Genomic DNA, 58,216 nt, shown 5'->3' on the forward strand with positions numbered 1-58,216 from the left:
TACCACCAGCATCACGGATGTTGGAAGGCAGGCTCACTTCCTGGAATACAATGAGCATTTCCTGGGTTCAAGTTGTTCACAGGCCAAAAATAACTGCATTTCAAGTGAACTTCTACTCTTGCTATTGAAAACCGCCTGTTTTTCCATTCACTGCAAAGTAAGATTGGACACAAGCTTTTCACAGAAAGAGTTTATTCGTCTTTAGTTACTGAGGAGACATTTGAAGAGAAGGACACAGGGAATGGCACTGCAAATACTGTCACCAAAACCAGCGGGAAGTCAGGTGAATTTATTCTCCCAAATGTCTGACTTCACATCCTTATAGGGGAAAAAAACCCCAAAATCTACCCCATATAAAAGCCAAAGAAAAAACAATACCAATTTAAAAAAAAAAAAAAAAAAGCTTCACTGTTGCTTTGAAAACTGCAGTTTGCACTTCTACCAGAAATTTCTCATACACAGAAGAACCTGTGCATGGTAAAAGGGTGAAAGCTGGAAGTGAGAGACTGTAGAGCCTGTAGTTCTTGGTCCTATGTCAGCCTGCCATGTAAATGGGTTTTTCTACCTCTGATCAAGTTCCAAAATTCCACAAACTATTCTGAAGACTTCCAGCCACTGTGTTTAATTTACCACAACTGCTTACTATTTTTGAAGGCTGTTGCTTCTTGCTTTGGAAACAATGTCATACCATGTGCCAAAGTTATACCATGTGCCAAAGAATTTTCAAAACCACACTATATGAGTCCTTTCTGTGTTGTTTAGCATGAAATTGCTTGGCATGAACGGAGACCATGACACAAACTGGTATCGTTTCTGAGAGCAGTTTCAGCTAGTTCCACCAATCATTTTTTAACTACTATTTCTCACATTAATAACAGAAAATAAGACTTTGCCCAAGCAGGCAAACAAGCTACAGGTTTACTTTTACCATGATAATCACAACAAAGGATAACTTTGTGTGGAGACTTGTTAAAAAGTTATTAAGAAGCAGACAGCATTATCCTGATAAATTTATTGAAGGTGGAATGGAGAAGGACACTTGGGTCAGGAATACTGACCCCCCCAAAACACAGCAACCAAACAAATAAACAAAAACCCCGTATAAAATACATCACTTTGGTTAAGATTATTTTGGTGATCAGTTAGTAACTTTTAAGGTTCAATAAAAAAATGCATGTATATATTACAAAAAGACATGACAAAGTTTTTTACATCTTGAGTATTTTTTTAAATAAATTACAAATATTTACAGAGAGAATTGTGGGAGTGGAAACCTGAAGCTTCAGATCTCTGGTTACCAGTGTCAAACCTTCATGATTCTTTACACATACTATGTTCAAAATGAATTAAATTGGCTTTCAACTTTCATAAACAACCAGCATGTAAACATAATGAAAAACACTCTATAGCTTGATGTTCTGAAAATATTAATGCATGGTGTTTTTCTTTTTGATTATTTTTAAATTTCATTATATACGCAACCTCAGTTTTCAAGTTTTTGTTCTAGTCTCAAGCAACTTAAAAACATACTATTATTTCCTAGGAATGAGTAAAAGTGAGATGACATTCTTAGAAGAATATGAAGTGCAAAGGCTTTAAAAATCCTAAAAGTTAAAAAAATATGAAAAGCTTTAGGAAAAGCCCAAACCTGCTGTTAATAACACCTTTGTTTCAGTGCAACAATAAGCTAAAATGTAGTTTTATCACAGAATGAACCAGTGTCAGGACATGATCAGTTCGCCAGGCATCTAGCAACTCTAGGACATAGCTTTGTCTAGAACCAAGACTAGAAAATGCAAACTTCCACCCATCTGGGCCTGCTGAAGGATGAAAGTTTTTTCTGACTGTATAAAGGCACTGATAAAAAAGTGAAAGCTCATCAGTTTTTGATTTGTCCACATTCATGCAAATATATAAAACTTTGCAAATTTCTAAATATCAACTACAAAGAGGCTTTAGTGTGTTAGTAAAAAAAACCTATAAAACCAACCATATAACAAACCATAAGGTTTGTGAAATGCTGAACCATATGGTTTGTTAAAATCATATAAAATAATTCAAAATATTTTGTCCATGATTTGGCCTATTTGTCTTCACATAGTAGCACTAGAAAAGGAGGCTGTCTTTCCAGAAAAAATAGGCACTGGAAACAGTTCAGCCTGTCTTTAAAGTGCTTCTTGATGACACTCTGACAACTTCATTGCTTGTGGAAGCCCTTCAAGGGAAAAGGTAGCACCTCCTTCATCACTGAATTCTACTGCTTCTCTTCCATAGTTGTTTGGGTAACAAAGCAATTATTTGCTTCTGCTTTAGGATCTGAAATAAAAGAATAAGAAAAGCACACAGGTAAATTACTATATCTTTTCTTCTAGAAATTGAACTAGATACATGAGAATACTGCAGACTTTAAATACTAATGAGGTGTTGTGACCAAGACACTGTCACATGACTCGTAACAATCCAGTTAGAGCAGGTACATGACCAACGGTATATGATAGCCTCTAAACATTTTACCCAAATTATCTGTTTATGATTAGGCACATTCCTCTGCAACTGGACCACATTTTGAACATTTCTTACTTACTGCCAGCCACCTGCTAAGCAGCTGGTAACCTGTGAAGTTGTTCTGACTCCATGACTTTGGATCACATAATCAGGCAATTAAGACACCACTTCTATTCAAATATTTTATGTCATTGATCTCAATATCAGCTATGCATCACACATGCATGTGTTGCTGCTGCTATTTCTTCCACACAATAATGCCAGGTGCTTTTGGAGTTTTCTCTTTTGAGGATTGAAAATACAGCTCTTATTTGACAAGAAGACTGAAGGCAAAGGACGTTACAGTGCAGGAAGTTCAAGACTGCAGCCTAACTCATCACATGAAACATGCATCAGCCCCTAACCAGGCTGGTTTCCAACAAAGCACCCACAAGCCCACTTACATTGGTGTTTCCACCTTGTTGCACATGTAGCAATTCTATAAAGGGACCCACCTGGATGTGCCAGGACACCATGCCCTTTGGTCTTTGCTCCCATTTTGATAGCACTACCTGTCCCTTCCACTAATCTCTAGCTCAGCATCACTCCAGGATAAGATGTCAGGAGACAGTCTAGGAGAGCAGAGTATGGTGACATATGGTACACAACTCTCAAAAAGAACGCCGTCCCTAGTGTGGTTCTTGCAAGGTCCCAGGATAGGCCTGAAGTATTTTTATGATCGTGTGTTTAAAATCCAAGCAGGTTTACTGCTTTACTTGAGTGATGATACTAAAGAACATGATAAAAAAGCCAGTTGTACGTGTGTGTGTGTGTGTGTGTGTGTGTGCTTGTGTGCTATTTCCTCGTGTCTGCGCAGTGAGAGGGTCTGAATATGAAATAGGGTTCTGTCACTTTACAGCTTCAAGGATAAGCATCAGGTTTCACCCCCCCCCACCCCCAGAACACACAAAATGTTCTGTTCTCACGAAGCAAGCACAGCTGCATCTGGTGCCTCAGCATGACATACCAAGAGGCCAGTTTCACATGCTAAACCTTTAAGGGTGACACAGGAGCAGTTGTTTAGCCCAGCAAAGCAGCACATCACGTAGACCAGGAATAATACACTGAGTTACTTCATTTGCCTTTGAGTATTACTCGTGGTTAACTAACAGCATCTGACTCAGTTATTACGACACACCACACCTTCCTCTGCAGCTATGCAGATTGTTCCAAGTCCATTTCCTGGTTTCATGGCAGGTTCATCAGCAGTTTTGTCCGCATCACAGAGTCAAGTTTTTTATATTCAGTCCTAACTCCTTCCCACCCTCCCATTCATCCATGTTTTCTCACATTTGGAGATTTTTTCACCTCTCTTTTCAACATTGTTTTCAGCAAATACCAGAATTTATAGACACAATTGCTTGGCTGGTAATTCAACAGAAGTATCAAACTTGGCAGAACAAAAAACTCTGCAGCAGTAAGGTACCACTTGCTTTCACACTGCTGTGCATTTTAAGAATGTTTAAATGGATTATCTGCACTAGCAGACTCCAAAGTGAGTGTGCACAAGGTAATCCATTGTGGTGCAGGAAAAAAGTATTTTTGCACCAGTAATAAAATTTTATCGTCATTATAATTTTTAAACCTTTATTTTGTGCATGTTTTATAATGTATGTCATACTTGACTATGGTAATAATTGTATGTAACTTATAAATACACATAAATTGGGTGTGCATGTTCAAAGTATTTTACTGATGTGGTAGACAATCACAAAAGGTTTGGTGACCGCTCACCTACAATACAAAAATCAGAAATTAGTATGAGAGGCCCACAGTTATACCACTCAAGTAAGGACTGTGTAACAGACAAAATTACATTTTTCATTTTTTTTTTCCAAGAAAGGAATATTATTCACAGTCAACCTCTGTGTCAGTCAGCACACTCTCCCAAGACAGAGAGCTTCACCCTCACATACCTTCTTTAGTGCAGCTGGAAGAGTTGTCCAGGTGCCCCCCATTTCCGCCTTCTGTATCCTGGGTCACTTCTGCAAGGACAAAGCCAATACTCAGACAATCCTGGACCTCACAACACTCTGCCTCTCTGCCCCAGATAGACCAAGAACAATCTGATTGGGATTTGGACCATTTGTTTGGCAACAATAGTAAACCCTGACCAACATGCCTCACTCCCAAGGGATCACCATCCAACACCTCCCTTCTCTCCTCCATTCCTGACTCTGCACTGTCTTCACAATCCCTCACACATTCTGTAAAGGCCAAGCACAGGAAGTGCTCAGCACCCGTGGTGCCACCCACTAGGTGGCATTAGGCAAAAGTCACACTGAACAAAGACTGCTCCACAGCCCAGGCACTTACCTCCTTCATTCATATCATGGCCATCTGCATGGTTACTGCGTGCATAACAATATAAAAAAGCTCCTGGAGAGCATCCAAAGGAGGGCCATTAGGATGGTGAAGGGTCTGAAGGGGAAGCCTTATGAGGAGTGGCTGAGGTCACTTGGTCTGTTCAGCTTGGAGGAGACTGAAGAGAGACCTCACCACACTCTACAACTTCCTCATGTGGGGAAGAGGAGATACAGGTATGATCTCCTCACTCTCATGACCAGTTACAGTATAAGAGGAAATGGCATGAAGCTGAGTCAGAGCAGGTTTAGTTTGGATATCAATAAAAGGTTTTTCACCCAGAGGGTGCTTGGGCACTGGAACAGGCTCCCAGGGAAGTGGTCAAAGCACCAAGCATGACAGAGCTCAAGAAGCATTTGAACAACACTCACAGGGATATGGTGTGATTTTTGGGGTGTTATCTGCAGGGCAGGAGCTGGAGTCAATCCTGATGTGTCCCTTCCAACTCACCAGATTCCATGATTCTATGAAGGGATCATGACCAGTTTGCCTACTGGGTTACTAGCACTGACTGCTCCACAGAACAGGCACTTACCTTCCTGATTTACACCATTCTTAACTATGTGCTTGTCTTTCTCATTCACGTCCCTGTCATTCTCATTCAATGCTCTGTCTGAAAAGAGATCAGAGAACAACTGCAGTCCCTCAGGAGCACAGTCCATTGCTTCTGGCCCTCCCCAGCACAGGCCCAGGGCTGAGAGCACACCTTCCTCTCTGCACATTAAGTACTGCTATGCTATCAGCAAAAGCCCTGCTTGAAATTGCTTTGTACACACATTTCAGAGAACATCATAGCCTTGCCTGCTATTTCCCATCCCTACAGCAGTGACTGCCTGTTCCCCAGGTGCTGCTGGCTGCACTGCACAGAGGTGCATTAACTCCCCTGCCTGATGCTCCCATTCTATTCTGCAACAAAATAAAGGACTTTATTTCCTGCATCTCGTGCCCAAATGGAAAACCTTTATCTATGGACCTAATTTCTCTCTTCCTGAACTGTGCGTTTCCCTCCTTTCTACTTTAACTCAGGTGTATAATAAGCCTCCTTTTCCCATACCCATGTCTATGTATATGGAAACAGTTACACAAGTGATGACACAATCCTGCAGTACACCACACCTTCACCATCAGCTACACAATCCCTATTTCTTCAGATGAAAGAAAGCTGTTCCATACCCATTACAATACATGCAGGAAGAATAAGCAGCAAACCCCAGGGGCTTCTGGATTTTTCTGAGTTTCCTTTTCCTTACTGCCATCATTGGTGATTTTTTTTCCTTTATAGGAAAGACTTATGCCTTCTCCAGCCCCTTATCAGCCATTTGTGGAAATGGTGGAAGAGTTAGTGAGTGAATGAATCACTAGTGCAAAAGACTGGGGAAAAAATGGACATTTTTTCTTGAGCTGAACAATAATGTTCAATTTCACTAGCCCTTTGGAGTTAAAAGAACTTCTATTAAAAATACAGGTCCCAGAATTTCCTTGAAATTTACACTGACTGGACTAAGAAAACAAAACTGGAGCTTTGCTTAACTGCCTGATGAATGCAGTCAAAAGACTTTCCTAAAGCATAAAGCAAGTGGAAGATACAGCAGGCTTTGTTCCTTAGAGAAGCACATTTCTGGATGAAGTATCTCCCAAATATGAATTTTGCAAGCTGGTAAGCATCCCATCTCTAAATTGGTGTGCTGAGGCTCTTATCTTTCCTCCATGCTTAGTTCTTTTTCCCACAGATGGCAAAAGCAGCATCATTCTCATCATATCAAGAGGGAAGGTGAACCCCCAAGAAGGTGTTTGCTCTATGCTGTTTACCAAACACAGCCTCCAGGTCTTCCTGATTTCTTTTCTAGTGATCTACCCATCAACATTTACTGTTCCCAAAGCAATAGGTTCTTCTAGGTCAACAGAGGAATGGTAAACTCTATACTCAGGATGTGCTAATATGGCTTGGACTACAAAAGGCCATGTGCAAAATTACTTTCCCCCTTCATGTTCCTCTGTTTTAGGGCTCCATCTCACTTGTTACCTGCTTCAGGCTCTTCATTCTCACAATGAACAGGGTGTGAAAATGCAGCTGCAAGAAAACACAAATCCTTTTCCAGAAACGTGTATGGAGGTAACACAGTAGTCTGCAAAATATGCAACTCAGCCTTAAAGTGACAACTTCATTATAACAGTTTTTAAAGATATTCCTGAGAACCACTATGTAATGCCACTTTAAGGACTCACAATAATTTCAACTTCCTTCCAGCAACCACTTAAGGTCCCAGACCATGACCAACACTTTATATTTATACCTACAACTTTATGAAAGTCTTGCCGATGTAGATCTATTGGTAAAGCTGCACAGATCTGCCATAAAAGAGCCAGAGATAGCTGAGAAGAGAATCTGCATCTACTTTTTTTACTTCATCTGTGTTGCACTAACACTGTAACTTTAAACCCTTGCTCTTTGCAGACCTTAAAGAATCTTTAATAGAAACATTCTAAAGCAAATTTAAGTGCAGTACCAAAATGAGGTTTTTTTGGGGGCTTTACTGGGATTTTTTTCCTACCCATACTTCTCATTTTCTCACTTTCAGATTCATCAATAGTCTTGACTTCAGTGGGCTCTAAACTGTGGGCGAGAACCACAGCTTTAACAAATGTAAGGTACCAGACTGAGCACCCACATGAAGGCACTGTGAGCTCAACACCAGAACAGTCCAAGAGAGCACTGAGCCTGCCACCTGATGGCAGGAGCTCTGGCCATTCCCCACTGAAACACTGTTTGGTCTGGTAACAGAACATTTCTTAAGAATCTTACCCTGTGCTCCCCAGCCTGCTTGACTGCCTTGGGGGTTAATTTCGGTTGGTTCCTAAAAACAGACCACAGTCCTGGCAACAAAACTCCTATATGTTAAAGCTCAAATATGATAGCCAAATTCACCCCTATGAAAGGGGCACAGACTAAAGGAGTTGCCCCCTTCCTTAGCTGCTCCCTATATAGAGTGATTTCCACAACCCAATACACAAGAAACCAGAAAACAGAGCAATCTTGCTGCAAATTAAGGAAGTAAAAAAAAAACCCAAAAGCACTCCAACAAAACACTAAGAATAAAACAAAACAAAAAATCCACAACCAAACAAAGAAACCCCACCCCCCCCCCCCCAAAACTCAAAAAAACCTCAATGCAGATTAGAATGGACAGCAGAAGCCCAGGCAGAGATCTGGACAGGAAGAGGAGAGGCATGACTGATTGTCCTACAGTGTGCACTTTTCCAGCCCTCATCCTGAGGCCAGCCCCAATTCTCCATTGTTAGAAAGGTAATTCACCTCCAAAGACAGCTGCTGACCAGGAAAATCTCAGGCCCTTCACTGTCAGTAACTTTGCCAGCCCCCCATACACATTCACTAGGTGCAAGTCCCTGTAATCATCCAATATTGGACCTCAAGTAGTGAGATTTTGACTCTGCATGTACATACTTTGAAAACCAATTCAAAAGCTCAGATCCTGCAAAAAAGGAAAGAGCAAATCAGACTCCCTGCTCCAACCAAGAGCAGGTGTTTAGAAACATTAATACCCCAATACAGGTTTCTTACCTCCCTCTGAGTTAGATTGTTTTTGGCTGATCCCAGGGAAAAGTTGCTCATGTTCTCCTATAAAGAAATTTATATGTTTTAGAAAGTATGTATTAATGACCTGGAAAAAAATAACTACAGTCAAAGAAAACTTATTCCTTTACCTCTCCAATGAAAGACTACACTGACACAGAATAAAAACTGACAAGCCCACACCAAGCATCAGTCTGATTTCCACACATTTGTGACAGTATCTTACCTGAGCCATTCACTGGACTGTTATTCTGAGCAGTTCTTCTTCCTGTTCCAAGTTTAATTATACCTGCACACAAATAGAATATTTGGAGAAATTACTCAGAAACAAAGTTTTGTGCCTTTGGAAACTTGTTGACGGCCTCCGTTCATTCCACTGCCCTCTCCAACCCCCAGCCAAAGAATGATACACTTCACTGCGAAAATGCAACTGAATACTTGACTTGGAGGAAAAAAAAATGAAATACTGTTTTGAGGGAAAGACAGTCAGTGAGAGATTAACAGAATGAGTCTTCTGTGACAGCAAGTCAGAACACATCTAGTCAAATCTAAGGTGGAGCTTAGCAATTTCTGATTATATGTCTTGCACTTAAAATAGTAAACTTCTGCTGTTTGATTATACCTGTGCAATGCTTATCCTACCAAGGTATAACAGGTTTATTTTCTTTCCCTCATTGTTTCAAGGCAAGTAACTGAACTGTTTTGATTCTAACTGATGGTCAGTTTTGAGTGACATTCTTTGTGTGTTAACACCAAGAGCAGTGTTGTTTAACACCACCAACATGAACAAGGACACAGAAGGCACTTTCAGAAAGCTAGTAGGGGACATGCTGGAAAGCAGTCTTGCCACTCAAATTGACTTCAACAACCTGGAGAAACCTGCTGGCAAAAAAAGTTGAGCTATTCAGAGGCAAACAAAGTCCCGAGTCTCTTAAGTCAGCCCATGGACCACTAGGGGCTGGGCTCTACCTGGCTAGGAAACAGCTCTGCAGGAAAGGACCTGAAAGCATGAACAAACTCAACATTACTCAGAAAAATGTGCTCTTGCAGTAGATGGCTCCAAATACCGGGCTGCGTTAGCAGAAGTGCAGTCACCCCATCAACACAAATAATTCTTCCTCTCAATGTTTGGGACACCCCATGTGGAGCACTCTCTCTAGTTTTAGTCTCCCAGTTAATGTAAAAACACCATCTTTCTGAAGCTAGTCCAAAAAATGTCCACCAAGATGTCTAGGGGCAGGAGCTGTGCAAGGAGGTGCTGAGAGTTGGGTTTGTTCAGCCTCAAGAAGAAGAATAAGAGGATGAAGGATAAGAGGATGATGGATAAGAGGATGATCACTGCAGTCTACAACTAACTACAGAAAACTCTCAGAAAAAAACAGGAGACAATGGCTAACAGTTGCCAAAGGGCAATTCCTAACAGAAATAAGGACAATATCCATCCCTACAAGAGTGATTCAGCATTAAAACACATGCTGAAAGAGGCTGGGAAATTCCCACCCTTGGAAAGTTTGACTGGACAAGGCCTTAAGCAACCTGGTCTAGCTTTGAAGTTGGTCATGCTTTGAGCAGCAAGTTGAAGGAAACTTCCAGAGATGTCTTCCCACCTAGTTTACTTTATGATTCCATGCCAACGGAAACTAAATGGACAATGAACAGGAAGGCAAAAGGTCCACATGCAATATATATCTATTTATGTCCTGATCAGAATATCATCAATTAGTCCTTCCCAGATGGGAGATGCATCCAATACTCTTCACCCTGCAGCCACCTCCAAGTGGTGGCCCCATCTGGAAGTCAACATGAATCTTCCATGCAGAGCATGCATAGGATGAAGAAATGTATTCCTGTTTGGGACTCTCCAACACACAGAGAAAAGATGGCGTGCCCCTCTTTTTCAAATCAGAAGACAATTTAATACAGAAATTCAAAAACATGGCAGAAAAAGATACACAGTAATAGCCTATAATTACTATTTCTGACTAAACTGTCAGACTTACAAAAAAGTAGAATTCAGTGTAGGGATGGATCGAAAAACAAATACAGAACTCCAAGATGATGGCAATACAGGCTGCCAGGAGGCACAGAAGGTCCCATTTATCAGTTGACCACACTGAGTTGTCAGATTGGACTCGGCATATGATATTCAGATCTGGTAGAAGCCTGTCCAAATAATAAATGGGATCTTGAGGGCAGCTTTATAATGCTCTCAAAAAAAGCTGTGAAAACACACTCAGGTAAGAACGGGAGAGGCTACAAATACTTGGTTAGTAGAAACACACTGTAAATCAAACACCCAGTCTGAAGGAGAACTATGCAAATGCAAACTGCAGTTTTTCCTAGGACTCAGAGCCCAGTGTCAGAATGCAAGTAAGTCCAGTACATTATTTCCTTCAAATTGATTCATTTTTGCCTAAATTTGACTTGTTTCTTCTATTGTTTTTACAAAACACTTGATGGTCAGAAATTTTCACACATTCTACAGAACCTTAGATGAGTATAATCTGGAAGCACATAAAGCTTCTAGTTAGGAAGTTTATGCATACCTTTCCTGTGCAGGAGTACTGGGATTCCTACTAGGACTCCTATTAGGATAATAGCTGCAATAAGGTAGTATCTATGTCGTTTGTGAAAACTGTCTCCTTTAAAAAAAAAAAAAATGAGAAAGGGAAAGGTTAGTTAAAAAGCAACTGTGTGATATACTAGTTCAGCAGAGATACAGCCCCAAATATTTTTATAGCTATTTTTTTCAAAGTAACCTCAATAAATCAATACACCAGAGTCAGTTATTAGCAAAACCCTGAGCCATCTCCAGGACAGTTACATGTTAAGTACCTCATTTCAGTGAAGGCACATCACCACTTGAAAGGCAATGGCTATTCCAGTTCTTGGCCTATGAAAGACTGAGCCAGATTTCAAACAAATGAAATTTCAGCAAATATCTTGTATCGGGTTTGCACTGCAAGGTTTTGATGATTTCTGTGAGAAGATGCCAGAAGCTGTCCCCATCTCAGATAGAGCTAATGCTAAGCTGGATCTGCTGCTGGCCAAGGCAGAGCCCATCAGCGACTGTGGTAGTGTCTCTAGGATAATACTTCTAAGAAAAGGGAAAAACTGCTGGACAACAACAGCAAGGGGGAGAGGGGAGTGACAATATGTGAGAGAATCTGCCCAACAGACACCAAGGTCAGTGCAGAAGGAGATGCAGGGGCTGGAGAAGGGATTTCCCTGCAGCCCATGGAGGAGCCCACATCAGAACAGGGGGTGCCCAAAGGAGGCTGTGACTCCACGGGAAACCCACACTGGAGCAGCCTCCTGGCAGGACCTGTGGCCCCATGGAGAGAGAAGCCCACACTAGAGCAGCTTTGCTGGCAGGACTTGTGACCCTGTGGGGAAGCCACACTGGAGCAGTTCATGAAGAACTGTGGCCTGTGGGAAGGACTCATGTTGGAGAAGTTCATGGGGGCTGTCTCCTGTGGGAGGGAGCCCACACTGGTTCAGGGGAGAATGTGAGGAGTCCTGCCCCTAAGGAGGAAGGACAATGTGTAATGAGCTGACTGCAAGCCCCATTCCCCATACCCCTGTGCTGCTCAGGGAGACCTGCTCAGGTAATGATATTGGGAGTGAAGTTGAGTCTGGGAAGAAAGGAGGGGTTTCAGAGAGGTGTTTTAGATTTGCTCTTGTTTTTCATTATCCTGCTCTTGATTTTGACTGGCAATAAATTAAACTCATTTTCCCAACGTCAAGTCTGTTTTGCCTGTGATAGTAATGGCCAAATGACCTCTCTCTGTCCTTGCCTCAACCCATGAGGCATTTATCATATTTTCTCCTTCCTGCCCCACAGAGGAGAGGGAGTGACAGATCAGCCTGATGGGCACCTTGCAGCCAGCCAAGGTCAACCCACCACATGCCTCACATCTAACAAGTTTGTCCAGTAAAGGAAGAATTCTATACTAGTAAACCATGACAATTACTTTTGCACAGTGATGAGAACTTTTGTCAGTTAGGGACTGCCGTATGCACCCTTCAAAGCAGACGGTTCCAAACCTGTTCTCACTCTGTGTTTAAAGAAACCCTAAAAATTCAAGCCTCAAGCTGAAGGCTATCCCAAAGCAATAAGTTACAGGAAGAAAACTCTCTTTTCTATCTTATACCTCCATGAAGTAGGAAGGAACTATGCTCATTGACTCATGCACTTGCTAGATGAGAAATTATTTTATCTTATGGCTGCTAGATGACTCGCTTGAAATGGCTGAATAGTTTCACTCCAACTCATGGAGAGCAGTACAAAGAGGACAAGTTCCTAGCATTAATTACGTAAGGGCAGAAGGTTCAGAAGAGATCTTCTAAGACCTTCTAATCCTTATTATTACTCAATCAAGTCACAGCTAAAGGTTTTATTCTGTGGAGATTCCTGCAAAAATTATCTTTCTAGGGGGATCAAACTGTCATCCTCATACTTTTCACAAACTTCATACACACTTTTAGCTGACAAATCACTTCTGATGCTTTTTACTCTTTAAATTCAATTTCCTGGGGAAACAGGAGAAACCTTACAAAGGCCACGCTGCTTCCCAAACAAGCCTCTTAGACCTGTGTTTGCAACATGACACATTTATTACCTTTTTCTTCCGGAAGGCATTGAATCAAAGAGATTTCGGACCTCCTTTCCGTTTGTGAAAATTTAATGATACATGTAGCATTGGTGGTAATATCAACATTCTCCAAAGGGATGGAAAGCTCCTGGTTCTGATAACTGCGTGGATCGTTACTGAGCTTCCAAGCATAATTCAGAGACCCCTGGAAATTTGCTGTACAGCTTAGTACAAGTTCATCACCACTGGTGTTGCAACTTATTTTAGGTTCTGGAAGGGAATCTAGAAGGAGAGAAAACATTCTGTATTACTTTAGTTATAAACTATATAGAATTCCAGCACAGGACAAGGGCTGGAGCAATGAAAGCAGCAGGAGAGTTCATAGACAAAAGTGTGGGGGTATGTGCACACATGCTTGAGAGAGAAATGTGTTTCTGAAAGTGACCTGTAAACCCACTGTTTGTGGTTCTCCAATTCCTAGTCCAAGAGTCCTCGTGGTTCACTGTCCACAGGGCTAACAGACACACTGGTCACATATATTTCCCAAAGACTACTAGTGAGGCTGCACAGGATGATGCCACAGATATTCAAGCATGTGTAATATGCCTGCAGGAATATCTTTAAGAGACATATAATGCCTGGGATTACCTGGTCAGCTTGCTCAAAAAGCTTAATTGTCTGAAAGTGCAGTGTGCCATCTACACGTTCTAGAAGTCACCCCAAGGTGAGTAATGATGGGCACACAAATGAGATGCCACCTTTGAAAATTTGTTCAAAGTGGCTAAGCAACTTAAAAATAGACAATGAACAGCCCCCTCTGTTTCTGTTTGCTTCCTTGACAAATATACAATATACCCTTTCTAGACATTTTAAAGTGAATAGTGGTTCACATTCTTTATGCAGTTCTTCCAGTACTTACCTAACACAAAAAGTACAAAGTTTAAGTGGTGATCTGTCACAGAATCCCAGTACTGTAACTCATATGTGCCAGCATCATCCTTCTCCAAGTTAACTATAGTCAAGGATCCATTCTCCATAAGTACACTCCTGTCGCGGAGAGGACCAAAATATGTCGGTTTATTTTGCTCTTCCCATTCAGCCACTTTATCTTTGTTTTTCTTCCAGACAGTTTCCACTATTTTTCGGTCTATTTGTACTGGAAAAGTAAAATTTTCTCCCATGATGCCAACTAGGTCTTCAGAGTAGATGTGTGCTAGAGAGGGGGGAAAAAGAAAAAGTTACTTCAACAATTGTTTTATAAAACACTGCTTGACTAACGCCCTATGCAATATCAGATACATTCAAATTTAGGTTACAAGCACATCACAAAGTTGCAAACCAAGGTACACATCAGTTAAGAATTACCCAGACCCAGGTTGTCAGCACAACTGTACGACAGGCACAGCAAAGGAATCCAGTTTCCACATTCTGGTCCCAGGCAGAATAATTGCCCCAATGATCTTCCCTATCCTAAGCCCCTCTATCCTCACTACTTTCCCTCTGTTCACTTGAATTAGGCCTCCTGCCCATGATCTGGTGAAAAATATAAAATGAAGAATTGTCACCACCAAAATCTGTTTTAGCATCTTGTTGCAGAACACCCAGACTGAAGTTCCTGCTGATCAAATAAACTGCAATTTTTTCCAGTATGAATATTCACAGTTAGTAAAAAGTACACTTTTGATGCAAAACTGCTATTGAGTTCAAAGCACCTGCTCTGAAGCCATGGGAGTATTAGGGATTTCCCTTGAAATGTCACTTAAGCAAGTTTATTTCACAGCCAATATATGTGAAACAGCACCCCATCCTCTGAGATCTAGCAGAACTGTCAGCAAGAATGAAGCTGTTCAGAAACCTCCACTGCTTTCAGTTTCAAGTCAATTACATTCTGCTAAAAATGCCCAGGCAATCAATGTAAATAAATAAACCACAACAGAAGAGAGATAAGAGATTTTCCTTAATTTTCATTGAAAACAGCTAAATTTGTGAGAAAAAAAAACCCTCTTGATCTAACAGACAAAATCCTGCCGTAGGGAAGGGACCACAACATTTAAATCAACAGTATCTCTGTGTCTCTGCTTCAGTCTTCAGAAATCACCTCCCACTTCTAAATAGCTCCAAATGGCTCTAGAAAACTTGCAAGATCACTGCCATGGCAGACAGGAACATAGACAAAAACCACTTAGGAATCGAGTTCAAGTTACACTTGCATTTAGGAATCGATTTTGGTCCACAGAAGCTGGTAACCTTTTACTCCTATGTTGAAGGAAGGGCATGGTTAAGATACAAATGAGGTCTCACATTAAGGCAGGATTCCAAATCTGCACCATGTAAAACTTCCCTTTAAACAGTAGCTATGCATGGTGAAACAAATATTTCAGATGTAAACTTCTCAAGCCAACTGGTTCCAAGTGACAGCTAGTATTCTGGGTTTTATCTTTTTTTGTTTATTCCTAAATGGCATCAGTTTAAGGACCCATCAATTCCTATATCCTGACAGAGAGAACGTCAGCTAGGCCTTCCTTTCCCACTGCTAAAGGATAGTGCTTGTCAGCTCTTCTGCCACACCATAGAAACACAGACTTTCTCTGACAGCACAATGAACACAAGCAATAGAAACTCACTTCCGTGTGCTTGGCTAGAGAACTGCACACACGTGTCTCCTCCATGCCTTAGTCTATAGACTATCCAGTTTGTTTGCAATCTACCCATGGAAGCACTCTTCTCACGCCACTGGAGTTGCAACTTCTTGTTTTCTGCACCTACATGGTCTCCTTTTCCAGGCACAGGGATTGTAGAAGCAATCAGGGTAAGCTATCAACTCCCACATCTTGTCAACACTACCTACCTGCTTTCTTTGTATTCTACCCTGTTCAGGTAGATTTTAAACATTTTACTTGAGCATCTCTTTCCACCTATCTCAATTAATGATTTCCAGAAGAAAAAAGAACTCAGAAACTCCAGACTTTTTGTCTGGAGACCACAAGATTGCAAGACCCTGGGTAGGGTGGAACCCTATTTCGATCTGATGAAGCCTGGAGTCTTGTTAGAGACCTTTGTCAAGACAATTTCCAGGAGCACATATTCCTCAAGAAGTCATCCCTCACTGCCTAAGGACCTATGGTATTCCTAGTATGGAGAAAAACTCCCTGCTCTTCCCACTGTGAAATTCTACCTCTCAGTAGCTTTAGCTCACAGACACAACCAGGCTGTGGTGCCTTGACATCAGCATAAGCCAAACCACAGTGGCTCTTGACAAGAGCCTTCAGCAAGGACAGCAGCTGCTTGCTGGGCCCTGAGAACACAAGCAAGGACAGCCACCACTGCTCAGCCAACCACTCATAAGTTCCTACGTTTGGGTGTTGATGCAGGTAAATGCTCCACGTCTTTACTTTCTTTCAGTTAGTCATAAGTGCTAGGCTGGAGTTATGAGAGCAAAGTTGTTGCTTCTTCAAGTCCAGGAGTGAGACTGAAGGAAAGCAGAGCTGAAAAAAAACCCCATTTTTTCTCCACAGGTTCTGCATGGCACAGGGGGGCAGTGCTGTCTTCAGCACACTCTCTTCATGCTGGCTGGTGGAACAAAAGCTTGGCAGCAAGGAGCTGATGAGCTCCTCCCATTCAGGGCTCCTAGCAGCAGAACAAGGAAAAGTTTATTCCTCAAGGATAACAGTCATCTCCCACCTTAAAACATCCCGTCTCTGGGTTTATGTCCATGTTTCACTGGTCTAGTGAAAATGTGAAGAAATCTCCCACCCAGTGCCATCAGCTTCCTTTTTTCAAAGAAAGCATACAGAAATATTGCATAAGCTCATAACCACGCATCTTTGAGCTTCTGGAAAAATATGTGTCATCATGTTTTCTAAATTCCCAAGAAACCCTTCCCCATCTTTTCTACTTCATTTTATATGGAAACATATTTCCTATTCCACAGTGGTGAGCAAAGGGGGAGAAGTGACAACCAAACACTCTCTCACACACTCTTTTGGAACTGCCTTTTCTTTCATTTCTCTGCCTTCTCCCTCTCTTCTTATCGTAGCCTATTATTCCAAAATAAAGGTCACACAACAAAATAGTGGTGTGCTAAGGGCTCCAGTAGCCTCTACAGAAACCATCAGACTACCGGCTCCTGTATCTCCTAAAACCCACTCCAAAATCCTTCTTATGCCAAGTCTTTGTGTTCTTTCCTTCCAGTCAAATCACATGCTCAAAGTGGCACAGATAAAGAGGAGCAAGCATTGTGTGGGCAAAGCCTCTTCTGCAAACCACCAGCTCACCCTGTCTACATCATCTTCTGCTCTCACTTCTCCAGCAGCCAGACCCACACAACTCAGTGCTGTACTCCAGTTTTAATATTCCCCAGACTAATTCGGACTCTTTCAGCATTTTAGCAGGCTAAAGGCATCCATATTCAGTTCAGACTAAGTAGAACTTAATACTCCATTTACCAGCAATAAACACTTTATTACTGTATTTGTCTACCTGGTTTGACTTGCTTCACTATTTTTCTTGGAGCTGACCTAAAGCTTAGTTATTTTGGAGAACATCTGTAAGCTAAGCTCTTTTTATTTTTAAGGCTATCATTATTTTTGGTCTCAAATACCTATTTGAAATGCACATAGGTATATATTAGGTCTATACAGGCAGCAGCTAGGTTCTCCCATTACCATTAAGACACTAACATCCCACCTGCTTGAAACTGGGTGGAAAAGTCCTTACTAATTAATTTATGGCAATGAACTATTTGCTTCAGGAGTAGGACTTTCTAAAGAGTAGACTTTTAATTGTTGGAACTTCCCAACTACCCCTCTCTTCAGTTTTTTTAGAATTTTGAATTCCCCCAGCAACTGCCACCAGCAGACAATTATGTTCCCTCCTAACCCTCAAAACCACCAGGTGCAGAAAACCCTGAAATAAATATTCAGTCCAGAAGGACTATGAGAATATTCACCAACCATAGTCCTCTGAATTCCCCCACAGGCCACAAACACAACTCACTTCCCAAACTCCAGTGAGAAAGCACTTAGAGCCATGGTGTAAAAGCACAAGCAAAAGCCACAGCCAGGAGAGAGAGAACACAGATGACCATAAGCTGTAGCAGCAGCCCAGGCTGTTGCAAAATAAAATCAGATTTGTGCAGGAATGAATGCAAATCCTACATATAATATCCAAATCAGAGGTGTTCTCCTGCATACTGCAGCACATTCAGAGATGTGCATGTCATTCTCCTGGACAATATGGGACTGCAGCTACAGAGCTCTACACATCAGCAAAGGCAGGACCCAAGGGTGGCACCTACCAACAGGCCTGGGTCCCTCCCTACCACAAAATCCCTCATATCCCTCAGACATATCCCTCAGCAAGGGCCCAACAACAGGCAGCATTCCCATGTAGAGGCTACCCAGTCATTTTTAAACTATGCTGGTGACCAAAAGCATGTGGATGACTTACCTATTCTTCCTTCTCCCTTTTTTTTTTTGTCTGCTGACAGATTGTACTTCACACACATCCCCACTCCAATTAAGGAAACAACAAAAAACCCACAGAAGGACTGTAATTTCTGGATGTGACTCACTGTGGGAACACCAATGCTCGTGCATGGAATGGAGCAGATGTGAGCAAAATGTGGAAGAATGAGCTTGAGAGCATAGAGAAGGGGCAGGCACTGATGTCTTCTCTGTGCTGACCCGTGACAGGGTGCAAGAGAATGGCCTGGAGTTGTGTCAGGGGAGGTTTAGGTTGGATATTAGAGAAAGGTTCTTCACCCAGAGGGCTGTTGGGCACTGGAACAGGCCAGGGAGGGAGAGGACTAGGAATCACCACTTTTAGCACTGGTAAACTATTATGAAGGATCATTGAGTCTGGCAGATTATTGATTACAGTCTCTAGGCTTTTCTTAGAGACAGAACTGACTTGCATTTAAACCTGCCTTGAACTATAAAAAAAAAGCAGTTGTTTGAAAGCAATCCAGAGACACTGGACCAGGTTGCCCAGAGAATGGATGCCCCATCCCTGGCTCAGATGGCACTCTGAGCAATCTGGCCTAGTGGAAGATGTCCCTACCCATGGCAGAGGGTTGGAACTGGATGATCATTAAGGTCTCCTCCAACCCAAACCATTTGTGATTCCAAATCCTCTGGTTACTTATTCCCAGCATCTAGACAGCAGCACTTCCTATGCTGCACAAGTACATCTTCATGTAGGCTCTGTGATCAACAGCACTGAGAAAATATTTTGTCTTAGTAACTCTTTCCTTCAGTCGGGTTCATTTTCAGCCAGATCATCTTTGCAGTTCTACTGATAAAGGATGTCACAAACTGATGCCATAGACAGGAACTGTTCTCAACCTGTGGCAACACCAGCTTAAACAGACTCCAAATTACAACCTCTGTCTCTTACAAACCCTGTATCACCCAGCCAGCCCACTGTCCCACTACCCTGAACACGGCCAAAAGGCTCTCTTGAGGCTGAGAACAGACAGGAGGACAAGTAAGGAAAAAAAAAAAATAAACAAATCTACACCCATTTTTTATGAACACCTTTAACACACCCAGGATCAAAGGAGTTTGTGTATGCAATCCAGAGATGATAATGGCTTTCTAAAGTCCAAGACCATTAATTACATTAAGGCAAGAAACTATCGAAAAAAATTTCACTCTGTTCATTCTGTAGTGTTAAATAGCAATGGCAAAAATATTGTTTCATTTTTATTTTAATATGACATAACAACCTCAGCTCTTGTCAAGAGTTTTTAAGCAGAGGGCAAAGGTTTAGTTTGACTTTTTTCCCTCTGTTTGAGGAATTTATAACTGATTATAATTCCTTTGTTTATTCAGGAAGATTCAAGAGTAAGGGGACAGGACAACATAAGCAGGTGTCAGCTTCACAGTGCTGATAACTCATTTTTCCATTTATACTATTTAATATTGTGTTTGACATTTCCAGTAACAACACACAAAATAACCACATTCCACAAACAACCTGAATTTGTTAGGAGTCCAGATTTTCCTACATTCATCGCAAGGCCTTGTAGTGTAGTTCCTATGACACCTCTCATGGAGTGGAGAGACACAGAAGAAACATTGAGCAACCCCAATGCTTTTCTGATCTATAAAAATGTAGAAAGGAGCATATATTTGAGGAAAAAAAAAAAGACAGGAAATTTAAAAATAGTAAGAAAAAAAAGCAAGCCCAGACTTGTTGAACTGCCTAATGACACAGACACAAAAATCCACACTGAGGGAAATTTGGTTTCTATGCTAGTCACTTTCAGAAGAAGTCTGAAAGAAAAATCATTTTTATCAGCTCTCAGGTTGTCAGTCTATGCTCAGTACCGGAGATGGCAACTTCTGCTTTTAGTGAACCAGGTTTTCTCAGTTTAAATCAATTTTTTAAAGAAGTTAAATTGAGAAACAAAGCAACCATTAATGCAAACATAAAATAAAAAATGGCATTAGGGAATATATCTAAATATGCAAGAACTAGAAGGCAAGAACTAATACTGCATAAAAAAAAGTTGATGCTCAAAACACTGAAAGATGTGTGGCTTTCAGATGAGCCTTACTACAGATGCAGAATGCTTCTAGATGCTCTAGTTCACATATCCAGCTTACTTCCCATATCCCCTCTGCTTTTGGGGTAGGATCTTGATGCAGCTAAAGCAAGTTTGGTCGCCATCTGCATCGCAACAGAACATCCTCACAAGTGTGGCTTGCACTTGTGATCCCCCTGTTGGTGTGGTATTATTTATTCACCTCCTCAGGTGGTGACAAAAAGATCTCTCTGTGGGTTCCTTCACCAAACTAGGCCACAGATATCACATTGACTTTCTTTCCAGCCACATACAATATCCAGGATCCCAAATCTGAACAGAGTTTTGTCTTGAACTTCCAACAACTGAACAAGGATACTCTTGGTAGGTCTAAAATCAAAGTCCTTCCATAGCCTTGAGGTGAGGTTTTGTGCTGCAACTGACAAGTCTGAGGTTTCATTAGATAAAAAACTGACTTGGCCTGGCGTCGTGAAAAGCAGGAATCCCTATGTGGCGAGTAGGAATTCTGGACACTGCAACTTCTGGCTTCCACAGGGGAATGAAGAAGGACATCTTCTCCCCTACCCCAGACATCCAGCAACGTGACTGGGATAAGTGCAGTGCTTTGAATTTGGATGGAGAAAGGATTCTGGAGGGGAAGGCTGACAAAGGACGAGGATCTACCAACAGCATCCTGGTGTACAGAACAGGTGTTTGCATGGCTAGAAATTGGCATGCCAAATTGAACTGCTACTGATTTACTTCATGCACTTGGGCAGATCAGTCTGACTTTCAGGGTCTTGATTTTCACATAGAGAGATGATGGATTATTTTACCTTGTTAAAATTAACATGAAACATTCACACATAGTCAACATACACATAACAGCAATAATGCAAGCATACAAACAAGAACATGGTGTGAAACCACAGCTATACAGTTTAGTGAACAATAGTAAAGTGTTTGCATTCCTGATCTCCCGCCCTAATCAACCACTTTAGAATCAAAGTTTTACAGAGTAGACAACAGAACTAGCTACGTTTTTCACTAAAGGAGGATGTTATGATACCTGCAGCCACAATTACCCTCTCCAGCTGTCCAAGCACCATCACCTCTTCCTTTCAATTGTAAGTTCTTTGGAACCTGGAGTCTTTTTTCTCTAGGCAAATCTATAGCACGTGGACTGAGATGTGCAGAGTAGAAGCAGCACTCCAGCTTACATAATGCAAGCTAACAAAGTGCCTTGACTCACAAAAAAAAGTTACAAGAAGATACTCAGTTAATCATGCCTTAGTGGCACTCATTTGGAACTCTTCAGCAAAAGCGCTGCAGGTGAGATAAGAAATTGCAGCTAAGGCTTAACATGGGCAGACTCATGCAGGTGCGCAGTGTCCCGGCTTCTCCACCGGTCCTCCCTGCACACCGGGACCCGCAATGCTCTCTTACAGAACAGGATCTCTCCACATCAATTAAATAAAGCAAATTGAAGACCTCAGGAATAGTATGAGGAGGAAATCGCAGGGAGTTGCTCTGAACTCTCAGCAGCAGAGAAGTTCCTTTTTAAACAGGGTGATACAATAGCTCCTATTTTAGGCACATTCAGGAAACTCCCAAATTTAAAAAAAAAAAAAAAAAATCAAAAACGAACAGATTTTGTTTATAGTTCTCATGTTCACAGCCCAGTGCAAAGCCTATGCGTGTAAGGATTATGCTCCTAAGGCACAGCAGTGGCATTTGGATTAAGAAGGCCTTTGACTAGTATTTCAACAGTAATCATTACTTGTTAATAGTTATCATTTAAGTTAACAGTAGTCATTTACTTGTACCACAAAAATCGCACACATCCCAAGCTTCCCGTTAACACAAGTTTGAAACAAACGGGGCACAGGAGCCTGCCGACAATAGGGTGGGGAGCTCCTGCCCGTGCGGATGGCCGATATATAGGCCAACACATAGTTCTGGTTTTAGGCGCGGGACGGAAGCAGCGGCCCGGTTGTGCCCCCCGCCCCCGGGCAGGGCAGCGAGCGAGCGGCCGGGGACGCCCGTCTCGCCAGGGAGCCACTGTCGCAGGGCAAGTCAGGGGCTGGCGGCTGCTGGGGCAGCTCCCCGGGCACCTCGGGACCCCTCTGCCCTCCCGAATCCCTGCCGCGCCCGCCCCCGGAACCAGCCCGTCCGAACGCCCGGGGAGCGGCGGCCGAGGATGCCCCGCTCCCGCTGTCCCGGGCAGCACGGAGGGAGGGAGAGAGAGAAGGGAGGGAGGGAGAGAGGGAAGGGAGGGAGGGAGAGAGGGAAGGGAGGGAGGGAGGGGGGGGGGAGAGAGAGAGAGAGAGAGAGAGAGAGAGAGGAAAAAAAGCGAAGGAGTCGGGAAGGGTCCCCACCGTCCTCTCACAGCTTACCCAGGAGGGGCGAAAGGCACAGGAACGAAGCCAGCAGCCACATGGGTGCCCACACCATCACTGCTCAGGCAGAAAGCAAACCCCGCCAGCGGCCGCTCCCCGTCCCGTCCCACTGCCGGCGGCAGCTTCCGCTGGGAGGGCCCCGTGGGCGCTTCTTCTGGGAACTCCGGGACGGTGAGGAAGAGGGGTTTCAGCCTCCTGTGCGGTGTCGGATGCCATACATGGCCTCGGAGTGCCAGCGAAAGGGGTTTGTGGTTTGTGGGGCGCAACTTATGGCGACGGAAATTGTCGCGTTGCTCTTACATCAGGGAGGTTCAGCTCTGATGACTGAAAAACTGAAAGTAAATCAATTTAGTGGGGAGTGGGAGCCACGCAGATTAGGTGAAGAACGAATTTCAGCAGGTGGCACGCAGCTCGCCACCTCAGAAAATGATCCCAGAATAGTTTGGGTCAGCTGCAGCCCCTATACTCTCTGGGGCTTCCTGGTGTTTGACACTTATGCTCCCAAAAATGTCCACTGTTCACTTCGAGGGACACCTGGTAATACCTCCTTTTGAGGGGTGGGCTGAAGGCTAAGCCTGGTCACGCTCTCCTGTTCCACCCAAGGTGAGGTTGATCTCTGGGGGAGGGGAGTGAAGGAAAAGAAATAGAGCAGAAACCAACTCTGACTTCGAGGGGCTTTCTTTGGCACCAGCTGCTAAGCAGCCCATTCACAAAACTCAAACCCACTTAGATTCTCTTTCATGAATGACTGGTCTCTTGATACTATTGAGTGTTTTTGAGGAAGAAAGTGTTTCTACCGCAGTTTGGAAATCATAAGTACTTGGCAGGTATTGAAAAATTGCTGCTCTGACAAATAGTCCAGTAGCAGCTATGAGCCAGCTTTCCTCTCACGGCAGTGAGTTGCTGTGAGTGGATGTTTCAAACCTTCTTTGCCTGCATTGCACTCCCCAGTGCATTACTCCAGCTCAGAAGAGTCCAGGTGCAGACCTTACAGCCCCAAAGCATGCTCAGCTTCCAGCAGCTTGTCTGTCTGTCCTGGGGAACACCAGCACAGCACAGTGCTGTGAGGGAGGCTCTCACCACAGGTTTATCTCTCAGTCAGATTTCTCCCAGTACACTTGGCCCCCACATTCACTAATGAGCAGCCGTGTCGGGCTATTCACCACCCCTTTGAGAGACCTCAGCTTTGCACTTCACACAATCAGAAAAATAATTGGCAGCCATGGATATCTCCAAGCAGAGGGCCTACCAGAGTAAACACTGCAGTTTTTCCAACTCTGAGGGATTTTTTTTTCCCCTCCTTCTAGGAGCTACTCTAAGCTCCTTTGACTCATCACTGAAGGCTGCAGCCTTCATGAGCTGGAATGACACTGCATCTTGAGCTGAGCAATGCTGTCTCATTCAGTTCTTACAAAAACAGAATAATACTGATCCTTTCTCCATAGCTCTGTTGGAATGCCATGACATGTAACTCACAAATGGAGATGGGCCCATCCCATAAATTCCCTCTGCTCAGTGACAGAAACCCACATGGAGCCTTTCTGTCCCTCGGTAACCTTGTCCCCTCTGTTCTTAATCTCTGACAAGTGTCAAAGGGAGCTCCCTACCCTGTAAAGGCTCCAAGTCACAGTGTTTACGTCAGAAATGTAACATGGCCGTCTTCCTGCAGCACTCTCGTGGCAGGAGCACATGTTCTCTGCTGCTGACTCATCCTCTTGTCAGGTAAAGTGTCCTCCCAAGATGTCAGAGGCTTTGGATAGAATCTTGTTGCTGGGAGGATGCTTGCACACTACAGCTTCCCTGTAGGTCATGAAATCTTTGAGGTTAGGAGAGAGAAACCTGAAGCAGACAGTTTCACTTTGAAACAGGTTATTTTAGGATGGAAGGAACCACAGGAGGTCACCCACATGCACTTAAGGCAGGCCTGTGTTCTTCCTACTGAGCTGTTCCACGTTGTACAAGATGATTATGGCTTCACAGGGCAGAGAAACTGAGAGAGAAACTTGAACTGGAGGCTGGTGCCCTCACCTAGGCTCTTCTACTTGGTAGTACATGGTAAGGATGCATTCTTCCTTATGCATACTTATACAGGCATACCAGGTGGAAGATCCAGAAAGAACTCAAAAAAGGCTCAGATGGCTGGATTTCCTCCTTTCCTGAGAGAGTACCCAAGCAGACTTGCCCCTGTTTTCCCTTCCTCAGTTACCAAAACAATCTTTGATGTTTACTTCCTGCTCTGTCATTGCTAGGACATACTTCTGAAAGCAGGGAGGTTGTCGTGGTTTGACAAGGAAGTGAGTTTTCTCAGGAAGTTGGGGTCAAACCAAATTGCTTTTTGTTGAGATGAGAACTAATACTGGTTCCTCTGTCAATCCTGGAAACAATACACAGGAGTCTGCATGCTTAACACAGAGCCATGGTTTCTACTTCACAGGCAAATGACAGAAAATACAGGAGTTCTGAGACCAAGTATTCCAGCAGTAAGGGGGATCCAGAACTTAATGAACAGTGAGCTAAGCACTGGGTGTATTTCATGCTCTTCTTTGAATGCAAACCTCTCCACAGGGAGAGGTTTTAAATAGTCATCATTCGCTTAGCTCACACTTGGTTTCCCCCAAGGTCTGGTGCTGCTACCCCAACTGCATTTCCAGTATCAAAAATTAGTTTTCCAGGCTACATGAATTTTCCTATGATCCGATTTCCACTTGACCATTGGCTATTTGCAGTGCTTATATGCCTCTGCCGGCTGTTGCTTTGTGAGAGGAGACTCACCACTTTCATCTATGTTGGACACTTTCAGCATTGGCTTGAATGTGCAGACAGCACATTTTTAAAATTTTCTTTTTAATTAAGAGAATTTGTGCACTAAATCAAGCTTGTTTGCTTTCACTATCCCTGACATTCTCAAGCAAATCTCACTGTGCTTCATGACTGCTCTCTGTAAGGGACTGTTAAAAAAAATCTGAAGTGGTTTGGAAGTCTTTGCAACAGTGCTCCCATTGTCATTATAATCACCCCCACTGGGAAGCAAAATAAGTGGCATTAAGTTTCTGAATTAATATAATTGTAATTACTCTGTAATTAAGTTCACAAGCAATAAAAAGAAAACCCTTTATATCAAAATAACTGTACTTAGTCAGAGCATTTTAAGCACAGAGTAACTTGAGTGGCTTTTGCTGTTTGCATAAGGAATTGCCACTGTGTGCTGCTATAATGAAAAAAAAATCCAGGAATAAATAAATCTGAGAATTCAGATTTAGTAGACAATTTAAAAGACATTTCTTTTTTAAAAAACACCAGTTTTGTGCATTTACAAAATTGTTAAACACCAGGATGTTGTTTAACAGCTCTGCAAATACACAAAATAAAACCAAATCTGCAAATCTTGGCCAAAGTTTTGATTAACTCTAAGGCTGTAATACTGGTGCCTGCTTTATATTACATGGCATTTCAAAATTTCCATAGGACTTGGCAAAGAGGGAATAGGCCTGTTGGAGTACCCAGGCTTTATCTTACAATCTGAGAATTGTAAGATAAAATAAGATGAATCTGATGCTGGGGATGGAAAGATGAAGCATGGGCTGGAAGCCAGGAGATGGCTATTGGCATTGCAGTTTTCAATCTTGGAAAACTGATTGGATTGACAAACTCAGGCATATATTTGTGAGACACTGAGGACCTGCTTCTCTGACAATAAGCCAGCTCCCTCCTGGAGGCAAGTACTTCAGGGTCATAAGGTATGTCAGTATGTATATGTGAGAGAATGCAGTTGGGGTGAGGTTCAATAGTCCTCCTTCAATAGGCCAGGCAGCTAAGGCTGTCTGACTTTCAGTGAAAACTGGAGAAATTTATCTCAGAAGATTTGGAAATAAAATGAACTTCTGCCTAAAACAGCGCCAAAGCCTTCAGCTGGAACAAACTGGGGTAAGGAAATCACTGCTATCACCAATAGCTCTAAAGAAAAGTAGTGTCTGATGCTTTTTGAAATATCTTTGGTCATCTTCCTGATCAGACTGAAGAAATTTCTTAATTTGGTTGTTCAGCTAAGCCACTGTAGATTAGTACTTTGCTCATTACCCTTCCTGCCATTTAGCACAGCCAAAGGCAAAGCTGCCTTGTCCAACACGGAGGATACAGGTGTGTCCTTACCTGAAGGTCCAGGAATATGGTACCTCCACATCATCAGTGTCATGTTACACATCTGGGTGTGCACATATGCTTCTCCATCTGTATACATCAAAATGGTAAAGTTTTTTATTCAAAGGTATTTGTTAAGTATTTGCATGCTTATGATGCTGGTGCATTACTGAAGGGTGCCCCCACCCTGAGAAATGTAGTCTGGGCATGTTATGGTGATATGATCACCAGTTACATTTTAGCCTGCCTTTACCCTGACTTTTCAGATGTAATCCACTGTTTTGCCTTATTTAGACTGTTACAGGTATCTGACAAAAAGCAGAAATACAGGAAAGACAGCAATGCAGTAGGAAAATATGATGCAAGGCTGATATGAATCTTCCTGGTATGGACTTATTGTGAAGCCTTGTGATAAACCAGCATCCCTAGTCAGAATTTGGCAAAAAGGTCTAGGTAGCAAGGATAAAGCACTGTAACTCTGTTGTTTGCTGGGACTGGTTTCACTGGCTGAAGTGAGAAGTTTCCCTTGAGGAAAGGGAGGTAGAGAGGAAAGGAAGGTCAACATCTCCTTTAACCAAAAAGTCATTGAAGCCTCTGCTTCAAATTTTGACTAATGGTTAAATAAGAGTAGAGGTAATTGCTCAAAATCCAAATCAGGTCATTTTCCCAAAACTGCACAGACTGATTGATCATTACAGAGTCAAGCTGATCATTAACCACAGCTGGTTTTCCTCTGTACAATCCTTATACTTGTATTGGACAAACAGGAAGATGGTTGAAGATCAGAAGAGAAAACTGCTCATGGTTCTTGCTCTCCTCTTGCTGCCCAGCTCAGCACAATCAGGTAAGAAAAAGAGGACTGCCTGGCAAGGGATTGAAGGTTTTACAGAGAAGGATCTGAATTCAATTCTCCCTAAACAAGCTGTGTGTCAAGAGGTCCTGGCAATAACCTTGTTAGGTTCTGGGGAGAAAAAGTGGTGCAAGAATGGTCCTTTCTTCTCTTATGCTTTGATTCAATCACCCTCAGTGATTTAATTCCATTAACGTGATTTACAAGAATGATCCAGGTTTACCTGAAGTGTAAGGATGCAGAAAAGGGACCACTTGGCCTCTGGCAGTGGCATCTTTGCTAGATTGCTTCAAAAGGTCAGCAAGTGTGATCTGCAGTAGCTGAGAGAAAAATAAACAAATGCCACACTTCCATTTCTTTCTTGGATTGTACTGTCAATGAGACTGCCTTAGTGATCACATCTATAGTCCCACATCACCTGCAGCTTCACTGCGGTGCACCTCCTACCTTTCCTTTCCTGATGATCCCCCTCATCTTATGCCATTTCTGACACTCACTGTGCTGGCACTGGACCCACTTTTGCTACTTAGACTGGCTCATGACCTACATTTTTTCCAAGCTGATCTATAAAAATATCACTTTCTTCCTTGTCAGTGCACAGGAAGACTGAATAAACAACAGTGAGGGATAGTCACATCCTTCTAGGTGAATCTGAATATTGAATCTCACCCCTTTGGGCTGACCCATAGGCCATGTTTTGTCTAGCTGGTGTAAAGTATCTTCTGAGGGAAATTGGGAAACTGGTTGTTCGATTTAAAAATACATAAATGAATAATTATTTTATCAAGGCTGCTTTCACTTCATCCAGTCCAGAAAGGAGGGTGCATGTATTGTTATTGCAGCAGGATTCCAGCTCTTAAAGTGACACTGCTGATGACATATACTGCTGAACTTTTGTGCTTGCTTTCTAGCCTAAATTTGCTCAGGTGTTTTACTAGCTACAGGTCGGATGTTTATTTTTTTCTGTCTAGGTCAAAGTGCCTTCCAGCAGCAACCTTTTCCTTCTCATAAAGCATTTTCGTCAAGTAAATTAATTAATTGTGAAATTATCTTTGACATATTTTTTTCATCAGCATGCTCATGTTTTATCATCAGCATTCTCATACTTCTGGATTTTTGATGCAATTGTCAGTTAGACTTGCACCTTCTACTAAGCCTACCAGAATTTGAATAGCCCCCCATGCAGTGGTGACTACCTGTTGGCAACCATTTTTTAAAAGATCTAACAGCCTATAAAAGTACTTAGTAGCTGGTGTAGGTGGCCAATTTGCTTAAAAAAAACCAGCAAAATATCACTCACCTCATGGTAAAACAACTTTCAGAAGTCAAAGCTCGTATGATACCCATGGTTATTTTCCCAGACAGAGCTGGAATTCCATCAAAGGACAGAAACAACTTTATCAGTCAGGTAAAGTTTTTCCAGAATTGCCTCATTTTAATTTATTCTAGATAGTTTTAATCGTTATCAATAGAAGTGAAATTGCTACCTTCATTTTCCTGATGAATTAGAATGAGGGGTGTTTTTTTCGCATTCCACAGACCCAGACTAAATGTGCCACTCCCTCCCTCCTGTGCAGGGAATACAGACAGACTCACAGAGCATCACTGCATGGACTTCCAGAGAGCCAGTTTCCTAGGGGGCAGAAAACTTAAGGTCCAGTTTCTTCTGTTCACTTCCTTAAGCCCCAGCTGTGGAGAGCTGATTTCAGCTGATGATGGCATCAAGAACTGCGGCTTCAACAGCAGCCTGGAAACCAAAATCATCATCCATGGCTTCAGGTGAGAGAAAGAAGAGCACTGTAACTAAGTTTTCACTGGTAAATTAAACAGTGCGTGAGTTAGTATAAATTCCTTCCTTCCTTCCTTCCTTCCTTCCTTCCTTCCTTCCTTCCTTCCTTCCTTCCTTCCTTCCTTCCTTCCTTCCTTCCTTCCTTCCTTCCTTCCTTCCTTCCTTCCTTCCTTCCTTCCTTCCTTCCTTCCTTCCTTCCTTCCTTCCTTCCTTCCTTCCTTCCTTCCTTCCTTCCTTCCTTCCTTCCTTCCTTCCTTCCTTCCTTCCTTCCTTCCTTCCTTCCTTCCTTCCTTCCTTCCTTCCTTCCTTCCTTCCTTCCTTCCTTCCTTCCTTCCTTCCTTCCTTCCTTCCTTCCTTCCTTCCTTCCTTCCTTCCTTCCTTCCCTTCCTTCCTTCCTTCCTTCCTTCCTTCCTTCCTTCCTTCCTTCCTTCCTTCCTTCCTTCCTTCCTTCCTTCCTTCCTTCCTTCCTTCCTTCCTTCCTTCCTTCCTTCCTTCCTTCCTTCCTTCCTTCCTTCCTTCCTTCCTTCCTTCCTTCCTTCCTTCCTTCCTTCCTTCCTTCCCTTCCTTCCTTCCTTCCTTCCTTCCTTCCTTCCTTCCTTCCTTCCTTCCTTCCTTCCTTCCTTCCTTCCTTCCTTCCTTCCTTCCTTCCTTCCTTCCTTCCTTCCTTCCTTCCTTCCTTCCTTCCTTCCTTCCTTCCTTCCTTCCTTCCTTCCTTCCTTCCTTCCTTCCTTCCTTCCTTCCTTCCTTCCTTCCTTCCTTCCTTCCTTCCTTCCTTCCTTCCTTCCTTCCTTCCTTCCTTCCTTCCTTCCTTCCTTCCTTCCTTCCTTCCTTCCTTCCTTCCTTCCTTCCTTCCTTCCTTCCTTCCTTCCTTCCTTCCTTCCTTCCTTCCTTCCTTCCTTCCTTCCTTCCTTCCCTTCCTTCCTTCCTTCCTTCCTTCCTTCCTTCCTTCCCTTCCTTCCTTCCTTCCCTTCCTTCCTTCCTTCCTTCCTTCCTTCCTTCCCTTCCTCCCTTCCTCCCTTCCTTCCCTTCCTTCCTTCCTTCCCTTCCTCCCTTCCTCCCTCCCTCCCTCCCTCCCTCCCTCCCTTCCTTCCTTCCTTCCCTCCCTCCCTCCCTTCCTCCCTTCCTTCCTCCCTCCCTCCCTCCCTCCCTTCTGTCTCTTCCTTCTGTCTCTTCCTTCTGTCTCTCTCTTTCTTCCCACATATTTCTATTTCTTTTTTCAACATTTTTCATTAAGAAGTCTTTTCTTTAAGATTCTTGTCCCTTTAAATTGTCTTCTTGGATTTCATGCCAAATAGCCTGTTAATGAGCCATTTAGAACCCCAAGCAGACAGATTATCCTTCTATTCTTGAAAGTGTTGGGATTGCAGCTGGGTTTTTTTTAACTGCCATCCTTCTGCAAGCTTCTGTGCCATTTTTCAGTCAGGTGTGACCATATAATATTATTTGTTTTGAAGTGCAAAATCCTGAATAGAAAGTGCATAGAAAACTGGAATGAAACCATAGCAGATGCTGCAGGGTCTTCTCAGAAAGCCAGCTGTTGCCTTCAAGTGAGACAGCAGACTCTTCACCAGATGGCATTAGGGGAACTGGGCAAAACAGAGCCTCCTCAGTTTTCCTGGAATTCTTTGGTATAGATTCTTATTTTTCATTGTCTAGAGATGAGAAAATGTAGCAGTGAAAGACCAGGTGATCTGGCCAAGGACTTCCTGCCAGCAGCAGCAGAGAAGGATCCAGGTGTTCCCAGTCACCTCACTTACTCCAGGTGGGCTCTGTGGTGGCTAAATGAATCACCACAGAGAGAGTGAGATCTCAGCCTGAGCTCTGCAAATGTTCCCTCATTCATTAAAATATGTGGTCCCCTCCCAAATCAGAGCATTCTGGAAAGTGTTATTACACCACTGCAAAAAAAAATTCCAGGTGTGGGTGTCTGGCACCAAAACTGACTTTCAGCCACTGTCTGGCAGCCTCCTCTGAGACATGTGAAGCGCCAGCACCAGTGAACATCACAGTGGCACGTGCCCTGCTTGGGGAACAGCTAACATCCTTGTCTCTGATGACTCTGCAGGGCTTTGGGTACCAAACCTTCCTGGATTGAAGGGCTTGTCCAAGCCATACTGCACACCAGGCAGGTGAATGTGATCGCAGTAGACTGGGTTTATGGGTCTACAGGAGCCTATCCCTCCGCAGTGGAAAATGTCACACAGCTGGCCCTCGCCATCTCACAGTTCATCAGCAAGCTCCTGGTAAGCTACTGTGCATGTCCAGTGCAGGGAGCATAGCCAGGGAGCTGTTCCCAACCTGCTGTATCCAGGAGTTGGACAAGTGGATTTTTTTATTCTAGATTTTTCCTTTTTCCCCTCTTTAAATCCAGGCTTGAGCATGCTAGCATTTTTCTTCTTCCTTCAGAGTTTTGACATTTTCTGGAAAAAAATTCCCAGTTGTCACCTGCCTCTCCAGTTCAGAACAAACCTAAAGCCTGCTTGGGTCTTCTCAGATCCATATTCACTGGACAGTCTTCTTCTTCTTCTGAGAAATTTTGTCCAGGAAGCTAGAGGGAGTAAGATTTGAGGCTATATTATATTTGCTCTGGGCTTCAGATATACTTCCCAGTATGTGAAAATACCCAGATGTGTCCCATTCTGTTTGTGCAAAGCGCAGCTGAACAAGACTTCTGCAATCAGGGTGATGAACCCTTGTGTTAACCAGCTAAATGTAAACTCTCCATGAAATGTTTGCAGTGCTGACAAACCTGTTTAGGGCTGGGTTTGCATCTGTGGACCTGAAGAAATGTTCTGAAAAACAGAAAGTGCAATAGCCATAATTTCCTTAAGTATTTAGTTTCCCACTCTACACCTCAAAAGCAATCCCACATTAGGAGAGTTATAGAGCTGTTGGGTGGGCTGGGACAGGGTATTTCACCTTTCTGCTACAGAAACAATTTGTATTATTGTCACCCTGCAGGCCCTGGGAGTCTCAGGGACATCCATCCACATTATTGGGGTAAGCCTCGGAGCACATGTCGGGGGCCTGGTGGGGCACTTCCACGGCGGTCGTCTGGGACGGATAACAGGTATCACCACACTGATTCTGGGGTCCTCACTTGCCCTACAAGAGAGAGAATGAAAGAGCAAGAAAGGGGAGTCATTCAGAGCAGTCTTTTAATTTCATAAGGGCTCACTAGATCCAAGCTTATGGGCTTCTTCCTAGATTCTGACAGCACCTTTCCAACATTAGTCCCCTCCGTGCTGCCAAAAGAACACAAGTATTTGTGAAAAGGTCCTTCCACCTTTGCTACACTCTTTGCTTAGCAATGTATGAGCCCTCATGTCTAGTGAAAGCCCACAACACTCATAAGCTTTGCTTCCAAATTATACCATGCACATGTGGTTCTTAAAGCCCACAATGCAGCTGTGGGGGGAGCAGCAGGAGTGAGCTGCTGTGCAAGAAAATGTGAGCTGAGAGCCAAGGGGACAGTAAGGTGGGCAGTGGTCTCACAGACAAGGGTGCAGTCCTACTGTGTCTGGGCAAGAAGAGTGTGGCCAAGAAGAGCAGTCCAGTGACAGGAACCAGGGTCATCCACAGTCTAGTTTGTAGTGATAAGGCAAGCCCAAGATCAAGCTGGGAAGTCAAATCAGGACCAAGCCTGACCAACAAGGCAAAGGCCAGTGCATGGCATCCCTACCACACAGCTCAGGCAAGGAACAAATGCAAGAGCCTGAGCAAACACTGGGAGGACCCTGCTGAGGCTCCTTGCTGTTCTCCCCCACAAGTTGGCTGTTTTCACAGTAGGCTGGTCTAATGCCACCCAACTATACCAAATCAGAGCTGACCTTAAACACAACCAGACTCCTGGGTGTGAAGAAGAGGCTCCACTGGGGGAATTGCAGAGCAAAATTGTTATAGGCTAATCCTGTCATTTAGAGGTTTTGGTGCACCCAGAACCTGTTCAGCCTTTAGGTGTGAAGCATGAATAAAGTCACAGAATCATTTAGGTAAGAAGAAACTTTGGAAGGTCTCTAGTCCACACACCACCATCAGCCCTCCTCAAAGTGGGGCTGCACTGTATGTCATATCAGATTGTCAAGGGTTTTACTAAATTCTGGGAATCCCCAATGACAGAGATTCATTTTGATGGGAGGGGAATGCCACTGAGAAGGAACAGACAGAGTCTCCAGCAGAGTGGCCTCAGCCCATGCTGGTCTGTCTCACAAAGGTATCCTCAGGAAGGGTCTCACTCCACTCTTGGCTGGGCAGTCCAGAGAAATGCTGGCTCAGTTTTCACAGCTACTTATGCTACATGAAATACAGGCATTTCTGAACAGGAAGTGAATTTCATGTTGAGCCCTTGTTAAAGCTGTGAATCAAAGTTTACATTAGGAGAAAATTGGAGTAGCCTTTGTCCTGCGCCAGAATTTTATGATCAGCGATGTCTTCAGATAAGCAGGAGCAGACACATTTCCATGAAACCACAGTGATTAAGTTCAGAGTTAAACACTTTTCTCCTTTATGTTGTCCACGTGTAATAGAAGCTCTGTAGATTTATTTATTCCATTTTAAACTCTGCTCAAATACAACCCCTTTTCCACATTCTTGTTTATCCTGTAATTTCATAGGCACACTGGGAATTGCAGATTCCAGTTCAGCTTTAGGAGCTTTAGGAGCTTTAGTTCAGCTTTAGGAGCCTGAAGACAGTTGGGTTAAACCCAAGATATGCCTGATCTCATCTCCTGCCTCCTCACAAATTCATCACACAGGAATTTGACCCCTGAGCCACAATTTGCTGAAGTGTATGTTCATATTAGGTTTCTGCCTCCTCACTAAGAATTTTATGCCACACTAAATAACAATTTTCAGTATCTTTTAAAGCTTTTCACTACAACTTGGTCTGTAGAAGTGGGTGGGAAACCTCTCAGCTTTTTGTGAATATCAAGATTAAAGAGCCTTACAGTCTTATTTTTAGCTTTTATTTATGGAAAGAAAAAAAGGTTTTTCCTTCTTTTCCTCCTTCCCTTGCCCCTCACAAATGCAGACATGCCCATTTGTATATTGTTGATATTGCCTTCTCCACAGAGAATTAATGAGACTGAGTCCAAAACTGTGAAACCAGCCAGCTCCAAGGTTAAATGGCATGTGGAAAAGATGTACTTCCTAAACTATTGTTGCCTGGGGAGTGAAAAAAATTCTTGTGAGGCCACTTTTCTATAAAATGAGAACAGGATAAACCTCAGGGAAAAAAATTTAATCTGCTTCTTGGTATTGCCAAGGATACTTTTCTGTGTTCCTTTGAGTCCACAGAAGTTGCTCTAGGAGCAAGTTTTAGACAAAAATGTAGATAGTTGCTAAAGACTCAATTTAATTTGTGGAGAAAGGGCTCAGAAGCCTCTTTGGTTTAAAATTGTTAGGTAGTATGAAACTTCTGTGATTCCTGAGTTGGTTAATGCCAGGGTGCTGAATTCACCACCTAACTGGTGATCTGCAGTGACATTTCTCAGACTGTAGTGCTAATACACACAACAGTACAATTTGGGAAGGCATTAAAAAGTTTGATTCTATTTCACCAAAACTCCAAGAGACATTATGCATCTACTCTGTCAGAGCTATTTAAGGTTCAGTCATGGCTTTACAGCATAAAACCTTTAGTTAAAACACTGCCAAAATGTTGTGGAACAGCAGGGACAATGCAAGGAAGCTGTAGTGGAAGTTGGCGCTGGGAGAAACTATTCTGGAGCTTAACCGCTGAGACCTGAGAATAATTTATTATATCAGCCTAGCACTATTTTTAAAGTTCTAGATAAAATAACTGGTCCAGAAATAAGAAGGAGAGGGGCTGAAGAGTACTTGTTGAGGTGTTTGATTTTGTTACAGCCCTGGATCCTGCAGGCCCTAAGTACACCAGAGCCAGCCCTGAGGAACGCCTGGATCCTGGGGATGCCCTCTTCGTGGAAGCCATTCATACTGATGCTGACAGTAAGCTGGCTTCCCTCTTCCTCAGCCTGGCCTTCTGTTCCTCCTGACATCATTATTGCTAAGGAGTCTGTAGGTCATTTTCCCTTTTTTTGCCATACTACTATGAATTGAAGTTCACTCAGAGGAAGTTTCTTGTTAAGAAAGGCTTTGATGATGAATTCATACCCCAGAGCACTTCAAACAACAGACAGGAGGAGATTGCTACCACAGAGTGAGTTTATGCAGAACTAGCCCAGCATGACTTTTACTGCCTGAAGGGAATTTATAGATCTAGCCTCACTTTGTTTTTTCCTGCCTGATGTAAGAAAGGTGCCACCCAGTCGGAAAGTAACAGACAAACAGAGCTGGTGCAACAACAGAGTAACTTCCTAAAGCACTGAGGAGCTACATAGGCAGCACATGGGCTAAAGAATAATGTGGTGCCTTTGAGTCACATCTTTTGCCTGGAGACCACAAAAACCTCTACCAACACAGCTCTCAATTATCCTTCATAATTCCACATTAAGGCTGTGGTCAATTCTCCTTTACTTAGAATCAAGAACTAGAGTTGCTGAGCTGATGGTTAAGACACAGTTTTGGTGGCAGGGCCCAGAGCATTTTCTGCTCCATGCATCAAACCTGCACATGTAGAAGCAGGAAATCTGGCCTTGATGTCTCCAGCATTAGGGCTGCTCCAGTACTACTAATGCTCAACCAGTTATTGGGACCTGTCGTCAACATGTAGGGTAAAGCCTACAGAAGAGCCAAGCCTGAGAATGAAGTGGCATTTCACCTCCTTTCAGATTTTGGGATCCGGATTCCTGTAGGCCACATCGATTATTTTGTCAATGGAGGCAAAGATCAGCCAGGATGCCCCCGATTCATCTCTGCAGGTAAGAACACTCTCTGGCCAAGCAGAGAGCTTTCATGGCCATTTAGCAGACTGTGAAAATGCTGTTTGGCAAGCAGCTCTTGCTACAGCCAGAGCAGTCAGCAAAGTGAAATAAGCATATTCACAGCCCACATCTCTTCTCAGCAGTACAAGAAGCAGGTGAAATTAAAATCACATACAGATCAAGTGTCTTGGCAGCACTGCTGTCAAGAGATGTGATTTTGGTGATGCTTCTCTGTGATGCAAAACTCTAGCTTCAGTAGAGATGACACTTTGCTAGAAAGGCTCTTAGGTTGCACTAACAAAAGCTGCTTTTTGTTTTCATGCTGAAAGTTGTGTCTACTTAGAGAGACAGTTCGTACAATTACTGTCCTTTTCTTCTAGAGAAGAGGACTTTCCACAGTAAACAGTGTGGACTCATTAACATTCAAATATGTTCTGTAAGAGTCAGCTGTGTTGAGGGTCAGCTTTCCTGAGGTACCTACAATACCTCATTTCCTATAGCTGGGGTTTCAGTGCAGGTAGGAGTCAAAGCTGCTGCATTCCCTTACAGCGATCTTGATTGATGGCCTGATTGATGGGACACTGACAGAAACAAGACAGCCCTGTGGTCCCTCTCTTCCAAGGAACTTGGTCTGAGAGATAGGTACACTTCTAACTTCCTGCAGAATTTTTCTTGCAGTGGGATCTGGGCTTGTAGCCACATAAATGCCCTACAAAATGTTATTAATGGGAAGGTGATCACTGCAGTAAGAGTGTTCCTTCACTCCCAGTTCCTTGGGAATGAGCAAAAAGCCTGAAGCTGACAGGAACACTCATGGCTGCTTTTCTCTGGTTGATTTTTTCCTTGCAGGCTATAACTTCCTGATCTGTGATCACATGCGGGCCATACATCTCTACATCAGTGCCTTGAGCCATCCCTGTCCCATCTTGGGGTTCCCCTGTGCAAGTCATCAAGATTTTCTAAATGGTCATTGCCTGGACTGTGCAAAACCCTTCCTGTCCTCCTGTCCCAGAATAGGTACAGTACCAGCATGAGACCTTCCTGGAGCAGATGACAATACTGATTCCTGATGGTGTCAGTGCGGAACACAGGATGTAGTCCAGATTTCTCTGAGCAGGATTTGCTTTGGATCTGTTTGGGAAGAGTGACAAGTTGTTTTGTTTTCAGGCTTCCATAGATGCACTATAAAAACTCATATATTGCCCAGGGTAGAACAGCAAAATCTTGAACATTTTTGATCGTTAAACATTTCCTAGGGCCCAGATATGTGTTGAAAGAGTGTTTCCAGAATCACCTGCCAGAATGAGTGGGCAATCAGCTCAAAAAAAAACTGTCTTGTTTAGAGGAGAAGCTGGAAATTTTAGTTCAAGCCTGAAGTCCCAGTCTTCTACACTACTCAGTGTTGCTGAGTCAATTCCTTTTCATAAATTTCTGCCGTGGTCACTCGAAAGATGAACTCTTTGGACTGGGAGAAAGTAATAGGTGCCTCTTTTAGGCTTCTGAAACTGGGATGTGGCATGAGGAAAGGAAGTGTCCTCTGCTGCTATTTGCAGTATGGTACCAGAGGAACATAAAGAGAGGCCTTTTTTTGGTATAGGTTCTTTCAGATCAGCCACCTCTCCACCGTCTCACCAAACCATTTTGCCAGCTATTCAAGGATGCAGGCCATGAGTTATGGTGGTTCCCTCATTTGACCAAGGAATTCAATTTTCCTTCTGTTTGCACTGTCTTTTACATCTGCACTAAGTTTCCTGACTTGGTAGTCTTTAGTCTTGATCATTTTGCACAGATGCATCTGACAGCACAGTTTGTTAGCAGAGGAATGAAAAGAAAGCCACCAAGAGGTTCTCTGGTGATGATTACCTGGGGTAGCCAGAGGAGGTTTTCTGAGGGAACGTTAACCTCTCAGACACCACAAAATTGTACTCGCTCTGATTTGCACTGGTATAAGAAAGGGACCTGTTCTCCAAGACAGGTGAGTCAGGCAGGGTGAAAAGGAGGTGACTGATACATATTCTATTTCTGTTATATTTCTTACTTATATTTCTGTTCTGTCATTCATGGCTTTTCCTGCACTGACTTTGTTTCCCCCTGCAGGCCTACTGGAGCAGGCAGGTGTCAACATGAGCAGACTGCCCCAGGAAGTGAAAGTTTTTTTAATGACCAGTCCTTCAGCCCCATTCTGTGGTAAGTAGCATGAAAGAAAAAGGAGACAGAGGGGTGTTGGCCAATGAGGCAGATCCTCTGAGGAGCCCAGGTAGTTACAGCACACTACCCCATCAGAGGCAGCTGCTGTGGGCCATGGGGTCTGAGACACACCCCTGAAGAGCAATAACTCTGCACATCTCCTCCATAAAGCTCTTTCCAACAGATTTTTTAGTGTGGCCACAGCCCTGAACTAACACAGCCACATGTGTTTTCAGGGCTGAAGTAAAAGGGATTGAAAATGCCTGTCTGTTCACACTGGGCTATACAGACATGCCCCCTGTGCCTCACATAGCACAGAGACTTGATTCTTTCTTATGTCTGTTTAATCTTTTCTGCTGGTGGGGCCAGGGAATGAGTGCTAGAGCCCCTCTTTTGTTATGGGCAGGTCCTACAGATAGTACATGTCCTTACACCCACATTCTTTGCTTCTTGCTCAGTATACCACAGCCTGGTTGAGTTCCAGTTGCAGAAGAAAAGAAACAGAGTCACCAGCATTGAGATCAGTTTCAGCAGCAACAGCACCAAGGACACAGCAAAGATCACCATGTGAGTGACAGTGCATGCCTGTTTTTTCCCAGCTCCATGAGTAAGGATGTTTATCTCAGGAAAAGCACAGCAACAGTGTATTTCCCCGAGTGATGAACCACAATCCTGTTTCTTGAGTCCCTCCACATTTTCCTTAAATACCTTCAAGAATCAGGCATGTGCTACCATTACTCAGTAACCCTGACTGGGTCCACATCTTTCCCAAGTGCACAAAGCAGCAAGTACACCCTGGGTGCCCCAGATTTGCATATTTTTGTGTGGTTACGCCAGTTCCTTTTCCACACCATACCCTGACCTGGCTTCACTTCAAACTGCAATCACTCTCAGATAGTTATTAGCCCTGCTCTGGCAGACAGGGGTGGCTTACAGCAAGACCCCAATCCACCAGAGGCTCCAGAGGGATGGACTTGGTGGCTTAGACACTTTTCTTGATGCCCAAGAGGGCAGCAGTTGCAAAGAGGAGACAAGTGCACCTCAGCACAGTCAGAAATGTGTTAGTACTTGCTGCCTCTGCAGTAATGCAGCAATGCTCTCACTCCCATTGCAGGCAAAAGCAAGGGGCACGGGACCAAGATCCACTGTGTAGATAGAAAGATGCCTCTTGAAAGCACCACCCTCCACCAGACTGTGTCTGAATTAAAAGATCAGACTCCACAGCTTCCACAGCTCTTGCCACCAGGGATTGTCCCCACCACAACAAGTTCCCCAGAGTCTCCCTCACTTCTTCCTACTCCTTGCCCATTGCTCTGGACTGGGAACCACAATGCAGCTAACACATGCTGCTGGCTGCCTCAGGAAGCAGGAAAGCAGCCTGGTAAAGAGTCCTAGCCAGCTCTCCTGGGATCACAGGGGTTCCAGCACTGGCTCCCGCAGAGTCCTTACTGCTAAGCCAAAATATTGTGACCTGGGCCTAATTGTGTTGCTGATTCAGACATGGGCACCAGGAGGTAGGGGGGAGAAATGGGGAAGGGGAAGCCACACTCTAGGGTACTTTTCAGAGTGACGCAGATGCTTGGTCACAGATTTCCAGCCAGGCACCACAATTTGGGTTTGTACTCCAGCCTGGTGGAGCTCAGTCTGTTCAACTCCTCCTGGTTTGGAAGCCAAATGTACCTTTTCCACAGATGCAGGAGGGAAGAAATAGTAATGCCCAGGTCAGAGCGGGACCCGTGCAGTGCTTCCATTGGCAGCGGTCAGACACTAGGTTTGGTGGGAGTCCAGCAGGAGGCATGTGAGCACTGGAGGGAAAGGAAGTGAGCCAGGCAGGCAATCCCGAGGCTTTGCTGTACCCTCTGGTTTTAATGAGACAGTGGAGTTAGAGCAGGGTAACCTATCCAGAGCTGCCCTGCGGGGGGGAGCAGCAGCTGTGTTTCTCTTTAATGCCTTTCTTAGAAGCACAAGACCAAACCGAAAAATTTGCTTACAGCAATAAACCTACAGATTTGAGAGTAAAAAATTGAAGATATCCCTTTTATTTCCCACTAGTAGCAAAGGGCAAATTTCCCTACTGTAGGCAAAGCTCAGCCTTCCAGTGCAGTCAAGTTCAGAGTATCAAATGGACATCTAAACATAGATCCTCACATCACAGTTGAGACACTGATTGATCAGTGACTTATCTCAGATGATCTGACATGTATATATCATCCTGCAGTTTCCCAGAAGTGCAGAGGGACTTACTTGGGAGTGTTCAGCTAGTCTCAGATCTTCAGCAAAGGACTCACATGGGTTGTGTCTTGCCTCAAACTGCCCTTCTCGTCTCCTCTCCCAAATATCCATCCCAATCTTACTCCTCCCCACATGTTGCTCAGAACGCCCCAAGAGACATGTCCCCAAGGTTCAGTAGCTGACATGGGCCTTATGAGTGAGGAGTTTGTTACACAGGACTTCCCAGCTGCACTGCTGTGTGCTTTACACATCACAAGACATCATCCCCCACATCCAAGAAAACATACCTCTGAAGCCAGCCAAGTCTCATAAATCCATCCAAACATTGTGCAGGATTGGACCAAGTGTCAGTCCCAGGAGTGGCTCTTTCAACATGGTTAACTGTACTGCATTCCTCTGTCCATGGACAATATGCCATAGAGAAATGGCCTCCATTCGCTATCCATTATTCACTTTTATAACCACAATTTTGCCATGCTTCTTATTTTTAGCAGCTTCAAGCCAGACACAGACACACAAACCCCAGCAACTACTGCTGCAGTCTAAGGGAGGGACTGGGTGTGCTGGTGTGGGTTGGCTGCTGTGAGTGCTGCTGTCAGCCAGTGCCTGAGAGTTACTTTGGTTAGCAGAATTGTAGGCTCCTCCTGACCCTTTTGTCACCTCTCCCCTTTCCCTGCCATCATGTGGCTGATCAGACAGTCACCTAGGTGGTTCTGGGACCGTGCCAAGCCAGCTGCACACATCATTCTTCATGAGCACAAGGAAATCAATGATCTCCATGCTCTAGGAGGTGCCAAGTAGATCAAGTGCAAGGCCCCCTGGATGGACTCCATAGAAGGGACTTAAAATACCTGGGCAGCACAGATCTGTGGCACACAACTCACTGGGCCCTGGTCATTGGCTCATTACCAAACCTCTGTCATTTCTCAGTTCACATTGCCTGGGTAAGAGCATAGGATGGACAAAGGTCCCTCTATCCAAACATTCCACCTTCAACATGATCAAAAGCAAGTAGCTACAGAAGAGTATAAAAAAATCTCCATGTAAGCATGTAGCAATACGTCCCCAAAGAGTTTCCCTTTGTCTAGTTACATCTGAGGGACTTTTCAGAGCCAAAGATGAGATCTTTATATTTACTAGCTTTTGTATTCCAAAAACCTGTCCAGTCCCCCTCCCTTGACTTGTACAGTCATATAAACTTCCTGGCATTCACAACATCCCAAAGCAAGGATTTTAACAGCTTGAAAGGAGTGGTACTCTGTGCAATGGGCATTCTTTTTGAGCCTGACACCTCTTAGCTTTCTTTGAGGACCCCAGTTTGTGTACTGATTCCCACTGATCCCCATCCATGCCATTCACCATTTCATAGATGTTGACTTACCTACTACTTACCTCTCTGTGGCAAGCTGAGCAGTGTTTCAATCAATATGCAACAATAAGAAGAGTTGGTAATGGAAGGAAGGATATTTATACAGCAATATTCCTGAATACAGAGACAAAACGTGGAGAAACAGCCTGTAAGATGCTCATGGAATGCCTTGTTTTGACAGACGAATCTTCTCACTCCATTTTACTATGTGAGGGCTTCACAATAATACTGAATATTCCTCCAGTGTTTTCATGGATCTGCACGTGGACTGTGTCTGCAGGTTGACTGAACACATCCCTCACATCTCTCATCCTGCCTTGCAGACCTAAGGACCAGGAGACAGGCAAACGGCTGCTGGCCCACCGAGTTCCCCTCTGCCAGATAAACAGTGTGACCCTGAAGTATATCCCCAAGAATCTTTTTTGGAGCAAGGATGAGCCATCCATTGTTGGCAAGTTCTGTGTAGCACCACTGCCTCTCAATAGCAGGTAAGCCTCAGGATTGTCATTCAGGGATGCACTAAGCCTATGGATGCACCCTGTGGTTTGAAGCAGTGCATATTTTCCTCCTATTTAGGGAAACACTTAAAGAGGTCTTTTCCATCACCTCTGTGTCCCTATGTAACTAATTTTGTATTTGTGAAAGAGAAAACCTACAAAGGTAGATTTTCTAGGAGTTTTCTAAAATTCTTTCCCCAGGATAAAAGCGTCGTGCCATGGAAGGAATAGGGCTGCAACTCACATCACCTTGAAGATACTTACGTCACAAACCATGGCGAAAGCTTGTACTAACTAGAATTCTTTTGTCCTTGTTTGCCCTCTCCATCTTCCCCTGTCTACAATGGGCCTCCATCTAAAACATGACAGGTGAACATTTTTCAGGATGAGACAACAGAAGACCAATAATATATTTCTGTGTCTTATACAACAAGGTTTATAAAGCACTAAGGCTATAGACAACCACTTTGGCATTTTCTAGGTCAGACATGGTAACATATATACCTTCAGCCATAGTTACCTTTCCTGGAGTAAAAGCAGCCAAGTCCTTCTCATCCTGAGAGAGAAAATTGTCTTCTCCATAATACAATATTCTTGACAGGAGTCTTGCAGATCCAAAGTTCTTGCAGGCAGGACAGAACAGCTGGGTCTATACTGACACATTAAACTGTCCATCCACATTGCTTCTGAAATGCTGGCTCAAGGCTGAAGCAAGCTAGTGGATACTTCAAAGCAGGTTCAAATTCTGTTTTGATGGACAGTAAGGAGGCTGAAGTTCTAGGCAGTAAAAATATATCCAGTAGGCCCAGATAGGAGAAGATAAAAGGCAATCCTATATAAATAGCAGGTACTCCCTTGAGTAATAAGGGCTATTCCTTACTAGCATCTGTTGCACTCCAGGGTTGGGATGGATGTGTTTTTATCCCTTATGAATGGGACAGCAAGGCACATTGCCTGAAAGAGGTGCTAACCTGCACTCCTGGAAGCACTGGACTTGGCTTTGATACAGACTGAAAGCTGTAGCGTTGCACAGGCTCACAACTGTGCTCCTGTCACTATGCAGGGAGCACTCAGGGCAACAGTGGTGCTGCTCAGGTCAAGGGAAAGGTGAAGAACACAAGCCCATGCCATCCTTCCAGCCAGTTCATCCCAGCCAGGGCACAGCACCCCATTCACTATCCCTTGCAAAGCAGTGCAGGGTCCAGCACTTTGCTTGCTTCTGTGTTAGGATAGCAATCTCCACCTGTCAATGCCCAGTCTGACTTCTCTGTGCTCTTCCCACAGCAGGACAATGTCATGTCTGCCCTGGAGCCTCACCCTCCCCAGCAAAACAGACATCTCGTATGAGCTGCCTACTGCTTGTGCCTAGCTCTGCCTTCAGGATAAACAGAACCAGAAAGGAATCCTAAACCTATTGCTGCTCTTTGCTCCCAGATGATACTTTCACCATAAAACTGGATGGGTTTTTTACTCCCTGCATAAGGGGCAAGATGTCAAGGAACAGAAGTGTGTGGCATATTGACAAATACAAGGTTAACTGGTTATAGCAAAATCTTCCAGTTAAAAGACTGGATTGACACTTTTGTCTCACAGGTTCTGTACCAGCTCTCAAAGTGAGACAGGAAAGTAATTTAATCTCAAGGTTTGAATCTGTATGAAAGAAGGAGTGGATAATATTGCTCTTTTTATAGTGGGAGTATTAGTATAATTCATTAGTGTTTTATATTAAACTGTCCTGAAATCTTCATATTAAAGGTGAGAGGTATTATTTTTCCTCAGCAAGGGGAAACTGTGTGGTCCAAGTCTGGCACATGAAGGAGTCATTCTTAGCCAAGGCTCCAATGGGAAACTCACTGGTCCCATCCACAAGGTGCTTTCAGAGGGAGACCCTATTGATTTCACAGCACATAATTCTCTCTGAAGCTCACATGAAATGAAGCAAACACCAGGAGCAGCACAGAGCTCTCACTTCCAATTTTGCACTGCTTTCACCATCTGCCCAGAATAGAAGGTAATAAGAGAATGGAGCATTGTAGCCACAGGGCCACCTAACACAAATTAATCCCAGGAACTCAGCACAGCCATTCAGACCTGAAAAATTAGTTGAAGTCTGGAAATAATTGGTGAAAGATTACAGTGGGATGCATGACCACAGAAACAACACACCCATCCACACCTTTTCCACACCACGATACATATGCAAATTAAAGAGGTGACAAGTCTTTCATAATTTTTGTCCACAAATCACATCTTCTGTTGACCATTTTCTCTGGTTCCCTGTACTGGCTTCACTGAGCAATAGAAAAGTGCACCAGGAATTCCATAATCAGGGGTGAGGGACATGCTAAAAGCATTGAAGAATTATCTTAAGTAATTTGCTGTCACACCTGCTCCACCAGACAGCAGGATTAGCTCCTGCTTTCAGTTCACATCCAAGATCTTGGGCCCTGCCTTATGACTGTTTGGAAGGACAGCTAACAAACACACACTTGGGAGAGGCATAGAGCTGGAGTCTGACAACCTGAGAGAGATCCATGTTAGTTGGCACCACGATTGAAGTTTCCTGGGATCTTCTTGTTGAAGACTGGAATATAGGCTCAGGTGAAGGGCAGTGTGTAATTCAGCCCAGCCTGGTACACTGCTTCAGGCAGGTGCATAAAGCACCTTGACAGATGGACCCAGTTCCACTGCACATTTCAGCTCCTTTGCAGAAGAGAGCCCGACAGCTCCCATGTCAATCTGCTGCAGACATTTCCGAGCTGTGAAAGGCAGTGGGGTCAGGCTGAAGCACCAATGCATTGACAGAGCATGGTAACAACCATGAGCAGGATGATTCCCAGGCCTGGGGCATCCCCATTCTCCTGCCCTGGTGCAGCAGCAAAGGCAAGCAGTGCAAGGAGCTGTGTACATCACAGATCTCGCATACCCACCACTCCAGAGGCCCTCAGCAAGAGTGCCAGATCCCAAGGGCACAGGTTTTGCCCAGCTGAGACTTGTAAGACAGGCCAAACCAGATACTGGGCCACAGCCCAGTGTGAGCAGGGCAGGGCAGGTGGGGCTGCCTCCACCAGCCCAGGGCTGACACAAAGCCAGCCCCACAGGCAGAATGGCTGTGCCCCAGCATTTGTGTGCCAAGAGGCACTGAAGGACACCTTTCCCTGTGCTGATGGAAGGACCAACACTCCTTGCTCTTTCCGTGAATACCTGCCCTGGAAAGGCTCCTACTGCCACTGCTCAACTTGATTGCACCAAGCTCTGCAAGACAGAGGATTCTTCCACAAGTATTTCCAATTCCCTGACTGAGGAAATAGCTGGGGAAGCTCATGAAACAAATCCTGTTGCAGCTGAACTTGGAAGAGGCCTTCCATTTCTACACTATTTTCATTAAGGCATTGTCCTTCCTACCAATGGCTGCTCTCTTCACAGAGGTTTTGTATCCATTCATTTCTTCATTTGATGTTTGAACACCCTGAGGTCATGCCCCCTTGAGCACACACAAAAAAAGTGCTCTTTCCTGCACCTGTTCCCAATCTCAATTCATTCTCTTTCTTATGTCAAGAATCAATGCAAACAACCAACCAGAAGTCTTTTTTCACCAGCTTCTTTGAGAAGTTGTACTTGTCATAAATGAAAAATCCTAACTCCGGGAAAAGTAATTTCTGGTCTTACTAGAGTGGATGCCCAGTGAGATGCATATTATCAAACTCTCCATTGCAAGCCCTTTACCAAAGCTGTCAGGTGGCCCATTTCCCCTTGCCCTATCCACTCTGTGCCTTGAGATCACCTCAAGTGATCCCCCTCTTCAAATCCTCCCTCCCTTCCTCCCTCCAGCTGTTTTCTCCCTCTTCAAATCTTCAAACACCAGTAGTTTCATCTCTGACTTTAATGGGAATCATTGAATCAAAGGGAACACAGATTCTGCAAGCAGGCTGGTATGGCTTGCAGGATATTGGTGCACTTTGGTGACAGAGCTGCTGACAACCTCAGAGAGGCAGGACTAGAAAACAGACCGTGGAAGCACTCTGGGGAAGGCAGCTCTGGTGAACAGCCATGGGGTGGGAGGTGCTGGAGTGTCACACTGCAGTCTTAAGCATGTGCTTCATGTGCTCCTGAGTGTAGATATCTGCTGGCAGACGTCTCTGCATGCTAAAGTGTGTCTCTGGTCAAAAACCTGTGTGAGCATCTGCTCCCTTGGAGGGGCTTCAGGATCAAAACAGCCTGTTGTTCCCTAGAGTTCAGGGGTCTGGGTGGGAGCCAGAGGGGCTCGTCCTTTGCAGAGAGGGTGAGAACTCTGGAGATGGTTTTCAGAGGCTGCAGAAGGAATGAAACGGAGGAGGGAGGAGAAGGGGAACAGAGTGGGGAGGGAGAGAGAGAGAAAGAGAGCACACCATTACTATCATACTTTCAAACTTTTCCAAGACACAAACCGCATGGAGCCCACCATTACCTGTTCTTCTCCCCTCCCCTCCTAAATGAGCGTGCAAAACTATGTAATTCTTCAACAACTGATAAATCAGGAAACAGGGTTATGCACCCATTCTAAGATGGCAAAAACAAACCCTTCCAAAGTGCCTTCTGTGATACTGGTTAAACAAAGCCCATAGCTCCTTTGCTTTTGCTCTCAAAGCAGATACAAAACATTAACTACTAGCTTAGATACCAAGCTGCAGACCATCAAGCATCCATCCGCCCATCTCACCCACCAAATAGAAAGGCAGCTCCAAGATGTAACTGTAAAAAAACAGGTAGCAACAGCTACACATCCTGCAAGCACTTGACAGCAACAAACTAGAACAAATGCAATATGAATAGGAAAAAAAGCAGGTGGCTCTTGATTGTTTAAATTTCCTGGCAAGGAATAAAGCTTAGTTTTCTCCAGAGCACTGAGCTACACTATACTGTTAAAGCAAGTACTGAACAGAACATTTGAACCTGCCTCCTTCAAACAGGCAGCATCCTCCTTAGAGAATGAATTTGCTCATCAGTGGGATATCACTGTCCATCTTACTCATAAGCAGACTAGAAACACTTTCAAGGAACTAGATTACATGAATAATAGAGCCAATATATCTTCCATGAATATTTTCTTGTGTATGACCTTCATAGCATTTTGGGTATTCAAGAATTGCCCTCCTGAACCATAGTGTTGCAAGGTGGCTGTTGTAGTGACAGAAAAGGAAGAGGAATGTCACCCACAGAAGCACTTCAGCACAGGGAATTTAGAGAGCTGCAAGGTGATTACCCACATAGGGTTACTGGGAAAAGAGATGAGAGCACAGACCAGGGGAAAGCCCCAGGAGAGCTCTGACCTCAGGGACTTACTTTGAAGAAAGACACTGCAGGGGATTTCCCTGTTTATATCAGATGTAGGAAAAAAATTTAGGAAAGTGCTTTACCTGAGCCATGGCAGACCTGTTTGGATTATTTGCTGAGCTGTGACAAGTGTTTGGACAGAGGGAAAACCTGCAGCCCCTCTACATCACTAGTTTTTGTGGTGAGGCACTCAAGTCCCTGTGGAATATTGTCCAGATGTGACAACAGCTGCTGTGCCGCTGGGATGTGATGTGGGATGTGATGGGATGTGCTGGGATGTGATGTGGTTAGGACACACAAGTGCCAAGTAGGGTAACAGGGAAGCTCTCATTCCACCATTATGAGCATACTAAACAGAGTTTTTGATTCCTTGTCTAATTACCTTAAAAATTAAAGTACCACACTGTCTATTGTCTCCAGACTGATGGACACGGAAGATCATCTTCCTCTCCCACCTCAAATACAAGCCTCTAAATATCTGGGCTTTTATTGCAGGTCTCTGCTGCCAGTAGCAGCACTCCTTGATACTGTCTCTGTCACAAGATCTAGAAAGACAAGAGCTTCCAGCTCACAACAGGACTGTGTGAAAGAAAGAATAGCTTTTTGCTGTGTAGCAAAGTTTTGTCCAACACACACACTTGTGTATATGTTCACAGTATTGCCTCACTGCCAAAAATGGGTGCAAATTATTCAAAAAAAGCTACAATGTTACTTGCCTCCTTCCTTTTTTAATTGCATTTGCAATTCTGGTTTTATTGAGCTTGATCAACTAGAAGAATTCTACCAGTGATCTGAGAATGTATATCTTCCTTCTGAGAAGGCAAAACAGAATGAAAGCACAGGCAAAGTAACTTCGCCATGTTCACAACACTACTTGCATTCACTTTGATTGCATGTTTTCACAGACACTTTGACAGCTAGGAGGATGGATGTCTCATAAGTGATTCAGTGTTCCTGCCTCTCCAAGAAAGGACTGAAAAAGCTGCAAATTCATATGTCCAGCAGCCTACCAGCAAAAACAGGCTTCACATTCCTAGAAAAAATGTGGATTTTTTTTTCTCTCTCTGCCTCCTTAAAAAAGAAAACAACAACCAACTACACAAAACCAAACAACCCCAACAACAAAACCCTAATCAAAACTCTCGCTAACTCTTTTATCTGATTCAGCCACAAACAAATACACTTGTTCTTTCCCTGGCCACTTTCTTCATATCCCATATAATAAGAAGAATACTGCAGACTTGTCAGGGCTCATGCCAAGAGCCAATGCTCCCTTGCCACTGAGTCCATAGCAGAGGTAGAAGTAGACCCAAGCAGGCACAGAGAAGAGCAGGGTGCAATGTTGCTGTGTTCAAGGCTGCCTGATGGAAGGCAGCCACCCCAGCTGCAGCCCAGCCCTGCAACTTCCTCCCTGCTGTGCAGACCCAACTAAGACACATGCAGGAGTCACTTCTAGGACAGAAATCCCAGTCCCAAGCTTGGTGCCTGGCAGCTGGATTACTGTGGGCGGCAGCAGGAATGCACATTTTGGGGTCTGCAGCTGGTGTGTAGCAGCTGGCATGCAGTGGCTAGCTAAAAGTAGATCAGGGTGGAATTTCTCTCTTGGCCACTTGGATTTGAATTTCAAGCACAAGCCACTCTCCCATCTATTTCTGTTTGCCTGCATTGTTCCTCTGCCCCAACAGCCACCAGGCACAAGAATGTTTTTTCCTTTTGGAGTAAGGAGCTGGCATTTTGGAAGAGAGCATCTCATTCCCACTCATTGGAAAGCAGAGTTTGGGGCATCTTCAAACAATGCTTAGCCTCTCAGTCCACCTAAGGTGACTGGAGGCAAGACCTATTCCACCCAGGGCAGTCTTTTCAACACCTTACTGATCTGGCAGAGATGAATCTCAGCAGAAACAAGGAGGACAGATCAAATGCTGGGATGAGCTGTACTGCGCAGGGAGAGGAAGGACTCTGAGCTTTCTCCTCCTGCCCAGACTGAGCACTTGCAGGGTTTATAGCAACTCCTTGCTACCAATCTGCTGTAAACCCTGGAGCTGTTTCTAGTCCTGTTGGCATCTCCTGGGATGTGGGCTTTCTCACCTGCAGAGCTCTTGCTCAGCTCAATACTGGAGAATCTCCTGGCATTGCTCTACCTCATGATCTGTGTGACCACTTGTGTACCACCTGCCAGCCTGGACACCATTTCAGTGTTTCTGCCTCTCTTCAGGGATGGGGAGAGAACTGGGCAGGGTAAGAGCTTTCTATGGCCAGGTTACTGGCCCTTCTACCCCACAGTACAGATGGTACCTGGAGTCAAGCCCCTGCCCTGCTGCTTTTCCTTAGGACAACCACATAGCTTGAGCCCACCTTCTGGGATTCCTTAGGGCAGCAGGATAAAAAACACTGCAGAGGTGCAAACCCATGGCAAATGGGGTCCAGTGCTTGTCCAGGCAGATGCATCACGGGAAAGACTTGCTCTGCAAGTGGGTACTTACGCGAGGGTCCCACACAGGGTGAGGTGTGCCCGTGCCAGGAGTGCCCTCACTTCATATACTCCCCTTCGCTCACATAGTCCATAAAAGACCCCGGCAACTCAGCAAAATCTTCCAAGACAAGACTGGTGGAGTCCTCACCCAGCAGATCACTGTCGGGCCGGGATGCCCGGGAGCGTGGAGCCAGCGGTGGCGGCGGTGGCGGCTGTGGCGGTGGCTCAGAGACGCTAGCCTGGCCAGAGCCTGGCAGCAGCTCCTCACAGTCCTCCGACTCCCCCTCAGAGGAGGCTGGCCCAAGGACATGGTAGAGGCTGGGCAAGCGGATGTCGAAGCGAAGGCCAAACTTGGCGAAGAGCTTCTCGTTGAGGGAGTAGAGTTTCTCCGAGATGTCATAGCCCAGATGGGAGGAGAAGAGCCGGGCAATGTAGCGGTCCTTCCTCAGGAGGAGATACAGCTTCTTCCTCGGCCAGGTGATGTAGCTGCAATCGGTCTCGGCTGTGAGCGTGACCTGTGGGGCAGGGGGTGAGTGGAGTAAGTCCCACTGCCTGGGTGGGGTCACCCACCTTGGAGCCATGTGCTTCACTCCAGGGAATGCCCTCAGCCCCTTTGAATCCTATTCTCCTTGGAGATGGTGGGGCTGGAGAGCCAGATTGTCCTGGCTGAATGACTGGATAAATCCTTACCTGCTGCTGTTTCCTCTCCCTAAGGAGGCAAAGACCCTGTTTTCCAATGCAATTAGTATCATGTCCTCATTTAACCCAGCCACATGGATGGCTACAATTCACCCTCTTGCTTTCAGATGATGCTCCCTATTGACATCTGAGGGATGTAGCTGAAATGAACAGGGCAGCACAGACACCCCTATTATCCCTCACAAATGCTACAGAGGGGGATATTTTTGCATGCCCACTCAGTCTGAATTGCCAGCAAGTAGCCCTGGGGGAGGCTGCTGACCTATTCTGCTGCTGGATTGAACAGCCCCACAGGCCCTGCTCCAAGAAGGCCTTGAGTGTTGGAAGGGCCACCTGAAAGGCTTGTCTGGTCATCCTGTGCCCAAGGGACCTCCTGTCTCAGCAGTTCTGCTGGACTCTATGGGGCTGAATGGCCTTGAAGGGCATTGCAGCACAATTGCAGCACAGCTCAGTGAGACGGGAAATAAAAAGGTTTTATTGTGTTCGTGTATATGAAGAAAACTCGTGAGGGTTTATTGGATTGATTTCAGAGAACTTAGAAATTTAGAGAACTTTAGAAATTTATTTTCATTTTCCTTCTGGTTTTGCCAGTGTAAAGAGATGCCTTTTCCCCCTAAGTGTAGGACAAGAACAATTTCAGTCAAAAACATTATATAGTATGCAAGTGTATATTATAATAAATAATAATAAAGACAAGAAATGCAGGAAGGGTCAAACTGCCCTGGGCCAAAGAAGAAGAACACATCCGAGTGTAATGGAGACACTGGCATGCGAACAAGTGCCGGAGCCAAAATAACCCGGGGGCTCCCTTTCTCTCTATGCCCAGGGGTCTCCTTGGTCAGCCGCCATGGCAGAGGGCCATTGGGAAGCTGAACATGGCTTGGCTGCATGTGTGTGTCCTTGGGTTTGATATTTAATGCCATTGCCCTGCAAACAGCTGTCTGATGAAAGAAATATAGGAGATAAAACCTGAGAACTTTCCCAGGCCAGGCAAGCAAAAAGAAGGGCCACACGGAAATTGAAATGACCAGAGTCTTATTTTCCTAACCAACCTCTGGCACAGTGATCAAAAGTGATCCCTTCTTGTGAGAGATTGAGGTGCAATAAGCAAACCTGCCACCAAACCAGGACAGCAAGAAAGATTTCACTCTTGAATCCCCCCTGACACAAGTGCTCCGGCATCAGCAAGAGCCTGTAATTCAGCCTTCTGGGGGAAAGTGCCAGCCCTGAAACCGAACTCTTTCAGGCACTGGGACCTAACAGTCCTGTGGGAAGCAGACAGCCAAAGCAGAAAGCTCAAGGAAACCAACTATTCTTGTAGACTGAGTCATGCTTTCTGCCATTTTTCAGAAGTGAAATTGTTCAATCCAGAGAGCCACGGGGCAAGAAAGACCTCAGGCAAGAAAAACCTTCCATGCCTTCCTCCAGCAAAGACCCAGACTCTAACATGCACTTTTTAAATCAAATTATTGCGTTGCTAAGACAAAGTTGAGATAAGTTACAGAGTTTTATTAACTACTCAGGTGAGAGGGACTAGTGTGTTAAACAGCTACCAAAAGCAGCACCTCACGATGGTTCAGCATGGCCACCAAGAGTAAGGTCCTTCCACGTATATGGACTGGTCAAGTGACACCTGATGACTGCTGGTCTCACACAGCTGCTACTTCTTCATGCTCCTCAGTAAGCACACGTGGTGTTTAGGCATTTGCAGCATATGGCCTTCCCTACCAGGGCTTACCTCCCCATCCTGATGCCAGGCACAGCTGACCTCACTGACCAGCCCTGTCTTGCAGAGCAGGAGATGTGCCAGAGCGTGGTGCTGGCAGGGCTGGTGCAGCCTGGCCCCAGCCTGCCCCCAAGCTGTCTCATGTACCACAGATGAAGACCCTCAGGAGGTCTGGAAACATTCAGTTCCACGGAAATCAGCTCAGAAAATGCTGTGGATGTCTTTGCAGGTTGCAAATGCCTGCAGTCAGCCATTTCCCTGCCTGAAGCACTGGGCAGCCATCACTCTCCCTGCCGGATTCTTGGGCAAATACAGCCCAAGAGCTAGCAGCAGTCTGCTGCCAGACTGAAGACCTGTGCAAAACATGAGATACCACCAGCCCTAGCACAGCCATGTTGTTGTTGCCTTTTCTACTTCATTACCTTGGTCCAATATCCCTATTTCTGCTCACAATCTGTAGCCCTGTGCCACAGTCACATAGCCAGCTATCTCCTGCAACCATAATCACTGGTGATGTCACTGTTTTCAGGAGCAATCACCATGAACCTTTCACACATGAGCGAAATTCAGAAAAGCAGATTTGGAGAGCTGCCCTCGTTTAACCAAGTCTGCTTGGGGCTACCTCATGAGAAAGCATCAATCCCTCATGACCCTCCCATGTTCCCAAGGGATTAGCAAAATCCCTCCTCATACGCCCTAATTGACATAATCAGGATTGACATCCTGACAGGTATCAGACCATCCTGGGATGTGTGTTAAAGACAGAGGGATGTAGGGTTAAGTAATCTTCTCCAGAAGGAAAGCCAAAGAAACACTGTGGGGTGTTGACAGCAAAGCCAAAATCCTTTCTTTTACTGCAAATGAGAATTGGTCTGGCCTCTCAGCAGGGGATCCTTCTGCTCAGAAAGAACCATATTCGGATGTGAATCATCCTTTCTGCCTATCCACCCAAAACACATGACCATCAGAAACATCGGTGAGGAACAGGATGTTTATGGATTTACATCACTGCTGCACATTGCCACGGCTGCCATCCTGATGCCAGGACAATTCATCCTGCTAGCAGCGTGCAGGGCAAATGCATCAGTACAGGTACTAGAGAACACCGTAAGGGAAGAGAGCAGGCAATCTGACACCTCGATTCCCGATAAACTGGAAGGAGCATCATGCTCCACCCTCCTTGCTATCAGCAGATAGTAGGAGCATGCCCTGAGGTCTTCAGAACAAGGTAGGAAAACAGGTTAAACAGCTGATCACACAATCCTGTGCTGGCTAAACCACCAGGAAGGGGAGGAAAGTATTCCTGGTCAGCTTTGAATGGTATAATGAGACCTCTCTACCTCCTTCTCAGACATGCAGCAAAGGACCAAGGAGGGAAGCTGAGCTGCAGTTACCTGGAAAGTTCCTTCCTCAGAAGGTCGCAGTGACTCCCATTCTGGAGAGTCCAGGAACTGGTATGGAAAGACGTAGTGAAGGAATTGTCCATCCTGGCACACTCGGATCCTGCAGAGGACAGGTGAGGCAGACAGGCTTAGGCTACAAAACAGATGTCACACAAATGTGATAGCTCAAACAGTGTGTCCCACCAGGGAGGAAAGAAATACTTGTCTCACACATGTCTCGTACCCTCTTGGGACAGCTGCAGGTGCTTTAGTGATGAGGTTATCCCTCCTTTCTCTGTGGGAAACCAATTGCTGCCACTTCCCCATACCCCATCTATGTTCTGTTTCTTGCTACAAAGACAGCCCTCACAGGTGCAATGCTTGGTCCTAACCCAGGACTTCTAAACCCACAGGACTGCTGCCTTCTAGGTACTTCTAAGCCAGCCTGTGGCTTTTTGTACTTGCATCTTCCTCCTGCTTCCAGGATTGCATGAGGGCATTCCCAGTCTTGGTACTGGGAAGTCACTACACTCAGGATCCCCCAAAATCCTACTGCCCATGGTGCCTCACAGATCACCCTGAGAGCTCATAGTTTGCTGCACATTACCACTGACTTTCTCTTGGCATTCTAAGTATCCCTTTTGCCTGCTTTTGCTACAATTGCCTGCCAGGGTCAAGGTCAAACGTGCACTGAGCTCTGCTGTGGGAATAGAGAAGGACCTGCACAGACCTGAAGCAAGGACAATGCCAGAGCACTCTGGAGTTCTATTCATAGCTCTGCATCACCAGACTTGGGGCCTCTTGCTTTCCTGTCACCATGTACCCCTGTTGTATGATGCACAAAGGCAATTCTTGCCTTCAGGAGTTAAAAGATTTTGTTCCCCTTTGGCTTCTAATCAGCTGGCAGTGCTGCCTGGAAGGGTCAGGGATCATAAGACACATTTCCCAATTAAGCCATATTCTGCATTTCCAAGACCCCACTTGCTTTTAGCTTAAGTGCTTTAGTTTAAGAAAGAGCACCGTAACAGCAATGCTCTGCTGGGTCAACAAGGATCTCACAAGGCAATAGAGTGGGTACTAGGAAATGTAAATCCACTCCCGTCTCCATGGGGCATCCTTTACTTCCCACTGCAAAAGAGAGCCCAACAACTACCCACCATCACCATCTTTACTGACTGTTGCAGCACTTTCATGCCCACAGAGTAGCATCACGTTATCCAGTGCAGATCAAGACAGCACAGACTCTTCCCCATCAATATTATGATGGGTAATTACAGATGCAGTAAACTCCAGAGCCAGCTGCTCACCAGAGATGTTTGGTAAGGTGAAGCACTACTGGAAACACACATATCAAATATCCCTCCAGTGCTTTGCTATTCAACAATCTGGTGGACCCAGGGTGCTCTTAACACATCTTAGAAAAGGAACCATCAACATCAAAAAAAGGAAGGTCAGCCATTCTTCTTTGCACACTCCTTCACCAGAGAGAATTGGCCACTGCAGTAAAACAGGAGCCCAAGGTGATGCTTTGTATTCCAAAAGGAAAATCCTTGTGAGACACACCTCCTGCAGCTCAGGACTGCTCCTATTTAGAGATCTTCTTCCTTTCCCATTCTTATGTAACATTAGTGCCAAGTCTCTGGCAGCAGACTGGAAGCCAACACAATTGCTATTTGTATGCATCTGGATTTTGCAAATCCAGTTAAGTGGATATGCTGCTAAAGGCATGCCACAGGATCTCAGGTGAACAAATGACAGTACTTGATCAGCACAGTTCATTCAGTCAAATCTCCAGTGTGACTCTCTAGAGATCCCTGAGGTTCTCCTTGGTGGTCCAGAAGAAGGAATATCAGGGAAAGAAAGACACCTGATTAGGCAGGATCCACCACAGGAAAAATACTCTCTCTTTTGATGAAATGGTGCTCAAAGTGAAAAATGTCAAAGCCCTGAGGGTTGGGGTGTTTGGAACAGGAAATTCTCCCTGAACACAGCTGGCCAGGGAGAGCAGGTGAACTGAGGCCTCAGTACAGTCAGCATACTCAGCACACTCAGCACACAGCTCATCACATCACAGAGGTGTGCCAGCTACCACCAGAGACCACAGGTCCAGAAACACTGTTCTCCTGCCTTGAGAAACACATTCTCACAGCCAGTCTGCTCCCATCAGAAATAAGATCACTTCAAAATGACAGACAAAGGGGGTAAGGATTCATCAGAAGTATCACAGGTAAGGCTGAGCTGGCCACTTTATTGCCCATAGTTTGAGTCTGCAAACCATCCCCTGAAATACTGTTAAGTTAGAAAAACAAAACAAAACTAACACCCCAAAAAGCAAATTTCCCCCTTCCCCAACTAACTGATGCATAACTCAGATCCTTTTCAGAGGAAGGAAACAATCCTCACCCCAGTTTTGACAAAGGGTGATAATACAACAATAAGCCACAGAAGTTTGCTATCAGACTTTGTTCAGAAATGGGGGAGCCTTTACCTGCCAGACAGCAGCAATGAGAGGCGGTCAATGGGCGTCTTGCCTTCCACTGCATAATTCTGGTCTCTGACTAGCGACTGGACCTGCTCTTCACAGCATTTCACAATTTCTTTGTAGACTTCCTGGGGCACCTGCAAGGGCAGGTACATGGTCTTGTAGAGGAGGTCAAACTCTTCTGGGATGGTGTTTCTGCGGAGCCGGTAAGCCAGGTGAGCCAGCTGAAGCAAGCAGGCGAGGACCAGCAGCATGTTCCAGATGAAGATGTCCAGCCCACAAGCGCTCAGCCAGCCCCACAGAGCATAGCAGAAGTAGCCTGGGGCCAGGAGGCCAAAGATATAGAGGGACCCAAAGATGCCACTTCCCCCCATGTAACCCAGGAGGACAATGCAGCTGGCCAGCTGGTAGGCTGCTTCCTCCGTAATCTCCTTCCAGGCATCACACACTGGAGGCCAGAGAACAGCCTGGTCCCACGAGGGGCTGTTTGCGCTCATCCTGCCCCACTCCCCACCCTCCCCAGCCGTCCTGCGCTCAGAATGAATTGTCATACACAAAGGGTGTTGCAGACGTTGGAAACCAGAGCTGCTGGGTAGCTGTTCCTCCTCTTCCTCTTGTGCACCGTCTGGCCCCACAGCAGTGCTTCAAAGCAACATGCTAAAAAAGTGCTGCCAAATGTTTTTGCTCCCAAAAAATTCCAAAAGTGTTCGCTTCTCCTCTGTGGCTCACAAAGCGTCGGCTGGCCCCCTTCTTAGCCACAACAGTGAGAAAAGAAGCTGGCAAACGTGAGGCCAAAAGAGCTCAGTCAGAAAAAGAGTCGAGGCCATTAGCTGGAAAACTCACAGACCGGACAGAGATCTTGCACTGCCTGTCTCGCCTGCCTGCAGCAAATGGAATAGCGACCGTGAGAGAGCAGCAGAGGGAGCTGGTGTTGAGTGTGGAATGTGTATCTCTTGGCAGTGGAACGGAGAGAGACCCCAAATGGATAACCATGTTTGGAATTGAAATCCAAGGAGCAAAAGCAGCGAGGAGAATAGAGAGCAAGCATGCACCCGCTACTTAACATACCTCAGGCGGCCAGATAAGCCCAGCGCAGTGCGAGGAGGGGAAAGGAGAAGGGAAAACAACCAGCTTATCATGGCGAACTCCAGTCACACATCGGGCTCTCCACCGCTCTGCACTCTTACAAGAGAGTGACTTTCACCCAGCACAAAAA

The 58,216-nt window shown here is 44.7% G+C and overlaps 3 protein-coding genes across 9 annotated transcripts; 1 reads left to right on the forward strand and 2 right to left on the reverse strand.

Moving 5' to 3' along the window:
* Positions 1 to 204: 204 nt before the first annotated feature.
* Positions 205 to 23,090, reverse strand: CD58 (CD58 molecule). 2 transcript variants are annotated; one of them, XM_053935711.1, is made up of 10 exons: positions 23,020 to 23,090; positions 14,015 to 14,308; positions 13,123 to 13,377; positions 11,047 to 11,142; positions 8,727 to 8,789; positions 8,489 to 8,545; positions 6,932 to 6,979; positions 5,444 to 5,521; positions 4,461 to 4,529; positions 205 to 2,316 (listed from the first exon to the last, which is right to left on the reverse strand). In XM_053935711.1, the coding sequence occupies exons 1-10, from the start codon at positions 23,075 to 23,077 to the stop codon at positions 2,255 to 2,257; spliced, it is 1,080 nt and encodes a 359-aa protein (XP_053791686.1). In that variant the 5' UTR covers positions 23,078 to 23,090; the 3' UTR covers positions 205 to 2,254. The 2 variants fall into 2 exon arrangements, with proteins under 2 accessions (XP_053791686.1, XP_053791687.1); XM_053935712.1 differs by lacking the exon at positions 6,932 to 6,979.
* On the forward strand, positions 22,678 to 44,679 carry PLA1A (phospholipase A1 member A). 5 transcript variants are annotated; one of them, XM_053935708.1, is made up of 12 exons: positions 22,678 to 22,698; positions 27,931 to 28,003; positions 29,587 to 29,788; positions 31,864 to 32,041; positions 32,760 to 32,868; positions 35,664 to 35,765; positions 36,548 to 36,637; positions 37,490 to 37,657; positions 38,738 to 38,827; positions 39,286 to 39,394; positions 42,752 to 42,916; positions 44,210 to 44,679. In XM_053935708.1, exons 2-12 carry the CDS (start codon positions 27,931 to 27,933, stop codon positions 44,292 to 44,294), a joined length of 1,371 nt encoding a protein of 456 aa, XP_053791683.1. In that variant the 5' UTR covers positions 22,678 to 22,698; the 3' UTR covers positions 44,295 to 44,679. The 5 variants fall into 5 exon arrangements, with proteins under 5 accessions (XP_053791683.1, XP_053791682.1, XP_053791681.1 ...); XM_053935707.1 differs by lacking the exon at positions 22,678 to 22,698 and adding an exon at positions 23,114 to 23,193 and having other exon boundaries at positions 27,927 to 28,003; XM_053935706.1 differs by lacking the exon at positions 22,678 to 22,698 and adding an exon at positions 23,228 to 23,266 and having other exon boundaries at positions 27,927 to 28,003.
* Positions 44,680 to 46,834: 2,155 nt separating this feature from the next.
* POPDC2 (popeye domain containing 2) lies at positions 46,835 to 57,638 on the reverse strand. 2 transcript variants are annotated; one of them, XM_053935141.1, is made up of 4 exons: positions 57,007 to 57,638; positions 54,531 to 54,639; positions 50,860 to 51,226; positions 46,835 to 47,236 (listed from the first exon to the last, which is right to left on the reverse strand). In XM_053935141.1, exons 1-4 carry the CDS (start codon positions 57,549 to 57,551, stop codon positions 47,154 to 47,156), a joined length of 1,104 nt encoding a protein of 367 aa, XP_053791116.1. In that variant the 5' UTR covers positions 57,552 to 57,638; the 3' UTR covers positions 46,835 to 47,153. The 2 variants fall into 2 exon arrangements, with proteins under 2 accessions (XP_053791116.1, XP_053791115.1); XM_053935140.1 differs by having other exon boundaries at positions 47,146 to 47,236; positions 50,722 to 51,226.
* Between the last annotated feature and the right edge of the window lie 578 nt (positions 57,639 to 58,216).

This window comes from Vidua chalybeata, chromosome 2 (assembly GCF_026979565.1).
Source record: "Vidua chalybeata isolate OUT-0048 chromosome 2, bVidCha1 merged haplotype, whole genome shotgun sequence".
Taxonomy (NCBI): Eukaryota; Metazoa; Chordata; class Aves; order Passeriformes; family Viduidae; genus Vidua; species Vidua chalybeata.

Coding starts and splice junctions, on each gene's coding strand:
- CD58 (XM_053935711.1), bottom strand. CDS start 23,077: ATGGTGTGGGCACCCATGTGGCTGCTGGCTTCGTTCCTGTGCCTTTCG. Junction 5,522..6,931: donor GAATGAAGAGCCTGAAGCAG/GTAACAAGTGAG, acceptor ATCTCTTTTCAG/ACAGAGCATTGAATGAGAAT. Junction 2,317..4,460: donor TTCCAGCTGCACTAAAGAAG/GTATGTGAGGGT, acceptor CTTTTATTTCAG/ATCCTAAAGCAGAAGCAAAT.
- POPDC2 (XM_053935140.1), bottom strand. CDS start 57,551: ATGACAATTCATTCTGAGCGCAGGACGGCTGGGGAGGGTGGGGAGTGG. Junction 54,640..57,006: donor TCATTGCTGCTGTCTGGCAG/GTAAAGGCTCCC, acceptor TGTCCTCTGCAG/GATCCGAGTGTGCCAGGATG. Junction 51,227..54,530: donor CTGAGGAAGGAACTTTCCAG/GTAACTGCAGCT, acceptor CCTGCCCCACAG/GTCACGCTCACAGCCGAGAC.
- PLA1A (XM_053935706.1), top strand. CDS start 23,232: ATGCCATACATGGCCTCGGAGTGCCAGCGAAAGGG. Junction 32,042..32,759: donor AGTTCATCAGCAAGCTCCTG/GTAAGCTACTGT, acceptor GTCACCCTGCAG/GCCCTGGGAGTCTCAGGGAC. Junction 37,658..38,737: donor GTCCTCCTGTCCCAGAATAG/GTACAGTACCAG, acceptor TTCCCCCTGCAG/GCCTACTGGAGCAGGCAGGT.